Below are 70,623 nucleotides of genomic sequence, written 5' to 3'. Positions count from 1 at the left end.
TCATCTACCCTTGCTGCAGCTGCAGTGGATGCAGCGCTACCACTCACACGTTTGAGAAACCTCCAGTTCTGGCTTACCCGGGCACAGCTGCAGTTCTCCTCCCTTCCAGCTAACACACCAGTGCAATGGCTGGGCAACACTGTCAGTGAGAGCAGGTAGCACCAGCAGCCACCACCACCGTCACTGCCAGCCGGGACAAGGGCTGACACAGCGTGTCCACACTCTGCGCAGCACTCACGGCTCTGGCACTCACTGGTGGCAGCCGTGGCCCCAGGCAGCGCTTGTGAGCTCACTGTGCTTGTGATGTCACTGCACAGCCCACGGCCCAGCTCAGCACCTGGATCTCACCAGGACTTCAGGGGGTTCTGTTAAAAATGTGCTGGATCCGGGGGTCAATAAAGCACAAGTTGCACTCCATGAAGTCTGTGCTCTCCTTCCCTTCTAATGTCTAAAACAAAGGCTGGGGACCAGCAGCAGTTCTGCAGGGCTGTAGCAGCGATGCTCAGTCACGGCTTGAAGCAGAGATTGAGCACCTGGTGGGATGGCAGGGCCAACCCAGGGCAGCTCAGGCACATGCAAACCCCTCCCAGACATCACTGAAAGGTTGGCAGTGCAGGTGAGGGTGTCTGACTGGAGATCACTGCCTGCCTGAGCCCTTCCAATGGTCAGCAGTTTTTTCCTTCCTTTCTGTGCCCCACAGCTGCTGCACTCGGGCTTATCCTCACCTGCTGCAGCCCAGGACTTTGATACCCCATTATCACTGCTGTGCTTTCCATTGCACTGCAGCATCACACAGGGCAGTAATGGCAGTTCATCATCCTCACCAAAACGTGTGACAGAATCTCACAAGGAATCAATTTCCCCTGCAAACAGCCACTCGGAAGGGCCTCCATTGAGCTGGGAGCTCCTCCCCAGCCCAGCTGTTCTGCTCAGACTCCTTCCAGCAGCCGCCCAGCACCAAACCCAGCTCACCTTATTGGCCTGGTCAGTCCGGGCTGTGCCCAGCTCACACACACGCCGCAGCGGTGCCTGCAGTGGGCTCCCAAAGGATGATCTCCAACAAGGAATGCTCACAGCTCAGTGTCTGTGTGCAGTACGCTCACCAGAGCACCAGCTCTGCTCGACAGCTGGGGGCCAAACCCTCCCAACCCAGCAATGACTGTGACCTCACACAGACCCACATCACTGCTGCTCTTTCATCATAAACACAGGCAGCCAGCACCTCCTAGATCCAATTGTAAGAGACCAACACAAGGGTCACCCAGTGGGGTTATCTGAAGTAAAGTAACAGAGAACTGAGGTGACTCTTGTCACAACACTGGGAATGGGGACCAAACCTTCAGGCCAGGTTTCTTGCAGTTAAGATTCCTCAGAGGGAGGTTTGCAGTCCCAGAGAAGCCCATGAGCTCCTCTGCACGATGCTCGGAGCAGAGCTGCCTCGTGATTCATCAGTGCTCCATTCCATAACTAAGTACATCTCAGATGAAATAATAATATTTCATGGTCACTTCTTCCTTTCTGTGAGACAAGCCTTAAATGTGTCTTTTTAAAGTCGTCGTGCACCGAATCTACAGCATGCTAGCAATATAGGTATAATGACATCACATAGAATGGAGTGTTTGCAGGGCTTAAGGCCGTGAATCACGGGTGAGATGTGATATTCCCACTGCAATGATGCTTTTAGGGCAGGTTTAAGTGCCTTCCGCTTTGTGTAACGTGGAGTCTGTAGGATGACAATAATGATTGTGGAATCACACTCATCTTTGAGCTCTAACTCACATCCACGTCAGGAGCCTTCCCAAAGATCAGGCCCTGGTTTGCCTGCCCTGCTGGGCCCAGCTCAGTGCAGGACAGGAGATGGATTTCTGCTGTCCCTGTGCTCAGACTCCAAAGCCCAAGATAAGCTGCAGCTGAGATCTCACAGAGCACTCTGAGGTTTCTCTGCAGCTGTTTTCTGCTGCTGTTACACAGCACGGAATAGCTGGGATCCCCCAGGCACTGCCCTCGCACCAATAACTCCATTGTGCTCAGGATGTGCCAATGTGCTGAAGTCAAACTGTGCCATGTGGGTTTCACACAGATCGAACACAGGCTGCAGATCTGCTGGCAGCCCTCAGGAGCTCCCCTGCCCTAATCCCACTCTTGCACTCCTTCCCTTCGTGCTCTTGTGGCCTTTAATAACACCGTGACACCTGACAGCCTCCTCCTGTCTGTAAGCTGTCATTTTATGCAGCCGTTTCTCTTCCGTTTACCCCCCAAACTGAAGATGTTTCCCTGCAGTGAATAAGCGATGAGGTTCTTTTCACCTCTCCTTGGACAACTTCCTTTATTGTTTTTTCGGAGCATTAGGGACTCTGAGACCCTGGAGTGTGTCCAGAGAGGAGCAATGGAGCTGAGAAGGGCCTGGAGCTCAGTGGGGTCCTATGGGGGTGACCAAGGGGACGGCAGGCAGCCAGTTTTCCCTGTTTTTCTCTCTGGATCCATCCCCGCCTCAATGGGGCCATCAAACCCTTTTGCTGCAGAACCCGCAGGCACTTCACCTTGAAGGATCATTACCTACATTGAAACTACTGTTACATGCAGGCGCACAGGAGTGCCCTGGTTTTCACAGGCTCTGGGCAGGGACGTTCAGGTCTGGAGGCGTTTGGGGCATCACTAATTGAGCTGCAAAATGAGCTTATAGCTCCTGACTCCTCCCATCCAGAAATATCGCTCCTATATCGGCCCGCGCTGCCGGAGCTCACGGGACTCGGCTCCCCGCCGCGGGGATTGGGTGGTGCGTGCAGGGCTGGGGGTCGGGCTGTATTGTGCTGTTGTGTTGTGTTGTTGTGTTGTGTTATGTTGTGTGTTCCCGGTGTTCCCCTGCCGCTCTCCAGCTCGGCTCGTTCCGGCCCCGCATCGTTCTGTGACTCCCCCCCCCCCCGCCCCTTGGCGGCTCCATACATGCACACGGCGGCAGCGCGGCCCGCACGGCGCACACGGGGATGCCGCAGCTCCGCCCCACCCCGCCCGGCTGCAGCTCCGTCCGCTCAGCGCCGCGTCTCGGTGTCGGGGCGGCGCCGCGCGGCTCATTGGGTCCCGTTGGCGGGCAGAGCGCGGTGGGTCTCGGCAGCGGCGGATTGGAACGGAGCGGATCGGAACAGAACGGAGCGGATCGACGCGGGGCGCAGCGCATCGCTGTGGGGCTGGCACGATGCTGGAGATCCAGCTGGATGATGGCGGCGTGGGGGGGTACCCGGGCAACGACTATTGCTCGGGGTCGGTGATGTCGGAGCGGGTGTCGGGCCTGGCCAACAGCATCTACCGCGAGTTCGAGCGGCTCATCCACTGCTACAACGAGGAGGTGGTGAAGGAGCTGATGCCGCTGGTGGTGACGGTGCTGGAGAACCTGGACTCGGTGCTGACCGATAACCAGGAGCACGAGGTGGAGCTGGAGCTGCTGCAGGAGGACAATGAGCAGCTGCTCACACAGTACGAGTGGGAGAAGGTGCTGCGCAAACAGGCCGAGGAGGTGAGTGAGAGCGGCCCAGCGCCAACGGGGCCCGGCATCCATCTTGTGCGCGGCGCCAAAGGCCGGGGATGTGATGCAATGTGATGCGATGATATGATGCGATGCGATGTGATGATGTGATACGATGTGATGTGATGTGCTGCGGCGGTACCCGCATCGCAGGCCGCGCTCCCGGCCCCGCTCCATCTGCTCCGCACAGCCCGTGCGGAGGGGAAGGGGAATGGCTGGGAATGGCTGGGAATAGCTGGGAATGGCTGGGAATGGCTGGGAATAGCTGGGAATGGCTCCGCGTTGCTGCGCTGCCCCGAGCTCGAACACCAGCTGCACGGGGATGACTGGAGGATTCCTGCCGGTTTCGGGTTTAAACGCGGCCCTCAGATGGTTGATGTCTTCCCTGTACTTCCCCTGCCCTGGAGATGGTTCCCTGTCTGATCTCAGCGGCCTTTCCCCGGGTGCTGCGGGTCCCGGATCCCCGGGGCTGCGGCAGGTGCTGGGAGCGGGCGGCATCGGGGCACAGCGCCTCATGCGGGGACAAAGGAGCCGAGCTGAGCGCGCTGCTCCGCACTGAGCGCTCGAGTCCGCTGACACCACCGGCATCTTTCTGGCCATAGGCATGGCCGGGCGGCTCCGGCCTCCAGCAGGGCCGGTCTGCGACGTGCCGGACACATTGGTACCGCTAGAAGTGTAATGCTGTCGTGTCATCAGCATGTCTTTGCAAAGCTGCTGGGAAAGGAATGTATGCGTCTGTATTGGCTGTGTTTTAACACTGGGAGAGTAGAGGGTTTTTTCCGTCCCAGGAGTCTTGCTCAGAGTCGGGTTTTGATTTGCTTAGATGTGGTAAATGAAATCCCTTCATGACTCCAGAGTAAAGCGCCGTGCAGTATTTCAATGGAGGTGCTCTGGGTGCTGGATGGTGAGGACGTGAGCCCAGGACATTTATCGCCCTGTACTAATGCTGGTCAATTTGGGTTGTAGCCTTAAGTTTTAAGTATGTGTTAATAAAACTTACAGCTGATCTTTTCAAATTCATATGAAGGCAGGGAGGGATTGAAAAGCAATTCCAAGTGTGGGACTTCATTCCACAAGCCGGTATTTTGTAGCTTCTGAGAATTAAATACTTGGAAATGTGCTGCTGCTGGGGAGGAGTGGGGCTCGGGGCGTGGGGTGGAACAGCCCCATGGATGGATCCTGCATCTTTGGACTCGTATCTTTCTGCTCTCAGTTTACCAGGTACAGGGGGTGCTGCTTCCTGCTGTGCCTGCTCCTGGAAGCAGATGTGGTGACAACATTTACGTCCTGCAGGGACGCTCAGACCCACAGCATGGTGCTGTTGGCAGATGTAAAAGCACTCTGTCATCCTCAGGTGCATCTGAGCTGAATGGGCAAAAAAGTATCTGCATAGGGCCTTGTTAGCAGAAAGGAATAGATAATGTGCTTCTATGAGAACAAATGGGTTTTGCCCCCTGTGTAGCCTCTGCTATCAGCTCACGTGTGTGAGATACAGCTGTCATTCCCTTTGTGTGTGACCAAAGCACACCATTACCTGCAGCAGTTTCCTGTGTGCCTCTTCCTGTGCAGTGGATTACGTGTTATGGAAGTGAAAATCTCTTATGCTACAGAGAATTCTGCTGTTCATCAGCTCATTGTAAGCAGAGAAATGCACCCCCCACCAGAGCACGCCTTGCACTTCTGTAGCAGGGGAAGCCCATCTCCGTCCCTGAGCAGCACTCGGCGCTGTGTGCTTTGCCTGTCCTGGGTCTGCAGCTTCCAGCCCCACCTTCAGTGGGGGTTCCACCTCCAGGAGCGATGTTCAATCCCTTGCTGTTGAGTTCTTTGCGTGTATCAATGATCATTTCAACAGCTGCAGCAATGCTGGGGAGCTGGGAGTCGGTGATCACAAAGTAATTTGTTCCTGTATTGCAATATCATGTCATGGGCGTCTGATTACATCGTTAGTTTATTGATGTTAAGTGAACTGAAACCAGCAGTGGATGTTATTCTCTGGCATAAAAGTTGTGTCGTATCCTCCTGTTCCCGCTACTGCAGAACCACCAGATCTTGTTTTACATAAGCGTGCACCCAGCCATGTCCTGCTCCATTGGGGCAGCTTGCACAGCCTTCATTTCCCTTCCTCTGAAGCAGAGGTTTCTGTCTCCATGTTCTGCCACTCATTTCCCCAGGATGGTTGCATTCAGTATCTTTCAAAATACTCTCAGCCAAAAGCGAAGCTTTTCTGGACACTTTGACTGCAGAGTGACTCAATATTTTCCACTTGCACTAAAATAGGGCAGCAGAAGCACCCGGACAAGAGCACTGAAGTCAGAAGTCCCTTGAAATGAAGCAGTGCAGTCAGTCTGTGATTGCAGGGCTCAGAATGTCACATTTCTTTTCCTTGACCTCCAAAACACTGAAGCTGTGGAACAGCGTCAGCTTTTCAGTATTGCCGTGTTCTTCCACCTGCTTTGCATTGTGTGAGCGCAGGGTAATGGCTGCACCTCTCCTAGAGCCCATTTAGGGGCTGACTGCTGCTGGCAAGGGTCTCTTTCTGGAGATCCCCCCTTGGTGCAGCTTCCCCATGTGAATCCGAGATCTTCTGCTCCAGGTGAGCGATCTTCTTCCCTTCCTTTATAGCACCTCTGTTGTGCCGCTCCTGTCATTGCACAGAGCTGGGGCTGCCCTGTCCCAGTGCAGAGTACAGCACTTCCCTTGTTAATCCTCATGTGGAGCCTAATGCACATCCCACTAACTCGTCAAGCTCTCACTGCAAGGCCTCCCTACACTCCAGGGAGCCAGCAGCTCCCACTATTTAGTGACATCTGCAGCTTATGCATAGGACCTTGCATAGGAATTTTCTTCCTGCTCTGTAGCGGGTGTTAGGATGGCACCCACTTGTAGGAGCACAGAACTGGGAGGGACCTGCTGACTCAGCAGCCCATTCCTCAGCACTGCAGGCAGTTGCATTACAGAAGCTGCTTCATAAATGTATCAGGCTTTGTCTTAAAGCCATTACTTAAACCTCTTGCGTCTGCTCTTCTAAAAGTGACCTCCTCCTGAATTCCACTTTCTTTTTTTTTTTTAACTTGCAGCCTGTTTTTACTGGTTTGTTCTTGTGCCAGCATTGACTTTTACTCCAAGTAACTTCTGCCTCCATGAGATATCTGTGCCTTTGAAGTATTAATAGAAACCAGTCCTGCCTTTGGTCTCCATTGTGTTGGTGGCACGAGCCGAGCTCTGCTCGCTGCCTGCTGGAGGAGGGTCAGGTTGGAGTGCCCCATGGAGGGATCTGTGTGCAGCTGGTTTGGGTGACACTTGGCTGTGCCTGGTTTGATCCCTGGGCGTGTGGGGCTGCAATAGCAGGTGGCTTTCCTGGAAGGCTTCAGCATGAATTGGAGTGTTGCACTGTTCAAAATGACAATGGTAGGATTTATCTGGTGTGATCACCCTGCGTGTTCACCTGTGTGACATCCTGTTGGCTGGAGATGGCAGCACGTCTGTCTGTCTCCTCACACTGTGTTGCAGCTGACCTGGGGCTCATCTTTGCTTTCTGCTCAGCTCCCTTCTCTCAAGTCTTCTCATTGCAGTCACGATGTTTGCATGCCCTTGCCCAGTCCCAGCTCCTCTCTGACCATCAGCATCGCTTCGTTCCTCCTGTGTGATGTTTTGATTCTCTTCATGAGTGGCATCTCCCAGTCCGGTCTCATCTGCTGCACTCGAGTAGCACCTCCTGCCCTGTCAGCCCCACTTACCACAAGGCTGCCTTGAAGAGCTCTGTTAGCTGCCCGTGCTCCCTTTGTGCTCCTCTACAGTGATCCATGGTGTGCGGGGGCAGAGCTGTGTCAGGGCTGAGAAGAGCCCATCTGCCTGCCCTGGCTCTGCCATAGCACCAGGCCTGCTTCATGGAGAGCATTTAAAGGGCAGAGCATCTCATTCTTCAAAAAAAGGCTCAGATCCCTTGGAATAGGAATCCAGGAGATGCTTTTATTGATATATGCCAAAATAACAGCATTTGATTTCACAGAAGCATTTGAAGACCAATCTACAACTATAAAGTAGCTAACACATAAAAGATGTGCTTGTGAATCCTTGAAATTAGCAAGAGAAGCAAAAGCCCTTAAGGGCTGCAGTTGTCAAGGGGATGTTATTTCACTGAGGCTGTGTGCTCCTGTGCAGGTGGAGGTGTTCCTTCAGAGGAGTGTTTCTCTTTGGGGAGGATAGCAAAGATTTGAGCGTGGGGTGTAGCTCAAAGCATCTGCCCACCAGGCAGTACTGCGTCCTGCCACCAGTGGGTTCTGCCCTATTTCTTTGTCTTGGCCTCCTAAGACAGAATACTGTCAACGTAACTTCCCGAATTGCCAGTTAATTACTGCCCCAAATTGTGAGTTGGAGGCTGCACAGCCTGCATTGGCTCCCTGGCTGACAGCCTTCCTGCAGGTGGGGAGTGGAATGCGGTGTGAGTCCTTCCTGCCCTGCAGACAGCCCCCTCCTCACAGGCACCTGTGCGTCCAGCTGTGCATCCAGCTGTGCGTCCAGCTGTGCGTCCAGCTGTGCATCCAGCTGTGCATCCTCCCTGTTCTCCCGGGCAGTGCATCCCAGCGCTGCTCTCTGCCCAGCCGCAGGGTAGGGTGACGACTGAGCTGCTGCTGTTCCCGTCAGCATGTAATACGTGCTGCCAGCCAGCCCAGATTAAGACCTTATAATAAGATTTCTGCATATATGCACACCTAGCTCACTCTGCCTGATTTATTGTTAATATGATATGATGGTTTCTGACCGCATGCTACTATTTTTAGTCATTTTCTTCCTCTGAAAGCCAGTAATGCAGGAAGCTCAGCCATCTCCAGTGTACCGCTGCTTTGCAGAGGAATACTCGTTCTTTCACTTAAGATGATTTTGTGCTCGTTGTTTTCCATTTAACGATGAGCGTGTGAACCATGGTGCTGGTTGTAACCTTATCCTGAGATGTTAGAGACCAGCGATCCTGCTTGAAATCCAGGGAGAGGCTCCAGCAAGACTAATTTGTATGTGTACAGCAGCATCATGTTCCATCATTACTAACTGTTTAAAATATATCTGGCTCCTATAACTGCTGGAAAATTATCCTTTGAAAGCAAGTATGAAGGGATTGGAAAAAATAGTAATGCTGTGCTCGGCTTTGCTCTCCCAGGACAAGTGGGAGTGGGCTCTTTGTTCTTCCAGTTCACCCATTGATTTCATTGTAGTGGGGTAGAAAAGAAAGGAAGATTTTCCCTTCAACATCATTTGAATTACCTGTTCCTGAGGCCTCACTTCTTGAGCCTGTCCAGGCTCCATGGCATCCCTTCCTTCTGTTCTGGTGCAGTTTGTAAACATATGTGTGGAAAATAGATAGCTGTGTGTTACTGTCAGTTAACATCTGCAATGTTGAAGTCACCCATAAGGACCAGGGCAGCTGGGTTTCAGGTCTCTCTCAGTTCCTTAGAGAACAGTGCCTCCATGTCCCCATGCTTGCTGGGTGGCCACTCCCACGGCACCCACTTTATTTGCTTGTCTTGACTTTCTGATGCAGGGGGAGACACTGGCTGGGAGATTCTGATGGAGGAACAGCCAAGAAGCGTTTTGGAGCCAGACAGAGTGAGGAGCCGTTGGGTCCCTGTGCCCAGAGCTGGTGTTCGATCTCCGTAGGAGATGGAGCAGGATATTGCTGCAGTGCACTCACCTGAGATGCTCTTCTTCCCTGAGAACACTTAGAGTGGCATTAATTTTTAATGCTGCTGTCTCTGTTTCTTCTCCACGTGGTCGGCTCATTGCTAGTTTGCAGTTTGTTTGAGTACTTTGAGGCTGCAAGACAGACAGGACTAAGAAGAGCCTTAGTGTGGAATGTTTAATCTTCCAATCGGTTTCACTAAACTAAACCAAAGCAACGGTAGCAAATCCAGGAATCCTATTAAAGTTGACCTACATAGTGGGAATAAAATTGGTCTCCTGCTTTCTTTTGCTTCCTGTTTTACTGTTGAGAGTTCTGTGAATGTTTTCCTTAGAGTCAGTTAAAGTTTATTGCTACTCCAAGCACAATTCCTGCCTGGCTGGGTGGCACACACCTGGGTGGGGAGCTGGGAAGAGATGGGCACCTTGTGCCAGGAGAGCTGCACAAGAGTGAAAGCCAAGCAAGTGAGAACGGAGAGGGATTTAGCGCTGGGCTGTAATTGGAAGTTTGTCAACAGAGCATTAGCATGGAGTGCTTCCAGCAAACCCTGAGAGGGGGCAGAGGGAAATACTGCTTTTCTTAGCATAGCTTCAACCAGTCCAAACCAAGTGAAATGGCTTCTTTAGGCCTGTTGCTCAGTGTGGCTGTCTTGGTTAGAACTTTTTCTTTTTTACTGATGCCCAGAGAAGACTGGCCGGGATTTTCTTGCTGTGAGGTCTCATCACTCACTGCTTCCATTCTGCACCAATTGAGGCATAACTCAACTTACAGAACTGAAAAAGTAAGACTCAAGTTTTTCTTAGCAGCTCTGGAGCTGAATGTGCCATCCTTATAGAATCACCTGTCAAAGTTGCTCTGGTTTTTACCATGTAACTCTCTACCCCTTCTCTGATGTGTGCCTGAAAAAACCTCTGGTCTGAGATCTGGGAAGTGGATTGCAAAGGAGACTGTGAGGTGTGACGGTTGTGGGTTGGTTTTCCACAAGGCTTTTATGTTTCCTGCAAAATTTAGATGCAACATCATTAATAGTGGGAACTTTCTGATGTCTGAAGGAGATTTCTGACGTAGGCACTTCTAAATGCGTGACCGTAGACACAGAATTTGGCTTTTCTGACATAAAACTAACAGGAATCCAAATTCAGCCTAGCATGATAAAGGTGTTGTTGAAGATGATGGAACCGTGTTGGTTTACATAACTTGCATTGGCCAGCAGATTATATCTTAATGATACACAAAGTACATCTTTTACTTTATTTTAGAAGATAAGTATTTCTAGCTTGAGTAAATGCTGTTTTAACTTAAAGCACATAGAAATTCTTATCTCTTGCTTTTTTTGTGTGTGTACATATATATATGTATATATACGCACACATAGTATAGGAGGAGAGAAGAGGAAAAGTCAAATACGTTTAGGTCTGTTCCTCATCCTTGCTTCCTTCTCTGGTTTTTCCCTGTACAGAAGTTCATAGAGTTTGAAGATGCACTGGAACAGCAGAAGAAAGAGCTACAAATCCAAGTGGAACACCTTGAATTTCAGACTCGACAGTTGGAGCTGAAGACCAAAAACTATGCAGATCAGAGTAAGCAAAGCTGTGCACCAGATACGATTATGTAGTTTGCTTTCCATGAGCATATACTTGCAGATATTCTTCATGTGCTGTTTTTTCTTGTTTGTTTTAATGTAGTTTGTGGAAAGCCTGAAATCTGTGGCTGTCCCTTTCTTTGGTATAAAAATCAGAGCAATCTACAGGGTGCGACATATCCACACTAGTGTAGTGCAGGTTTCATTGCTTCTCTTGCATGGAGCATGTCTAGATCTGTATGTTAGCTGATGGGTGGAATCTTTTCTTGGCAGTTTCACGGCTGGAGGAGCGTGAATCAGAAATGAAGAAAGAGTATAATGCCTTACATCAGCGTCACACAGAGGTAAGCTGTTGCCTGATTCCTTCCAAATAAACAAACTCTTAGCTTACCCATAAAACCACATCAGAGAATTGGGTTTTTCATCCTGACAGTGACTAGAGCTTCAGAAACTTGAGAGCATCAACATTATCTGAAGGGAGGGTGCAAGGAGGATGAAGCCATGCTCTTTTCAGTGGTGCCCAGTGCCAGAACAAGAATCAGAGGGTGCAAACCGGAACACGGGAGGTTCTGTCTGAACATCAGATAGCACTTTTTAAAAGAAATTTTAAGTAATTGGAAGTAAATGCTGGAAAACAATATTCAAAAAACAGAAATAACAGAATATCCCAAGTTGGAAGGGACCCATAATGATCATGGAGTCCAATGGAGTCTTTTGTTTTATTCTGTTTGCCTCACGTATTTTTTCCTCTTCTCAGATGATCCAGACCTATGTGGAACACATCGAACGATCCAAGATGCAGCAGGTTGTGGGAAATAATCAAACTGAGGGCAGTGTACCTGGGAGAAGGTAGGGCCATAACCTCTCCATATAATGTTTGCCATCCAGGAACTTATCAAATGAGTGCATATTTGCAAGAGAAAGAAACCAAAGGATCTTTCCCTGTGGGCATGGATTGTACCTGAAGCTTTTTGTAATGGGTTGAGGGTGAGTTGTGGATAAGTTCTCTAAGGTTTGACAGAGAGGAGTTTTTTGTGTTCTGTTACAAAGCTTAGACTTCATTGTGCTGCTGCAGATGGACGTCTTCTGGAAAGCAACGTTTGTGTTCTCAGGTATCATGTATAAGACTGATCCATAAAATGGATGGGGATGGAAGAGAGTGTTCATTTGTGTGTGTCTGTGTGCATGTGTGATAGCCAGCGAAACTGGAGTAGTTAAACGCATTAGCCTTTATGTAACTTCTTCCCCAGTTTCTTAAGGGAAGATTTATCTGAGTCAGTCACTCAATAGATCTACTTATGCCCATGAAAGTGCTTTGTTTTTTTCCCCTCTGTTTTCATAGCACCAAAGTGATCAGAGCCAGCCTCTGTTTAAAGGAATGGCAGTAGCAGGAAATGAAGTGCAGTATATAAAACCACTCTATTAAAACCACATATAAAAAGATAATTTCAAATGAAGAAAAGAAGAAATATTCTTCCTATTTTATAAAAATAAGGTTATTTTAGTACCTTCTGTTTAGATCCGTAACATTTAAATACTAGTGTGTCCATTAGGTTTGGGATAAAGAAAGTGGAAGGAAGTGTCAGGTCTTGAAATAAACAATATAAGCTCTCTGGAAGCTGTGGCTTCCTTTTGCTGGGTTGGAGTGCCTGGGAAGGAATTCAGATCATCAAGGTTTTGGTTGTGTATTGTAAAACAGCAGAGGAGAGAGCAAGAGAGACACAAACTGCTCCCCGATTCCTTGCAGACGTGATGTTCCTTCCCCAGCCAGTGCTTGGCCTCCTGCCCGAGCATCGTGCTGTGAGGGGAAGGTTTGGGGGTCAGCCTCTGGTTCTGTGCTGGTGCCTTACTGGTGTGAACACAGGGCTGCTGGGGGGAACGGGAGTTTTGTTCACAGCTGTTGGTAACGTAACATTGTGTTAGAAGGAAGGGAGGATGCTGAAGGAAAATGGGCTCTGTAACTGCAGAACATCCATGTTTGAGACTTCTGCTGGGCTGTGTGCCTCTGCTGTCAGATGTCTCTGTACAAGCTCTTAGGCACACCCATGGTGAAGGAGAAACAGGGTGGATTAGGTCTTTGTTCAGTCCAACTCACCTCTCCCACCTACCTGAAAGGTATGAATGTTTGTAGGAAGAACAGCTGTGCTGATGTGTGCGTTTCTGTCTTGTTGCCATCTCCATGTCTCAGCTGGGAACAGGGGGAGCTGGGAATTGCTGAGCTGGCAGGGTGCAGCATTGCAGGAAGCCAAGTGTCAGTGTGTGGTCCTGTTTCTTTTGTTCTGCAGAGAGCAGCTCAGCTCTCCTGCCATGGAGAATATCCAGCAGTGTTTCAGGGGCAGCAATATAGCAGTTTGAAGCAGTTATACCCTAAACTCCAGAGGCAGAGAGACTTATCTAGGCTTTCTCCTGCACAAACTCTGAAGGACAGCACAAATCTGTAGCGGATCTAAAAGGAACTGGAATAGGAACATTCTGATCTGGCTGAGTTCTTTCCATATAGTAAGTTCTCAGTGCTGTGTTTTCTGCAGAGCAGTAAATTGGTGTCATGTCAGAGAGTGGCTTAGAAAAATAAAACTGATTACAGAATACAGTGTAACCCTTTCCCATCTGAAGGTAATGCTTTTCTAGCAGACCAGTGGAAAAATATAGAAATCTATACAAGGAAAGAAGAGCAGAAGCTGGATGGTGGCCTCTGTAGGTGAATGGAGGCAGGCATGATGGGTATGGAAAGAGAAGATATGGGGTGAAAAGAACCAGTAGGTTGTTAGGATTGTGAGAGTGTGTGTTCCTGACAGCTCCCTCAATAGGTTGTTTCTGTTTTCCTCTGCCCCAAACCAATCCTGATCACAGCTGTAATGGTTGGAGTGTGTTAGGCTGGTTGCCCCCCCACACCCCGTTCTCTGGTATGAAGGACAAACCTTGCACTGAGGATTGTCTCTATGTTGGAGGGATGCTATTCCATGTAACGCGTTGCTAGTTCCTGGAAGAATGGGAAGAAAGAGCAGCTCGCTGTGTCTGTCACAGCCCTTGCCAGGCCTCCATCTGAATCTGTAGGAACAGCAGCTGGGAAGTGGGTCGTTTTCCTTCATTTCAAGCTTTGGGCTGTTCATGTGTGCTGTATTTGTGTATGTTTGTGCCTTTGAGGGTTGTGTGGTCCTGTGTCTGCACAGCTGCGTGTGGGTGAACACCAGCACTTGTGAGTTGGTACACTGATGTGTTTTGGGGGGGATATGGGTGTAATCTCTCAATGTCTTCCTACATGTTTGTGAGTGCATTTGGTTACCTTCACCTGTGGATGTGCTTGGGTGTGTTTTATATGGTAGACTGTGTAAATACATATTTGCATAAGGCTGTAAATGCACCAAGGGTGCTTCCTTGTCACTTGAGAGAAGATGGTGCAAGAACTGCTGGGGGGTGTGTGTGTCTGCTGCCATCTGAGGAGGGGAATGGGTACAGTGCACACCTCCAAGTAGTATGAATAAAAGTGCATGCATTCGCTGTCTCTGATAGGGCTGCATGTTTGCATGACCTTCATTCTCTAATAGTTGTTGTTGTGTTTTTTTGTTGTTTTTTTTTTTTGTCTTGCTTTTTGTGCAATTGCTGCTCTGTTTTGGCTGTTACGTTTGTCACTGCAGTCATCGCCAGTCATGGAGGAAAAGGTAAATCCTACTGCTATTTGTTAATCATAGTTCTGGAGGTTGCTGTTGGGTGGTCGTGGTGTGATGCTGAAAGGTTCTGTGCTGGCCTATTTGCCCTCTTTGTGTACTGACATCTGCATTAGATTCACTCACATGGCACACTTCCCTTGGCTGGTGCAGAGGGAGCCAGCAAGCTGCTACATCAGGAAGGAGCTCATGCACCCAAAGCAGAAGGGGCAGAGGCTGGATTCCAAACTGGGATCATCCCTGTGTGATTGGACATTTGCACTTCACCTTCCAGATTACTTTAAAAAGTTGTCTTTTCTCCTTTAAATTAGAATCATCAAATCACCAAGGTTGGAAAAGATCCCCAATGATCCAAGTGTCCACCTACCACCAATATTTCCCTTCTAAACCATGCCCTGCCTACCGCATCTACACGTTTCTTGAGCACTTCCTATATGAGCACAAAATACACCTCTTTTCTAAGCAGGGCAGGAAATGCGTGTCACCAGTAACTGTCAGAATGCACATCTGACTTTGGCTGAGGCAGTGAGTTCTGCACCCTCAGCCTACAAAGAGGGCTGTTGCCACCTTGCAATGATGGCAAACCTAGTAGTTCTGTTACATTTTCTAAGCTTTAAGGTCTTACAGGAGGAGCATTCTGATCCAGGTTTTGGCTACTGCAAGCCCTTATAGAGGCTTTTGCTGTTTTCCTCACAACATGAGGTGGAACTAACCAAGTGCTCAGAGTCCCCCTGGACCAGAAGGACGTGGGTGTATGAAAGTCACTCCAAAGGGCTGTAGTCAGCACTGAAAATTTATAGCAACCCTGAGGATATTCTGAACTACTCTGGGGACTGGTAACACCAACGTCAGGACTGTGAAACTGAAGTTATCTTTCTTGCAGTTTTTCCTTGATGGGGCACAGAAAGCAGCCATTCCAAGCAGGAGCCATGCTGGCACAGCGGTGCAGTGCGCCGTGTCAGCTGGACAGTGCTCAGAATGGAAAGGCTGAGCATTGGTCTCTTCCGTTAGACATTTTGCTTTCACTTTGTAAATGAACTCTTTTCTGCCCCTGCCATGTCAGTGTGTTTGAGTCAGTCCTGGGGCAGCCTCAGATGCAGCTGCAGTTGTTTTTCACCCGTGGTCACAGATCACAGGATCACAGAACAGGTTGGGTTGAAGGGACTGCTGGAGGCTGCCGGTCCCACTGTGTGATGGTGGTAGCTGAGCTGAGTCTTGGTGAAATGATTGCTGTGTCCAGGAGCAGTGCTGTACTGGGCTGGCATGGAGCCTGATGGAGCAGGGAAGCAGATCGGTGTCTTGCAAGGAGGTGTTGACTGCTGCCCTGTTTCTGGAGTGTTCATGCTGACAAGCTACTTTCTTTTTTGAGTTTCCACCTCCACTGCTTGCTCTACATTTTCTCCCACTGGAACTTGGTCCCCAAATCTGTGCCAGCTTCCATATTGAGAATCAAATCCACAGCTTGCTGGTCACCTGCACTTGCCAGAAAGGAGAGTGATAAAGAAAAAGTAATACAGACATCTGGCTTTATGAGTGATGCATTTATTTATAAGTTTGTATAAATTCTGAATTTTGAGAAGACTGTAGTTGGATATGGAGGAGGAATCACAGAATGCAAGTATTACTTCTCTTGCTTAGTATTAGAAGTGATCCAAAACCCACTGATTTCTGCTGTTGGTGCAAACCAGGTTTGGGGTGGAATGTGCAGAAGTGGCGTGTAGGTGACTCACTTCAGCCTCTTTCTTCGTTCAATGATGCCCATTTTGTTGTGGGATTGTCTGCTGTGGCGTTTTCCCACGGTGCACCCATTTCTCAAAGGACACATTGGTTTGAATTTGCTCGGTTTCTTTGCACTTTTGCTTTTCCTTCAAACACTGCATGGGGGTGCTGATGTCAGTTGTGCCTGTCCTGGTCACTTGACCCCCTTTGACTTTCTAGGCAGATGGTTGGCTCTACCTGTAGACACTCTGGGTCTGAACAAACAGCACCATGGAGCTGTGGGTTTGGGAATCCACACAACTGCTAAGCTGGGGCAAGGAGTGCTGTTCAGTTTCTAATGACTAACATTTTGCATGAGCTAGTGTGCTGTTTCTTTTGTGTATGAAGCTCGTAAACAGCTAACAGATTGGCTTTCCCTCTCTCTCTGTTTCTCTGTTTAGCAGGAAGGAGCGTCCTAACTCTCTGAATGACGATTATGATTTTCAGCATTATTCAGTCCCGCCTTTAGGTTTTCATTGTCTTGAAGCAGTGCTTTGATGTGCTGACTTTTTTGTGAGGAAACATCAACAATACTTCTGCATACTTCCCAAATCCTTTCAAGACTATAGTTAAAGGAGAGGTCCTGCACAAGATCTGAGATGGAAGAAGTCTGTGACTGAATGCATCCAGAACTAATTTGAGATGTCCCTGGCTCATCTTTTTCACAGTCTGAGGAATCCTTTACACTGACAAAGTCAGTACCGATGGCGTGAAACTCTAAGTGACATTTGTATAATTCATCTAATTTGGTCCGCATTTCTTTTACTTGTGACACTTTATCAATTATATATTCTTTGGCAACTTCTATGTTGTTAGTTAGTTGGGCATTTTTGTTTTCAAGTGTCATATTTATAGATTTCTGTTCATCCAGTTCAGAAGCAATTTCCCGATAGTCAGCTTGACCCTGCAGAATTTGTTCACGGAGGGCATCAGCTGTTTCTTCAGAAAAAGAAAGCTCAATACGCAGGCTTGTTACCTGCTTACTGAAATCTTCTTTTTTATTTTTTTCTCTTCTGCATTGTTCTTCAAGCACAGCTAAATGATGTTCCAAGATTTCAGTTCTTTCCCTCAGTGCTAGTACTTCCTTTCGGTACGTGGAGCACTTTTGCTTCATGTGTTCAATTTTCTTTTGCTCTACAGTGTTCTTTTTCTTTCTCTCATTTACAACTACTGTAAAACAAACAAACAAACAAACAAAAAAAAGGGAAAAGGAATGTAGCTCAGATTGATTAAAATCATTATTACATAGCAGTTCACAACACCAAGTAGCAACTTCTAAGTGAAAAACTGTCATAATATGCAAGCCATGCCCTCACATCACATAGTATTTGATACTAGTGAAGGAATTAAAGTTCTCTGAACACGTAATCAGGTGCCTCAGATTTCTATACAGAATTAACAGCAAAAGGTTTTCAGTCTGGAAGAACACTTTTACCATGGCACTACTCAAACCTTCCACTCCACACCAGTAGAAAATCTAATTAGATTTAAGAAACATGGGAACGAGATAGATAATTCACAGCTATATTCTTTCTATCTTCCGTGCTTCAGCAATCCCTATAAGGCAGCCAGGAATCACTCCATCTACATCTAAATGGTAGATAAACAGTTCTCTAAGAAATTTCATTCCAACTCACAGTCCTCTTACTTTCAAAAGAAAGATAAAACCCTGGACAAGTTGATCACTTAAGTGTTGATATCTGTCTCTCTTATTCAGTTGATCTCTAAACAAAATATGAGGATTCCTACTTCTGTCCACACTTACTCTTTTGCATATAAAGTTCATTCATAAAGTTGTACAAATTTGCAGATTCAAGTTTCCATAAATATTCCATTAGCTTGGGGCTGTTTTTTTCTTTAACTGGTGAGCAATTAGCTAAAATCACATGCATTTTCTTTCTATCAAAAGCGACTTCTGCTGTAGCGCCCACGTGCAGCCTGCATTACATACAGATTCACATGTACTGCATGGAAACAGCCTCTTAACTCATCTAAGGAGTTTTATATACAGCCCTCAACTGATTTAAAAGTCATACTGAAGAAACAGCAGTGGCATATTCCACCCTAAACCAGGTTTGGGTTTTGATTGCTGCTCCCAGCATCACTAGTGAGGGGAATATGATTTATAAGTAATCTAAACACTTTATGCTGAAAACAACAAGCAAGCACTAAAGCAAGATAAATAAGACTAGGGAGAAGATGTGTAATGTTCAGTCTAGAAGCTCCTTACACAGGAAGTAGGGAAAAAGCATTATTACAGAGCATAGGAAACAAGACCTAAAAGCTCAGAGAATGGTGTAAATACCCTGAACTTGAAGCTGAGATAACCTAGCATCTCCTAAAACACTTTTGCTCGTGCTACTTATATAACTAATTCTACAAAAGAACCAGCACAACATACCTGTGCTCATTGTTCTACTGTGTATATTTAACATAGCTAAAGAATATATATTAAGCAGTTTTTGAAATTGGATGCTATTAATACTCACAAATAGAAGAAAATTTTAACATGATTGAATACTCAGTACTTCTTAACAGAAAACTTCATGCTGACATTGTGACTATCAGCTACCCATTTTAATTCCTATGTGGAGCATTGCTGGCATTAATTGTTAAATGAGAGCTTTGGTTATATGATTAGAACAAACCCACTACTATTTGGAGTATGGAGGAGTCCACATCCCTCCCTCAGTCTCTGGTAAGATGCTTATATGTGATGCCATTCAGTGGTCACATTAGGATTCAATATTTATGCCAAATAAAGGCAGCAGGGACAAATCATCCAAGAACAGTATCTCATCCAAAGAAGGCCTTGACTTTCTCCCTTGCACATATTTTGCAAGAGGAATACAAGAAAGGAAGGGACTACAGCTAAGTTTTAGATTTTCCCTTCTACATTGTATATGCCTTCCGTAATTCTAGGAACACTGATGCTCAGCTGTGCCCAGAAGTGAAGTTAAATGCATCAGAGCTTATCCAAACCATTTTGCTCAAATATTGCCCATGAGCGAGCAATTAGCAGGTCATCAACAATTTTGATAGTTGCTTCAGGAAAAACAAAACAAACAAACAAAAAAAAGCACTTGAACAGCTGATGCTACTCAGAAGATCAGCAACAGCAGTTGAAACAATCCTAAAGAAACTGCTTTAAAACTATTACCAAATCTGCAAGTGCATCAACAGATGAGGAAAAAGCAGCAAAAAGGAAAAAAATAGTGCAAAAAACTTTTATTCTTAAGCATTCAAAAATGAACAGCATAGGACCTTCTGAAAAAGGGATATTTACATAACAGTTACTTCTATTTACAGTTTAACACAGTGGCTTTTCTCCTTATACCATAAGGTACGCGCTTCACAGCCTTTTGCTTCCGATTCGGAATAGGAAGCAATTTATTGTTTTGGAAGACACCCTGTTCAACGATGGAAGAAACTGTACCTTTCTTTGGAGGTGGCTCTTCCACAGTAGGCTTATCCTCATCAGTACTGCGCTTTCTTCCCACTTCCAACTCAGTTTTCTCTTGTTTCAGTGCTTTAACTGAAAGCACTGAAAATTGGCTGCTTTCAGTTCCTTTATTAGTGTTCTCTTCTGCCGGTTCTGCTTTAATGGTAGTTAAATGGTAGGTAGTCTTTTCCTGTATTGATATAAGATCAGTTACATTGAAGCTTAACAAAAGGAGCACTTAAGTCTCAGTAATCTTCTGTAGGCAAATATTTACACAAAACCATACAGCTAAAATATTTACCCGGTGACTCTATAGACATCAGTTACAAATCTCAATAGAAGACAGAACAAGTACACCTTCAGATAATGACAAGTGCAATACTCGGTAGAGTATACAAGGGAAAGCAAGAGCCTAGCAGGTTACAAAGTAAAAGACTTGCACACAATCAAGAGTTTAGCAGTTTATCAAAGAATTTCCTGTTTCCAAGAAGTCAACAAAATTACAAACATGGTCAAAGAGCAAATGGTCAGCTCTCATACAAGTTCATCACATCACACTTCTGCTAAGCTGCTAAAATCACTTTCATCGTGACAGATATAATCCAACCTTAAAGCTTAGTCAGCTCTGTCACGCATATTTTAGATTGTGTCCTTGACCACAAGTGAAGCTTCCTTACTTACAAGATGACGATTGTTAAGCCATGCTGGCACTGCCAAGGACTGATTATTCATCTTTAGTAACTTATGAAAAGAAAAGCCTCAGAAGTGTTCAGGCCACACAATCTCACAGATAGAGTTGGAGCCTTGTTCTTGGAAGAAGTAATAGGTGAGGACATGACTACTCATCACAGTCAGCTTTAATACCATGGAAATACTAAGTTGCAGTGATGCAGACAGTCAAAGTCTAAGAAGGGTCAAGTTGCTAAGCTTACAAGGTTAGAGATCTGAGTGACAGAATTAACTATAAATGTTTTCAGAGCTACTTCAGGCTACCAAACATCAAAAAATGAACAAAAACCACCAGAAGTGGTATGCACACATACTTAATCAAGCTAGTCTTCACATATTCAGTAGCTGGCAGTACATTAGTCAGGATAAAGTTTTATGGACTGCATAGAACGTGGAGATATCCTGACCATTCCTACTCGTACTTCCAACTCTACTCAACATACTTTTACTGTTGCTCTTCCTCTGATGTAGGAGTGTGAGGCAGGAGTTAGTGGAACACACTGATATTTTTGTTGTTTGTGTTAACAACAACTACCTTCAGATAAATTTGAATTGTTTACAATTTCAAGCGAGTACCAGCTACATACAGAAAATCACTTTTCCAAAAATGTGTTGATTACAAGCATAGAATTAGTGTTTTTCTTTTTTTGTATAAGGATACGGAGATGTGTAAAACTCACATAATCTTTTACTTTTTCTTCTAAATGAGATTTTAAGTCTTGTAGCTCTGTAATAATGTCATCTTTCTGCACCACGATGTCCATTAGCTCTCGAATCCTTTCATTTTGTGTATTCATTTTCTTGGAAATAAAAAATAAAAAAAAATCAGTCATCAGTTTCTAATGTAGTGTTAAGTAGCTGAATTACACAATGCATTAAAGGCAAATTCAGTTAATCTAAGCTCGGTAAGAAATCTATTAATGGAGCCTACTGGAATAGCATTTTAAGCTACCACAAGTTGGTATTAAAACAATTTTACACAACATCTTCTTGATAAAGTTACCTCAGTTGCTTCTTTAAGTTGCTCAACAGACTCATCCAATTTAATCACCTGCATTTCAAAGTCTGTAACACACAGAAAAGGTTGTATTACATAAGTAGCCAATAGATAGTTTATTAAGTAATCATTTTTTCCAGATATTCTAACGTTTAGGTAGCTTTTGAACAGATTAATTAATTTGCATGTGGTCTTCACTTATTGGGAGTGATTCAAAAGTTTTCTATATTTCTTGGAACGAAAACATTGCATCAACAAGACATAAAGAAGAGTAGAGATTACAATATAAAAGTAAAAATCAAGATATAGACATTTAACCCCATACTTACGAAAGCGTAAAGCTGCTCGTTGCAGTTTAAAGGAGAGGGGGAAAAAAGAAAAGAAATAACCAAAAACCGTGGAATTGCTGAACCTGAATATACACAAGGAACAAACTATCACTTATCTACAGGCTATGGTTCCAAAGGTAGAACATCTCCTCTAATTCCTACTCAAACTGGTTATTTCTCTTTTAGATTAATGAACTATTTCTGTCTTCTACCTTTCACATCGCATAACTCACCTTTGTTCTTCTGCATCAGCTCTTCTTCAGTTTTAAGTAGTTTGGTGTTTCTCTCTGTTAGCTCTTCTTTGGTCTCCATCAGTTCAAAGTTAGTTTTCTCCAGCTGCTTTTCAAACCAGCCAGTATCTTCCTTCGGGTCCCCCAGGGATACAATGGAACTATGTGCTGCCTCAGCTTGCTCTTTAATATCCATGACATCATAATGCACAGAATCAAGAATGCCCTCAGGATCAACACAGGTGTCAGGCACTATGCTATGTTCTCCACCCTGAAACGTAATTTATAATCAGTTAAAACTGGTGAATAGCTGACTACATAATAGCTGTTATTTCTACAGATAGTCTGGATAGCCACTATGAAGACAGCCATACAAGAAGTTTTTAATTTCAGCTTCAAAACCCACCTCACAAATTTACATACAACATGACAGTGATTTGTATGGGGGGAAGATAAGTGGCATTCTAGTAGTAAAAGCTAATATATTTTATAGTATTTGATGACCACACTCCCCCTTTTTTTTTTTTTTTTTTTTTTTTTAAATATTACCCCAGATTGATCTCCTTCAAATTTAACGTACAAGTTTGGACTCCCCTTTTCTTTGTATACAGCGTAAATTTTCATTTTGTGTTGCAGAAACAAGGAAAACGCCCAAATTCCCAAAGCTTTCTGAAACTGTTCTTAAGGCTCAGCAACTATTCTAGCTAGATGAAGAATAGATGTATCTTGCTCATCATACAGCAACACAGCATGCACTTCTTTGTAAACAGCCTTGTGTTTCTACAAGATGTGCCCATAACATTTAAATAGTAAAAAGGAAAATATTTAAGAAAAAAAAAAGAAAAATACCAGGGTGTCATGGTTTAATAATTTCGTAATTTTGCTATCAGTATTCCACATCATAACGTCATATAAAGCATGAATACTTTTACTGCTCCCGAACACTTGCAGTATATTGTTGATATTGTCGTGTGGGGCCATACAGCAGCAGAGATTTTCAAGAAAAGAAAACAGATAATCCAAATTCTTTTGCAAGCTGGTTTTGCCATTAAGCGCAGCAAGGTGAAGGGGTCTGCACAGGAAATCCAGTTCTTAGGTGTAAAATGGCAAGATGGGCATCGACACATCCCAGCAGATGTGACTGACAAAATCACTGCTATGTCTCCTCCCACCAACAAGACAGAGACCCAATCTTTTCTGGAAGTAGTGGGCTTTTGGAGAATGCATGTCCCAAACTACAGCCACATAGTGAGCCCCCTCTATCAGGTAACACGGAAGAAGAATAATTTCTCATGGGGTCCTGAGCAGCAGCAGGCTTTTGAGCAGAGAAAACAAGAGATAGCCCGTGCCGTGGCCTTGGGGCCAGTACGGACGGGACAGGATGTAAAGAACATCCTCTACACTGCTGCTGGAGAGAAAGGTCCCACTTGGAGTTTGTGGCAAAGAGCTTTAGGAGAAACCCAAGGCCAACCCCCGGGACTTTGGAGTCGAGCATATAAAGGGTCAGAGGAGTGCTACACTCCAACTGAGAAGGAGATCTTAGCCGTGTATGAGGGGGTTTGGGCTGTTTCTGAAGTAGTTGGGACAGAGGTTCAGCTCCTTCTAGCACCTCGCTTGCCTGCGGCCCCCCTGTCACGGACACAGGTAGATTTTTGTCTAAACTGTGACAACTACCCAGAATGCAGCATAAGGGAATTTTTGCCTAGAACTCTGGAGGACTATTTGTAACTCAGAAAGGTCAGAGATAGAAAGTTCACACTGATTTCTGGGTCACCAGCCTCACCGTACATCAGCATTTTTGGTTTTTAAATGATACATAAAGTTCTCAATAGCACTGCTCTAGTCGGTAGTTCTTTCCCTTTCTGTGCAGCTTGCTCTGTGCATGGCTTGTGAACTGCTATTCAGGCCAGACAGCTGCAGCCCCAAAGACCTGCCATAAATGTACAAATTCTACCAGGATAATGTCTTGATAATATGACGAAGGATGCGGCTTTCTCGCTCTGACATGTAAAAAGTGCACTTCCACTTTCTTCAATTTTCACATCTGAAAGTTCCTTGATAAAGTAATTAGGTTTTTCTGGAAGGAAAAAAAAAAGGATGAGGGTGTAGGACAAAGGGATTTGTTACCCCAACAAGTCCCAAGCATACAGAGGTGTCCTGAATCTCCTTTGCCCTCATTTCAGAATATCACATAGAGATGCAAAGAGTCTAAGAAGACCACAGAGTCCACCCATTTACATAGGTTTGATAATTCCAGTAGATATCTGGAAAGTTCAATACCATTATACATGCGCTGGTAGGATCTCATCTGATAAACTGCATATAGTTTGGATTACACATATTCAATATAGACTAATTCAGATTGCCATCTTTTCTTGGCTCACTAACACCCAAGATCATAGAATCATAGAATGATCACAGAATCATAGAGTGGCCTGAGTAGAAAAGGACCTCAAAGATCATCTAGTTTCAAACCCCCTCCAAGGGGTCACCAACCACCAGACCAGGCTGCCCAGATCCACATCACACTGGAGAATCATTCAGTTTCCAGATTATTTTAAGGAAAAGATTTTAATCCATCATATTTTCTGAAAACTAACAATTGATCCTGCTCAAGGAAACAGAAGAGAAAAACATCACCCACAGGCTGCAGATATTTACCTCGACTTCTCTACATGCCATCCCCAGTGTGCTTTTCAACTCACCTTGCACAGTGACCCTGGCTTTTGTTTCAGAGTCCTCTGTCTCACAGGGGTACTCCCCACTGTCCTTGGCAGTAGAGTCATGGATGATCAGAATGGCCACACTTCCCTCCTGCTGCAAGTCGTACTTCTGGCTTTTTCTGATTGCTTTGCCATCCTTGTACCACCTGATGTTCAAATCCGGTTTTGACAGCTCACAGCTCAGGCTGATGTCCTGCCCTGCTGCTGCTGTCTTATCCTCCAGCTGTTTTGAAACCTCAGTAGGTTTTCCTGGAAGAAAACATTGCTTTTTGAGTAACATACACTTAGGGTAGGATGCCTCTCTCAAAATACACGCATCTACATGCTGGAGATAAGTTAGAGAGGCACTTGCAACAGAGGCCATCCTACAGCCAGCAGTAATCTGCAAAGTACAGACAATAGAATTCCAGGCAGCATTTATTTTCTCTTAAATCTACCCAATTGAGGATGATGAACCATGTCTGAAAACTGCCTCTCTCTTCTCTCCACTCATCACACTGGGAGCCTCAGATGATGCTCTCAGATGCACATGTTCTAGATAGGAATTTGTTGTACAGCTAGATGATGTGAAGGCCATCCCTTCAGCTTATACTTAGAGGATTTTTGCTCCCTCAGTTCCCTCAACAGATCATTCCTGATTTACTGTTAATGGAACAAGCTGTAGTGAGATGACCATTGCCAACACTACCCCAGTGCTTTGGGTAGTTCTCACATTTGTGTAAAATGTTTCCTCCTTTTACTTATTTTTAAGAGAAATTCTCAGTGCTTCAAGGTTCAAGTAGAAGGTTGCTATTCACTTTAACCATATTATGAGTTAGCTCTCACGGCAATCTTATCAGAAGACAGTTGAAGGAATCAGACCCCAGAATCTCTCCCATCTCATTACCTTTCACAGACAGAGAGGCTTTGGAGGTTAGACCACGGGCAGTAAAAACGACTTCCTCAGTGTCAGTAGGAGTCACACTTTTGATAATGAGAGTATATTTCCGACTCACGTTAGAAGCTTTAAATCGCCCACCACTTTCCACTCTGCTTCCAGTCAGTGTCCAGTTGAACTCATCAATGCTTTCATGGGAGAGAATGCATTCAAAAGTACAATCTTCTCCCTCCTGCATTTCAGTGTTTTTCAGCCGTTTGGTAATGCCAATATTCAGCTCTGGAAGATAAGAGATAGGTTAGTATGAGGTTTATATGGAGAAAAGGCATTTGTGACATATGTGAGTAGCAGTACTGGTGTTTTAACTCAGGATTTGCAGAACATGGCTGTGTTCCTTACTGATGTATTCTCTAAGACATTCTCCACTCAGAATTACCAGAAAGCTATAAAAAAAAGAGACGTGAATCTCTTGTCTTTGCTCTGGAAGAACTACAAGGAGAGCAGCTCAGTCCATGGAGCAGAATGAAGATTCAATGAGCTACAGAGGGAAAAACCTAACAGAGAGGACAACTCTAAGATGCTGCGTGAGAAAAAGGGTTTTGCCTATGACAAGAAATTAACTGTTTCTATTAGCTCATTTGTTACCATCCTACCCCTATTGGTGTTCAAACCATTTCTCCATTTTTGGTATGTTTAGAAAGGAAATATTTCCAGGACATTCTTGATGTGTTTGGTGATTTCCATGGCAAAATGAGATACATTTACATCAAAAGCAATGGGAATTTTCCAGACATCACTGCACTAAATTGCAGTAATACACTTCTATTGTAGAAACTATTAAGGCTCAAGGGGGAATAGGTGTAAGACATAGTGACCACACTGAATGTGCTTTCAGCACTCCTTTACTTTCCACAGTACTTACCCTGAATGCCGACCTTTGACTTGGCAACATCAGTGCCAATATCACAGGTATAGAAACCTGCATCTGACATCTCGAGGTCATGGATAAGGGGACATAGGGTCTTCCCAGACTGTACCAGTTCATACTTGTTGCCAGAAGGGAGCACAACACCGTCCTTTTTCCACACTGGTTTGACCTTCTCTTTATAGAGACTTCGCATTCCAATTTAATCACACCCCGCTCCTCACCAAAAACATCATCCAAGGACTTCATGAAGACAGCAGGGTTCTCTGCAATTAAACAGGAAAAACAGAACAACATGATACAGAAGATCAGACATTTCCAGTTGCTTTCAGATTTTTAAAGAGGGATAAATAAATCTTCACCACTACTGACGACACCAAGATAGAACCTAAAGCGGTTTCATGTCTGTTGACTGAATACGCTTTATGGAATTCTGAACTAATCAGTAGGAGAATACAGGGAACAGGAGGGACAGCCTGCATTGCTTTGGGTGGGACTGATATCATATGAAGTAATTGGGATGCAGCTCTTCTAAAGCTGGAGAGCTGGCATTGCCCTCACATGGAGCAGAGCTCATACAGCAGGCCACAGGATTAAGAGGAACACTTTTGATTTTCCTGTATTATTGACTACTCTTATCTGTCTTCTATTTCACACATCAGATTTTTATACTGGGGAAAAAACTTCCACCAAATGCAAAAGAAAGGAGAAAGAGGAAATCCTTCAAACTCTGAGCGCATAGAGTAAAAGAGCTTAATTGCAGGGGAGAGCAGATTAGAATCACAGTATCCTTAGAATTGGAAGAGACCCTTAAAGGCCATCTAGCCCAGCTCCCCTGCAATAAAAAGGGACATTCACAGCTAGATCAGGTTGCTCACAGCCTGGTCATTAGTCATCCCACAGGCAAAACACACACTGAATGATCTCTCCCTGCAGTCATAAATCCTTAATTCCATAAATCACTGGAAGAAAGCCCATCATGACTTTGGTGGCTATCTGAGCCCCAGAGAGGTGAGCTTTAGAAGCAGGATTGCTGCACAATAGAATGAACTGGAGCTCCTTAGCATCTCTTACATCCAGGAGGGGTGTGATCAGACCCACCTATCACCTTCAGGTGCGCTTTCTGACACCCTGTCTGACTTCACTGTCACTGTGCCAGCATCCTCAGGCTTAACCTGCTTCATTGTCATTGTGCAGCAATTGCCAATGTTCTTGATGTCATTGTAATTGTTGGTGTAAAGGAGGTTGCCATTCAGGAACCATTCCACGTCCTCGTCATCATAAGACAGCTCGCAGGAGAAGACAGCAGAGCTTTCTTCTTCAATTTCCACATCCTGCAGGTGCTTCGTTACTTCTACATTGCGAGCTGTGGGGAAACAAGGTGAACTGTTACCACTGTTACTATAAATCATACTGGGATGTGGTAGAATGGTTGGACTAGATGATCTTTGTGTAATCTTCTCAGTGAAGACTATACATTTATAAAGTTAGCAGGAGAGAACGGCAGAAATCAACCTCAAGACGAGAAGTCTGAGGTGAAATAGGACATGGAAGAGGCCACCCTCCCTGCTCATATCTTCAGCTGTCAGCGTGGCCTCAGTCTCTGCAATTCCTGCCTTGCACTTGTACACACCAGCATCATCGGGCTTCAGCTTCAGAATCTTGAGCTCTGCTGAATGCTTATTCCTCTTGATCTTGTACTTCTCAGAGGGCTTGATGAGTGTGTGGCCCTTGAACCATTTCACAACCTTTGGAGAAGGCCTGAAGTCACAGGACAGGATGACAGAATGACATTCCAAAGCTGTCTTGTCCTCCAACTTCCTGGTGATTTGTATATGGTAATCTGCAAAGCAGGGGTGGAAGAGAAGAAAGGATGAGGACAATTGGAAGAAGAGGAAAGTCTCTTGCGTGTATTCCATTCCTAATAATGTCAAGTTCACAATGGTTTTTTGAACCACTCCAAAGATAAAACAAACGATTGTCTATAGGGAATGCCACTGACTACATTTCTATAAAGTAATACTGTATATTATCTACCAAATGCAAGGTCCAGCTCTTGTTCTGTGCTTATTAAATTGCTCCCAGTTGAGGCTTTTATTCAAATAAGAGTGAGTTGAAAATATAACAAGTACTTTAGGGTGTGAATGGAGACTCTTACGCTGGGGACAACAGCAGATAAAAAACCTGGAAGTTTCTTTCAGGTGAAATCAATGACAAACTGCATCAAATTTAGGTGCTACCAAACTTAACCTTGTCTAGTTCAGAAATACAATTAATTTCACCTGATTTGACTTCTTTGGTATAGCCAAGGACAAAACCTCAGCTCTGCAGATCTGAATAGTAAGCACATCACAACTATTCATACAGATCTTTTACTGAGATGCAGCTGTCTCATTTAGTGTCCAACGACTTTGAACTGGAAATGGAGCAGACCCTCCAGACACACACACAATATTTCAAAGACCCCAGTGAAGGAAGGCTGTACGTTAATTAATTCTCCATCTTCATGATGTAAACCAAGCCAGGATATGTTACCTCTGACAAGCAGATTGGCTGTGGATTTTGATTTGCCAATTGAGAACTGAATGGTGCTTGTCATATCAGTGGTGGTTTTCGGTATGGTCAGCTGGTGGATGGTGCCTTCTTGCTGCATAATCAAGTTTCTGCCAGCCTGTAAGACTTCCCCACGTAGATACTACTTGGGAGGTTTCACAGAAGGAATGGATATCTCGCATTCAAACTTGGCTTTTTCAGGCTCAGTCACATCCTCATCACACAGCTCCTTTATTAGACTAATGGATTGCTCTTTAAGAAGGATGGAACAAGAGAAAGCAGAGATGTAGAAGGAATGTAAAAAACCCTTACATTATCACCCTACTTACCCACATCAGCATAACTGCACATGAACACTACACCTATCAGCTCAAAATGCCTTTAAAACATCATTAAAAAATAATATGAAGAAAGGAATGTTGTTAAGAAGTCACATGAACACTACACCTATCAGCTCAAAATGCCTTAAAACATCATTAAATAATATTCTAAAGAAAGGAATGTTGTTAAGAAGTCAGACAATAAGACTGACAACCTGAAGAGAGTCCAGATCTTCTGATTTCCAGTCCAACATCCAAATCAAACCATGACCTTCCCATCCCAATATCAAACTCCTCGCATTACGAAATGGAAAAGAGGTTCAATGAAACACAGACATTGATAATTACTTTGGTTAAATACAGCAACTTAGCTCTGAACAACAAGTTTTCACCTAGTAAAGGTCTCTGTAGCTCAAATGTAATGACTCTACTTAGGAGAAATTCATTTTCCAGGATGTTCTTGCCCTTATAATGGTAACAGTGGCAAAGCTGGGGACTGAACTCTTGAGTAGTGTGCTAACTCAAATGTCTCCCTTTTCTTTATCACACTTAACATCATATATATACCCTAATATTGCATATATTAAAAAAACAAAACAAAACCAACCCTGTGCTCTTTTCAAACAGACAGAGAAAATGAAGAAAAAGTCAAGCTATGTTTTTTATCCCTCAACGTTCAAACACAAATCTGAAGTTTAAAAGTAGAAAATCAACCTCGTAAGAAAATAATCTGTTCTACTTAGCAAAAGTAAAACCCAAAAGACTAGCTGGATATTTTGTGGGCAGAAAGGTAGGTAGGTAGGAGTTTTTATTTCTGTCAAAGGTCCTGGTGGCGTTCAACTTTTTTGACATTCTTGCAAATGATGTTAGCTGGTCCATGTCACTTGTTCCACCCTAACCTCAGTCCCAAAACAAAAGGGGAACTCCCTTCTGAACCTTCTTCACTTCATTTCAGATGTCCTTTCTGCTTCATCTCCAACCCTCCCCCCACTCAGGAGAAAGATCTCCCTCTTACACCCTACCATCTTGCCGCATTCTGATGTTGTCATCAGCCTTCAGCTTGTTGTCATCTTTGTACCACTGGGTCTGAACCTCATCGTGTGAAATCTCACAGACAAAAGATGCACTCCCATATTCATTCACTTCCACATCTTCCAGTGGTTTAACAATCTTGATATCTCCAGCTGTGAAATACTAGAGATATATTTGTCAGGGTATTTCCAGAACTGAGTGCAGCATCTTTTCCTTACACATATTTGCATAGAAAATAAGTAGGATTATGTTTTATTCTAAACCATCATCCATTCCTGAGTCATTTCTCTCTTCAACACAGTCAATGCATTATTGCCCTTGAACTTAAAGATAGACTTACTAGCTACAATGGAGCTCCCTGCAAACAGTTTTCATGGAAACCAGAATCTCATTTATTCTAAAACCTTTCAAGCAAAATTAAGTATAGAAAAACAATAGAACTGACTGAATCTTTAAGGTCATTTTGTTCCAGTCCCCCTGCTATAGGCAGGGACACCTCCCTCCACACCAACTCTTCTCTTCAGGGTCAAGGCTTCTCTCAAATCATTCTCCTCTAAGCCTGTGCCTGTGCTTGGGATTGCCCTGACCCAGGTGCAGGGCCTTGTACTTGGCCACACTCAAGTTCATGAGGCTGCCAAGGGCCCACCTCTCCAGCCTGTCCAGGTCCCTCTGAGTAGCATCCCTTCCCTCTAGCACATCAACAGCACCGCTCAGCTTGGTGTCATCTGCAAACTTGCTGAGGCTGCATTTGATTCCACTCTCCATGTTGCCTACAAAAATATTAAATAACACTGGTCCCAACACCACCCTCCACCTGGACACTGAGCTATTGACTGCAGCTCTCTGAGTGTGACCATCCAGACAGTTCCCTATCCTGCAACTGGTCCATCCATCAAAACCATTTTTCTCCAGTTTGGTGACCAGGATGTCATGCAGGACGGGATCAAATGCTCTGCACAAGTCCAAGTAGATGATGTCAGTTGCTCTCCCATTATCCACTGATGCTGTTACTCCATCATGAAAGGCCACCAAGTTTGTCAGGCATGGCTTGACCTTGAGGAAGCCATATTGGTTACCACCAATCTCCTCATCTTTATTTTCCAAACTATGCCAAGGAGAACTAGACAGAACTCTACAATGTCGTGTCACTACAAACCTGTCTGAACCATTGGCTTCTCTGCATGCTCATCACTAGTCTCTCCTTAGCTTGTGTGCCCACAATGTATGGGGAATGTCAGCCACAAATCTTACCTAGGGGACATCTTTGCTTCAAAGTCCCTTGAACATCACACAATCCCTTTTAACTCTCTAGGTCTGCACTTATTTATGTCAGAATCAGACCATATTTCTGTGCTGCTATTTCCCTTTCCTTCTGAAGGGCCTGGATACAACTTGGATTAACCTCAGGAGCAGAGTTCCTGCATAAAACAGCCAGTACTGAAACAGCAACCCAGCCTGGTTGCAGACTGAGAGAGAAAATGAGAGTTCACCACCTGTGAATAATGAGACTTCTCTTATTTCCCTGGGAAGTAATGCCCACTTTTTTACTTTGACAGAGCTCCTTCCCATCCTAGAAGGGAAAATATCAAGTCAAATCTACATTAGTCCTTCCATCTCTGCACTGGGCAAAGGCAGCCTTCAGATCTATGCTTAATTCACCCAATTCCCTAGAATTAATGGAACTGTACTTACTGGAACATACGCTGAAGCTTAAGCACAGTGCAGTGTTTTCAACATGTAGGAATGGCTATAGAACAAGCATATATTCTGGCTGACATATGAGAGCTTAATGCACTGCAGAGGACTGTTAACAAGCCCGTTTGGACATCACCTTGAATAAATGACGTTATCCCCAAGTAAGGGAAGGAACAACTGAGCACCAGGGAGGTACACAAAGGGCCAGAGCAAATTCTCACACTGTCAGGTGCAAAGAAAACTCAGATTTCACCCTAAAACCCAGTTCACAACAAGGCTACAAAATCCTGGCTGAGAATTTCTGAATGCTCACCAGTTGTTTCCAGCTCGAAGGTCATCTTCTGGCCAGCAGCATGGCAGATGTATTCTCCAGCATCTTTCTTCTCCAGCTGCTCCACAACCAGACGCCGTGTTTTGCCCACAGATTCCATTCTGAACTTTCTGGAGGAGGCAAGCAGTCTTCCATCCTTGAACCATTTTACTCCAGTTGGATCCTGTGCTACTTCACAGCTGAGGGAGGCACTTGCTGCCAGGGCAGCACTCACCTCTTTCTGCACCTGCTCCTGGTTTATAAACACAGGTTTTGGCTCTGAGGGAAGAAAAGAAAAACAGAAGGACTGAAATGAGACCATCTTGCAGGTTTGTATGTACAGGTTGGAACAGGTTTAGGTTACCACTTGTGCCCAAACTAATAGCCTTCACTAGAGAATATCAGCTCTTCTGTTGAAACAAAGTGTCAAATCTAGGAAAGAAAGAACCTAGGAACTGAAGGAACCAAGAGGGTCCTTGAACACCAGTCCCATGGTTGCAAGTCACTATGCAAACATATTGAACCCAAAAGAACATCTGTCCTGCAGGCAACCAAAATGTCATCAATTTACAAGCAATGAGCCGATAATGTTCCAATTAGAAACTTTTATTAATTGTAGCGGGTAAAACAAAAAGGCAATTCAGCGCTGGGCGACAGGGGAATCCTCGTTCCTCCAACTGCCGCACCTTCCCGTCCCTTGCAACTTCTTTTGTAAGGTCCATCCCGAGTGTATTCTCCTTTAATTGGTCGGTCGTGATCGTGCCACTTGGTGTGTCGTTCCTTGGTTGGTCCTTCCGTGAAACTTTGTATCCATCGGGGCGCGCTTTGCCTGTAACTATGCAGAGTACACAATCTACCCATAAAATTAGAGTGTTCTGCAACCCTTGTGGCCTCCATATTCCACCATCACATCCCGGTCCTAATGAACAAGCACTCCACCACAATGCTACCACATCCCGGTCTTAATGAGCAAACATTTTATCACAGTCCCCCCTTTTCTTTTATTGTACTATTTTGTTTTGCTCATTAAACCGTTTTAGTTCTTGTCGACTCCATTCTAGAGCATCCTCTTCTCGTTCCCCATCAAGGGGTTCATATCTTTCTCTAATTACCATTAGGTGGGCTGCCTCTAGCCTGTTCTTAACGATAACGATTAGTCTATTTAAAATACAGGGTCCAAAGGTCAAACCTAATATTATCATAATTGGTCCCATTATTGTGGATAATAATGTAGTGAACCAGGAGGAACCATTAAACCAACTCTCATACCAACTTCTTTGAGACTCCTGGGCTCTTTTTCTTTGTTCTAACTGTTTTCTTAGTTCAGCCATTGTATCTATTGCTACCCCCGTTTGATCAACGTAGGTGCAACATTGTTCTTTAAGAGCCACACATAGTCCCCCTTGCTGCAATAGGAGAAGATCCAACCCCCTTCGATTTTGTAACACTACTTCTGATAAAGACCGTACCGATTTTGTAAGCGCATTGATGGCTTCATCTATTTTCTGTAGATCTTCATCCACAGATTGTCTAAGGGTTTTCAGTCCCTGTGGCTGGTTTATTAAAGATGCTACTCCAGTCCCCAGCCCGGCCCCTCCTATAGTTAATAGCATTGCAACGGTTAGGGCTGTGAATGGCTCCCTTTTAATCAGGTGATGTTCAGAGGTTTCTTGTTGACTGATCACATAATCTTTAGGGTGATATATGATTCGTGGAACTATAATTACTTGTACACAGTAATTGGTGGTTTGATTAAATATCTTAGTCGATAAGCATGTAGTGACCCCTAATTTGGCACATATCCATTTAGCATTGTCTGCGGGTAGGAGCCAGTCTGAGGGTTTCTCCTGACTTTGTACTTCTATAGTTTTATTACATAGATGTCGTTTTTCTAGAGGTACAGTTCCCACACACACACCATTTCCAGTAACATGTGCTAGAGTTATCCCTGGAACATTAGGCCTTCCCTTTTTCCATAGGCACTCTGCTGGGTTAGTCCCATTTCTTCTCCTAATCTTCGCTACGGACCCTATTGCTTCATAAAAAGGGGGTCTTATATCATAGCATAGCCAACACTCCTTAGTTAATTCTGGGTAGGTGTTGTTTAACACCTTGAAACTAGACTGAATTATTTTCCAAAGGGTGCCATATTCGGTAATATAAGGGCTTGCTTCGGTCGGGCCTACAGTAACAGCTTCTGTCTTATTCTGATTGTTATTTATTACTACGTTAGGTCCTATGCCTAATGCAATAATCAGATCCCGTCCTAACAAATTGAACTCCGCTTCAGGCAGTATCAAGAAATCACCCAACCCCACTTTGGACTCTGCTTCTATCATTACATTTTTAACTATTCCTACTGTAAAAGGTTCTCCCTTTGCTCCTATTACTTTGGTAGTTTCCCGGGAAGGTTTGCATCCGAGGGGGATCTGTTGTATAGTAGACCTTTCTGCTCCTGAATCTACTAGAAACTCTACCTCCTCAGCTTGGGGACCAATTTTCAATTTTATCAAGGGCTCCTGTTGTTTCTGGGTCCCCAATATATAGAGCCCCTGACACCCCTATTCTTCTTGGAAGGACTTTTCGTCTCTCATTCTAACCCTGCAGTCCCTCTTCATGTGTCCCTTTTTCCTGCAATAATAGCATATTCTCTCCTCCTCCCTGTTTTCAGGCTTCCTAAATTTTTGCTGTCCTGGAATTCGATTTTGCGTCCATCCCCCCATTTTCCTTTCCAATTCCCTACTTTCTCTGACCGCTGCTACCATCATCCTAACCTGCCTATTATGTCTTTCTTCCTCCCTTCTTACATATACCTTCTGAGCTTCCCTCAAAAGTTCATCAAGCCCCCGATCCTGCCAATTTTCTATCTTTTCTAGTTTCTTGCGGATATCTTCCCAAGCCTTAGCTACGAACTGTGTTTTGAGCAGAGCCTGGCCTATCGGTGTATCGGGATCCAATCCTGAATATAGTTGTAAATTCTTGCGTAACCTTTCTAGCCATTCAGTGGGTGTTTCCTCCTTCTTTTGTCTTTCATTAAAAGCTTTATTTATATTCTGACTTCTTGGGACTGCCTCCCTAATGCCCTGGATAATGATAGTTCGCAGGTCCTGCATGTGAGTCCTATGATGTTGATTTTGATGGTCCCATTGCGGATTCTGTAAGGGCCATTTAATATCCGCAGCGGGCCCGTGGGCATGTTGAGCATCCCAAATGCGCATCCCTGCACGCCTAATCATACCTCTCTCTTCTGCTGTGAACAGTATACTTAGAATAGATTGTAGTTCCTCCCAGGTATAAACATTTGGCCCTAAGAACTGATCTACTCTGTCTGCCACCCATTTCCTTCTTAAAATCTCTAACATCCCCTGAATTTAAGGGCACTGATATAAACCCCATCTGAGGTTGTGGACCTCCCATGGGCATTTCTCTTAAAGGGTAGAGGTTATTTTGTCGTGCCTTTGCCCGTGTCACAGGCCCTCCCCCTTCTATCTTTTGTACTTCTCCCTTTCTCGAATCCATCTGCCCATGATCCAACTGAGGAGGAGAAGGTAGGGGAATTGCTGGTGGTACAGCATATGGTGGGGGTCCCACTAAGGCCTCCTCTTCCCTTCGAGGTTTATGTTTTTCGACATCTTTTTCTTTTCGTGTCAAATTAAAAATGGGGACTCCTAAACCCTCTGGGCGAGTGACCCATACTGCTGCATAGTCACTTTCTTCTTGATTGAAAGGGGTTTTGGAGTTTACCCAAAAATTTAATTGCTGTTGTACCCAATCTTCATTAGAACCATACTTAGGCCACCATACTGCCGGGCCAATTTGTTGTCCGCTCCAAATTTCTATACAATAATAAATCATCTTTGCTTTATCTTTATTTCTTGTTCCTGGATAGTGCGTCCAGGCAATTAGCATGAACCCTAGAGGTGAGTCCTTAGGAATGGATGGTCGTTTAGAAGGGGTGGGTGGTTTAGTTTTACACTGCCCCATCTCGTTCTTTACTTCTTGCTCTCTTGTTTTATTCAACGTCTGTAGCTCCCCCTAGTGCCCGTAGCTCTAGGGGAACACCTAAATAATAATCATCCCTAGTGTCCGTAGCTCTAGGGGAACACCTGAATAATAATCATCCCTAGTGCTCGTAGCTCTAGGGGAACACCTAAATAATAATAATCATCCCTAGTGCCCGTAGCTCTAGGGGAACACCTAAATAATAATCATCCCTAGTGTCCGTAGCTCTAGGGGAACACCTGAATAATAATCATCCCTAGTGCTCGTAGCTCTAGGGGAACACCTAAATAATAATAATCATCCCTAGTGCCCGTAGCTCTAGGGGAACACCAAAGAATAACCCTCCATAGAGCCCATAGCCCTAGGGGTTGTGGTGGTGAAAGGGTCCCGCTTATACCCTGTACCCACCCTTCGGCGTGCCCTCAATCAGTGTTGCATTCACTCGCTTCCCCCAGGTCGTGGCCCACGCCCTCGCGGGCAATGGGAACCGCACTACTGTGGGGTCCACACTCGCTCGGGTTAGTGCCGGCTGCCGGCCCCCCTTCACAAGCACACAACACTCGCCACACGCCGGATTCCCAACCCAGACCGGACTATACTCACCTGTCCTGCGTCTTCGTCCGGACTTTCGTGCACGAAATTTAAAGGGTTAACCGGTTTTTACTTGCCTTTGTGTTTTAAATTTCGGATCGTCGGCAGGAGTAGGGCGGGAGGATAGGAGCCGAGGCCACCTATTTAGGCGGGGCGCCCCCTCAGGCTCGTACCCACGCCAGTATTCCCGTCCGAGTCACGGCGCCAAATTGTCATCAATTTACAAGCAATGAGCCGATAATGTTCCAATTAGAAACTTTTATTAATTGTAGCGGGTAAAACAAAAAGGCAATTCAGCGCTGGGCGACAGGGGAATCCTCGTTCCTCCAACTGCCGCACCTTCCCGTCCCTTGCAACTTCTTTTGTAAGGTCCATCCCGAGTGTATTCTCCTTTAATTGGTCGGTCGTGATCGTGCCACTTGGTGTGTCGTTCCTTGGTTGGTCCTTCCGTGAAACTTTGTATCCATCGGGGCGCGCTTTGCCTGTAACTATGCAGAGTACACAATCTACCCATAAAATTAGAGTGTTCTGCAACCCTTGTGGCCTCCATATTCCACCATCACATCCCGGTCCTAATGAACAAGCACTCCACCACAATGCTACCACATCCCGGTCTTAATGAGCAAACATTTTATCACACAAAACCTGAGTTCCTTTTACTTAAGACCCACTGTGAAACATCAAAACACATAAACATGTGATAGTCAAACCACTGGCTGCCTTTTCATGACCCAGAACAGTACTCCTGGCTTCCTGAACAGACTCCTCATGGCCTCTACCATTGCCACAACTGTGACTGTCAAAGGCACAAAGGAAATATGCTCACCAACGCAGTCCTTTGTTCTTTGTGTGTGATTTGCAGATATCTATCTTACTTTGAGCTCTGGCAATAGTCAGCTCTACCAGGTCTCTTACTGTGAGTAGCAGACTCACCTATCCAGATGCAGCCTCCAACATAAAGGCATAGTAAAAAGGCAGTGTACTACTAGGAGAAGTTCCTGCTTCTCCTGCCATGAAAGGCTGCACGTAGAACATGCACTCCAGCCTCACTGCACATACTTATCTTAGTCAAATGTTTAGGTGAACAAGAATTACAGTTTGGGATCTCAGGCACAGGAGAGATTTGAATAATATCTTGAATATTGCTTCCACTGTACATATATTACTAATTATTGCTCTACAGACAGACTGAAACAGGTCTTTGTGTCATACTGAAACCAAATACTTTCTACAAACCCAGGCAATCAAGTCTAGGGAAAAAACCTCAGCACAGACTACAGTGATCCAGGTGCAGTATAATAGAAACTAGATTTTACTTTACTGTTCTCTGCTGTATTTCATACAACATCTGTCTTACCTGTGACATGAATCTTGAAGGTGAGTTTCTGGCCAGCAGCCTCGCAGCTGTACTCCCCTGCATCTTTCTTCTCCACCTGGCTCACCACCAGCCGACGCTGTTTGCCCTCTGACTCTACCTTGAACTTCTTGCTCGAGGTGATCAGTTTCCCCTCCTTGTACCACTTCACCTCCGTCTTCACCTGGGCCACTTCGCAGCTCAGCGTGACATTTTCTGTTGGTGCAGCCTTCACCTCCTTCTGCACCTTCTCCTTGTTGATAAAAGCATCTTCTGCTTCTGGAATTGAAGGCAAATGGGCACATTTAAGACATGAATCTTTTCTACACAGCCTTCCCCAAATGCCCAAATTAGTCTTTGGACTGTACCGTTGAGGACAGCTTTCCCACTCACATTTCCTGACAGTGCTATGAACTGAATGCCAACATCTGAACTATATCAATTGCCAGTGAAGAACTTCCTCCCTGCCAGACCAAAACAGCTTAGATAGCCCTAAACTTGTTTTCATTTCCACCAGTATCATGTTCCAAAATCTTCAAAAATTAAAAAACACCCCTTTCCCCACTGTCCAGCAGCACACCAGCATACGCAGTCATTGAAAAGTCTGTTTCATACACGGGGACAGGCATTACATTGTCCAAACAAGCTGACAGCTGTAACTTGCTTTGCCAGCAAAAGCCAGGTGAGGGTCAAGGTTAAATTCTGTTTGTGATTAAGTCATAGTGAGGAAATGTATTTTTCTCACCTACTTATTTCTGAAAACAATTCTAATATCTCCTGAGTTTTCAGAGGCAGTAATAAAATGGTTTCCCCTATGGAATCATAGAACGGTTTGGGTATAGAAGGAAGCTTTAAAGATCATCCAGTCCAACCTCTTGCCGTGGTCAGGGACATCATTCACTAAATGAGGCTGCCCAGGGTCCCCATCCAGCCTGCCCTTGGACACTACAATGATGAGTCACCCACAACCTGCACTGGACAGTCTGTTCCAGTGTATCACCACCCTCATCATAAAGAACTTTTCTCATGTCCAAACTGAGTCTACCCTCTTCACTTTTGAAACCATTGCCCCTTCTTATGTTGCTACAGACCCTGGTAAAAAGCCTTTTTCCACTTTCTTATCAGACTCTCTTCATAAATAGAACGCCTGTCTTCCTCCATTTTGGAATGAAAAGCACCAGCTTGAAGCCTTTCTATTTTTAAGCATTTCTTTTGTACCTGCTATTGAGAAGAAAACAAAAGAAAATACTGGAAAACCTTTTTAGTTGCAGGTTTCTTTAATTTAATAGAAACCACCAATGCCGCCGTCTAGCATTGTGACCAAATGCTGTCTCTGAGACTATTTAGGAAGAAGCATTTGCAGGGGTGTGCTTGTGCCCTGAAGATATCTTTAATATTCTTTAATTTCCCCTGAAATTATTGACTTCTCATTTTGCTATCATTGCATCTACTTGAGATCCCCAGGGAAATTCCCAAATTATTTCCAGCCTGTCTTAAGCTGAGGCTACCCAAGTCCTCTGTGTTCATAGCTTCAGAAGGCAAACAGAAAAGCACATGAATGAAACAGAATTTAAGCACCGTCTACATCGCTGAATGCTGGGGTTGAATGTGTCAAACCACTTAACTTTCCCCTCCTTCTTTGTTGGGGGGTTCAATACAGTCGAAACAATTTCTCTCATCTGTGACATGAATCTTGAAGGTGAGTTTCTGGCCAGCAGCCTCGCAGCTGTACTCCCCTGCATCTTTCTTCTCCACCTGGCTCACCACCAGCCGACGCTGTTTGCCCTCTGACTCCACCCTGAACTTCTTGCTCGAGGTGATCAGTTTCCCCTCCTTGTACCACTTCACCTCCATCTTCTCCTGGGTCACCTCGCAGCTCAGCGTGGCATTTTCTGTTGGTGCAGCCTTCACCTCCTTCTGCACCTTCTGCTTGTTGATAAAGGCATCCTCTGCTTCTGGAATTGAACTGGAAAACATTGGGTAAAATATACATTAGATATGAGCAACTTGTGACTAGAAGACATTAAAAGTTGCTTCTATGTTGTATTGGACCATTTCCTGGAGCAACTCTGCTTCACAGTGTTTATCACACATTATAATGCATCCTCAGCACAGTCCCTATGGTCATCCCATCCCTCTGGGTAGTCTTTACTATCAGCTTGGACTCCTAATTTTCAGATTTCTTCTAATGAAGACAATGACAGATCTTCATCTGTCTGTCTTTTTGATATTGCTCCACTCTGCACTGGATATCAGCCAAGTACAGCTCAATTATGAAGACCTCAAAATCAGGAAACCATAGAAATTTAAGAGCAGAAAACCATCTTTTGACTCTACCCTTTGGTAATGATATAGCCCTTAATATGGTGAATATTTGGCCTACATTAGATTTTGTAGCTCAGTTTTATGCATAAAGCATGGTTTTGTACTCTCAGCAACCCCTGATTCTTCAGAGAACTGGCTGAGGTCATCTCCTCTTAATACCTAACACATAAAGAAGAAAGTGTTTAAAGCCCACCTTACCCTTTGTGTCAACAAATGGAGTTAGCATCAGAAAGATATCAAGTGTAATTAGTTAGGCATACACACTTCAGTTAAGGTGATTCAGTTAATCACTTTGCTAAGTGGGAACGATTGATACATTGAATCTTTTATTGATTACTTTAATGACTGTTTTATCTGGTTCTCCTTTTACCAACAACTGGTTGCTGAGAGCGTTCATGCTAGTTCCTATTTGAGGCGTGGGAGAACAGATAAACCCTAAATAAATGGGCTTCCATTTCTATTCCATGGTTTGCCCTACAAAAGGCTGTAGAAGTGCAGAATATTTCTGACGCACTTACATCATGGACTTCTCTAGTGCTAGCCAGCTTCTAATTACAGCTCAATTTTGAATAAGCTTCCTATGCTTGTTTGGGTCCCAGGAAAGATCCCACAGTCCTGATGTTGATACCAAGACAGAGGCTCCAAGCATGAATGCAGGACTAGCAGTTGTGAGGGGGATTGACATTGCCTTTTATTTGCAGTGGAGACATGGAAGACCACTCATTCAGATCATTCATGCAAGCATATTCAGGCATACCCAGCTCAGGTGACCGGGAAGGCTCCTGCTCCCCAGCAGTCATGGCAAACCCTTCCAGGACCTGTCCCCTATCTCCTTCCTCCCCGCTGTCACTCTGTGAAGCCTTCTGCTGCCATCCCTTTCCCTTCCTTCATGACTTTCTCCTCTGCATGCTGTCTGAATTCTGAGTGGCAGCAGCTGCCCAGGAGGGTAAGTTCAGCTCAAGTTCCTGTGCTGCTGACCGTTGCAGTACGTGCAATCCCAGGATTCACACCACAGCTCTACCACCAGCACTGCAGTCCACTGAAGGCGAGGGAGCAGGGCAGCAAGCCAATGCAAGAATGCAGTTGATACACTCTACATTTGATCTCCCTGCTTGTACTGACTGTAGAAGCATCATTCTCTCCGCCCATCTTCAACAGCCCCTGTTTTGACTGATGATTTTCAGAGAAGGTTCAAGTTGGATGTTAAGAAAAACTTCTTCTGAAGAGGAATGGTGATGTGGTGGCACAGCTTTGCAGGGAGGTGGTGGGGTCACCATCCCTGGAAGTGTTCAATAACCATGGAGATGTGGCACTGAGGGACGTGGGCAGTGTGCATGGTGGGATGGGTTGAGGCTGGATGTGGGGATCTTTGTGGTCTTTTCCAACCACAATGATTTGATGAAGATCAGAAGGGTTGCTTATTAGCAAGACAACAAACATGGCCTAGACCAACCAGGTGATGCAAAACTTCTCACAAATGCAATGGAGCTTTGGCCCACTTCAAATAAGGATTTCAGCGTGCACCACAAATACTGAGATAATTAGATGGCAGAATCAGCCCTTTTTACTCTAGTTTTCTATAGGTTTCCAAGGTGTGCAGCACTCGTTTCTTTTAAGCAAGAAGGTCTAATCTGCATCCCATAATGCTCAACACTCAGCACCTAACATTCAACATGTCCTTAAAATGGGATTGTTCTGCGCTACCAGTGGAACCCTGGGGTAGAGGAACCCTGAAAATCTTTCTGAGTGCAGTGGTAAGAGGAGAAATTAAGACTCAGGAAGCCATTGCACTTTGGGAGAAGCTAGTAAGATGAGGATTTCTGTAGTGAAAGAGCCAACCACTCCAAGAGTACTCATAATCCCTCCTGACTTTCACACCACATCATTTTGCAGTGAGGGCTGGACTTGCACGTCATGTTACAGTGGTACACATGAGAAATACAGCAACGGTAGCTAGGCAAGCACTCTCCACGTATGGCAGAGGAGGAGGTATTACATTACCCTGTGCAGCCATGAGCTCATCCGGTCTGAAAGAGAACAGAAAACCTTTGGTTTCTGAGGCAAACAGCTAATAATAGCCCTCAGCTAGCAAAATTCAAGTGTAAAAGCACTACGTTTCTGGGTTTTCTCCCTACACCTCTGCAATAAGACGTGGGCTGGCTTTGGCTGCTGAGGATTAACTTGGTTGATTCCAGCTGTTGCCATAGTCTTTCTGTTATTGTTCATATTTCATTTTCTCTGACAGATACCTACCAAATCTACCCTTTCCGTAATCCACTCTTTGCTGAAACTGCCAGTTTCCTGAGCCAAAAGCATGAGCGACACAACTCACGGAACAGATCCAAAGGCCCCAGAATCACATCCACGTGGTGTGGGAATAGTAAGAGCTGATGGTTTAGAGTCTACACCACAGGCAGCAGCAAAACTGTCTACTACAGGAGCAGAGATATATTGCACACCAGGGACTGAAGGAGCAGAATGCCCCAAGATGGAGAGAGCAAAGACTGCAACCTTTACAAGGGAACAGAACGCAAGCTATGCCCTGCAAGGACACCAGGTCTGTGTGAGCAGAAAGGCAGTAGACTCCCAGTACAGTTGCTCCTCCACATAGCTGATCAAATGCCAAACCTTGACCAGGATTAAGCTCCAATGTGTTCACTGCCATAAGAAAGAAGAGGAGAAAACAGATTCCCTGTCCTGATCAGCTCAGAATACAAGACAAGAACTGTAAAGTTAACAGAGAACAAGCTGACTTACGAGCAAAAACCAGCAGAGTGCAGCTACAAATAAAACAGAAGACAAACCCTCGTCATCAGCCAGCTCACTAATGGTCACTCAGAATGCAGCTGATGTGCTCAAGGCTATCTGGAGTCTAAGTTAAAATTTACCAGATCTTGTGCAAAATATACTGACACCAGAGCAATCTCTACTGCAGCTGGAGTGAGAGATCTGCCTCCATGCTAAACTCTCAGACTAATGAGAAATGTACAATTAGAAAGGTATCAATGGATTCATGACTGGTCATTACATTTACAGAACATGGAACGAATGGTCGTCAACGTGGGATTCAACAAGCCAAAGGCAAGTGCAATGCCTCTGACTAAAATTTCTTAGGACACCAACAACCAAATCTCAGTGCAGCCACAGTAGAGAACTGTAACTACTACTGTTGAAATATCAACTGGTAGAGCAGTGTTGCACATTGTACAAATCACAGTTGGACATCTATGGACAGCTGATGATAAAAGTAGTCGTAGGGGAAGAGCTGGATGAAACACTGTTAAAAACACATAATCATTTTAGCTGCACGTTTGTAAGCATTTCTTTTCATCCTCCCCAAAACAGTTTCATGGCAGAATCAAGAGGACACATTCACACAGACGTTTCCACAGCCAGACTATGGAATAATCAAAGAATATCAACCAAAATGTGTTTCCTACCAGTTACATGAATCTTGAAGGTGAGTTTCTGGCCAGCAGCCTCGCAGCTGTACTCCCCTGCATCTTTCTTCTCCACCTGGCTCACCACCAGCCGACGCTGTTTGCCCTCTGACTGCACCTTGAACTTCTTGCTCGAGGTGATCAGTTTCCCCTCCTTGTACCACTTCACCTCCGTCTTCTCCTGGGCCACCTCGCAGCTCAGCGTGGCATTTTGAGTCAGTACAGCCTTCACCTCCTTTTGTACCTTGTCCTTGTTTGTAAACACGTCTTCTTTCTCTGCAGGGACATCACAACAGTCACACCGTTTTGCTGTAGTCTGCTGCAGAGCTAACTCCAGTTCCCCGTTTTCACTATACTTGCCCTTCACAGGGAGCATCGTGATACCTCATTAAGACAGGAAAATACTTTCCCCTCTATTTTGCCTTGGGAAATGATAAGTATATCATTTCATATCACATCATATCACATCATATCACAAAGCTAAACATTTCTCAGTCTGATAGCAGATTTGGACATGTGATTTAGAACACCTGCATGCACTGCTGAACCTCCTCCCTTATCTTTTTTTCTTCTGATGTGTCTCTACATTTCCAGTAAATCAGAAGGGAACGGCCCTCTAGAACAGGTTGCCCAAGGAGACTGTGGATGCTCCATCCCTGCAGGCATTCAAGGCCAGGCTGGATGTGGTTCTGGGCAGCCTGGGCTGCTGCTTGGCAACCCTGCACATAGGAAGAACGGGGTTGGAACTGGATGAGCACTGTGGGGCTTTGCAACCCAGGCCATTTATGAGTCTGATTAGTGGCATTTTCCACCTAATTGTGTCATTCAAATTCTGTAACCAGATCTCTTCAAACACCTCCCCTTTTCTCACTCCTTGCATGCCTGGTGTGCTCTTGCACTGTAACCCTGCAGACACCAGCTGACTACAAGAGCTGCACAAGTTACCCTCCTTGCCTATGGTTTGTTGCAGTAATTCATTCCTGGATGGAAAAGCACATGTAGAAAAGTGTTGCTATGACACTAGATGACAAAGAAAGTCCTATAGCCAAAATGTTTTGCACCAGAGAGGCTGTAAGTTGATCCTCCAAATGTAAGACACACCAAATGAAGCGTTCCTTTATCTCTGGGATTCCAAGCATTTTCTCACCTCTGACTTTCACTTGGAATGTTGCTTTGTCATCTTCTGTTTCACAGCTGTAGCTCCCTTGGTCTTTCAGGGTCACATTTTTGACCATGAGCTTGCGGTGCGTCCCCTGGGAGATGATGGTTGTCTTCTGGTCCTGCTTCACCTCTGTTTGATCTTTCTTCCATACGACAGCTCCGCTTGCAGCTGACACCTCACACACCAGCTCCAGGTCTTCAGAAGGACTGACTGATATTTCTGGAGTCGTTTTGGGCTTCTTGACAAAATTAATGGCTCCATCTGAAGAAAAAAAGAGAAAGTGGTTTACATCCTGACTCAGGCTTATTCAGCACAGCATTAAGATACAGTTAGAACTGATTGTAATGTCTCTGCTCATTACATTTGGGTGATCGAGTTTCACCTCTGGAGGTACTCACATACAAATGTGTGCTTGATACTCCTGTGTAAGGAAAGAGTAAGTTCTATGCAGACGGTTCTTATTTCTTTTAATCAATTCTGTATTCTGCACGTTCTTCTGAATCTAAAATGAAGGCAGCTAAGTAACGTGTTTTCAATACATGAACAAACCAATTCAACACCTTGTCTCTAAGCTAACAAGCAGCGTTTGATGAGCACATCAGTACTTCATGCCCTTCATTCCATCCAGACAGAACCTGCCTGAGGAGCAAGCTGATGGCTGCCAGCTACAGGCAGACCGAGCTTAGTATTGCATTTCTTAGAGCAACAACTGTTGCTCTCAGTCACTGAATATACCAAGGCCAATTACTATGCCAGGCACATTTATGGCATCAGTGAACAAATAATTCGTTAAAAATTGTAATAGACAGGAGCCATCTATTCTTTTAAAACTAGGTGACCAAAGAAGAACAGTCCCTCTAGAGTCAAGCTGTTAAGAACTAACAGCATCAATCAATATCACATAGATAGATTACTTCCCTGCCCTAAGACCATCTTGTGACCATTTGGTGCTTCTAATTAAGCCCTCTTGATGGCATTTTGTCTGAGCCATGTGACATTTTGTGGTAGGAGTTACTGCTAGTGTTCCCTTCACCCAACACCAAAGTAGGAGGTATCCATTCTCAGGGAATCATGCAGGCTTCCTCTGTATTTGATGCTCAGAGACAGCCCCAGAACTTTTTAAATCTTAGCTTAGCTCTCATCCAATAATGTTCATCAAACAGTGCAACTTGTCCTTTGGGGATGCCTTTGTTCTGCATCCACCAGTTCCAACGGAGTCTTCTTGGCTTGTTTTAGATCAGTTTGTCAACAGATAAAGCCAGGGTCTTTGAATTACAAAGTGAAATTGCAGAATGCATGATTCTCAACCAAACAGAACGGGAGGTGGGATGCAGGGTGAATACCTGAGCCAACACCACCTGCAAGCAATCCTTCAATATCTTAGGAATCTCTAGCCATCCCAAATCCAGTGTTGTGCTTGATCTATCATCTCTGCTGAGTTTTTAGCTAGCTGACGGTGAGCATCATGGTGGTGATGGGTGAGCAGTCGGACTAGAGGGTCTTAATCAACCTTAAGGATCCTGTGATCAGAGGAACTTGAATGTGCTGTTAAAGGTCACAAGCGCTGCACTGCAGCATGAGCATACACAGCGAAAGGCTTTCAGTAGAGCTTCAGTTCATAAATGAGGACTGGGTTATGGAAAATAAACCAGAAAACAGATCTTAACGCCAGGTTCTGTGAATGCAGCCAGCTGAATTTCTCAGATATTGAATTTCAATGACAATTTCTTGTGTTATTCTACCCTCCAGCTCCACCCTGAACAGGAACAGGTCAGTGACAAGCATTACTCCTCCAGGCTTGACCTGACAGTGCTCTACTTGTACTATGAGCTAATGCCAGGAAGGGCAGGAAAAGAGTTTCATCCACGTGCCTTCTCCTTCCTTAGTAAAACCAGTGTGAAACTGCAGCCACGTCAGGCTGAAGGAGACGTCTCAGACGTCCTGCCTGGATGCAGGAGCTCACGTGTCAGAGGATGTCTGGCACGTCAAGTCTCATGGCAGTGCAGTGCATGACAAACTGCAACAACACTTTCCTGTGGGCTCCTTTGGGCACGAGGCCCAGCGGGTGACACACCTCTGGCTGCAGCTCTTCAGAGCCTCCCAGCAGCCACGTGATGCCCATGGGAGAGACACAGCTGACCCGCACAGCAGACGATTTACCAGCTAGCTCTGGTTTACAGCAAGAGAAGATACAAGTGGCGATGCTGAATGGTGAAATACTGCGAGTGTGTGGCATGGGTATAAGATTGGTGAGCCTGAGGATGTTCAAAGTCAGGCTGGACAGGGCTCAGAGCACCTGATGGAGCTGCGGTGCCCCTGTTCATTGCAGGGGAGTCCAACTAGCTGACCCTTAAGGGTCGCTTCCCTATCTATGAGATACATGAAAGCTGATTCTGCAGTAACCAAGCTACCAACAGCAGTTGTTTGTCTTACAGCTTGCCAACACAGGTTTTAAAATAACAGCATTGATTACTCTTTTGATAGTCACATTACAATGCAAAGCACATGGAAAAGTCCATCAGCTAATTCAATTAATTCTGGGGGCAGACCTGCCAGTATGAAATATTATGCTAACATGACTGAGAGAAGAAAAGCAAAATTAAGACTAGCTGACAAGCCTTGGCAGGAATTCTGCTCTCCATCAATTTAGTCCCATTATTCAATTCTGTTTGGAGCTGTCTCCATGCCTCTCTGGAGTTTGTTCTTTGAGAAGAAGCAATTAAGTAAGCTCTCCAATACCAAAGTGCATACACTACTCTAGGGCTTTGTTGTTTCTCCATGGACCAACAAGGGTGACAAGCCAGCAGAAGATGATGAAGAGCCTCATGCATACTCAGTGTAAAAAAAAAAAAAAAAAGGCAATTGTTGCTGGGAAGAAGGTGCATTTGCATTTGTGTCATCTGCAGAGGGTACTGCAGAAATGGAAAGTCTTCCACTGGAGCAAACAAAGGGCTCTCATTTATTGCAATCAAGGCCCAGCGTGTGGATCTCAGAGATCAGACCTACACCCTGCAGCAAAACAGAGACCTGTGTGGGAAAGTTCAGTTTCTCTCTACATCACTGTAAGAAAAAGCCCACCATGGAATGACAGCTAAGTAAACATCCCTGTGACTCTTCACAGGTCTCTTCTACATTTGGGATCACTGCTACAAAAAGAGCTGTTTACATCATCTCTCGTGGCCACCCTGAGAGAAGAACAGGAAGACTGGGATGCTCTTTTTCCTATCTTTCCCTTCATTTCCTCTATATCTTAGGGACGAATCACAGGACACAACACAGAAATCAAATGGCTCTACAAAGCAGATTGGCCAGTTCAAGTCAAAACACCCACTGAAAACACCCCAGATGCTGTCTGACAACAGCTGGACTGTCGGGGAGTCAGGTGAATGCAGTCTGCTGGCCCTGGGCAGGAAGAGGACAGCCCAGACTGTCACATACCTTTCACTGAAAGCTGATAGAGCATTTTATCCCCCTCTCAGATGCATTGATAACATCCAGCATCATCCATTGAGACGCTGTGAATTTTCAGGGTGTGTTTCTTCCCCACAACGTGCAGTTCCTATTTTTCACTGGCCTTGAGCTCCTTCCCATCCTTCATCCACTCCACAGTAGCGCCTGTGTCTGAAAGCTCAGCCTGCAGTTTGGCTTCCTCACGCAGCCGAGCGCAGATCTTTTCTACATCTTTGCTCTTATTGGTAAATCTCACTGCAGCACCTGTCAGGAGCAAAGGCCTCGTTATTTCAATTCATATCAGGCTAACGTGGTCAATGTCTGCTGCAAGATCTCTGAAAAAGTATCACCTTCTGTTCCTGCACTCATCATTGTGTCAGTGCTGAGCAATTCAAGATATTTCATTTGGTCTTCTTGCCGGATTTACTAAGTAAAAATCAACCAAACATCTCCTTCTACTGATTAAGAATGCTCTAAACATGCTTCTGCAGGGGTTTCCACCCAATGACAAACAACTCCTCCCATCATGAATGTTTAATTGTTCTATTTGGTCACACAAATCTGATTGAAAGAGTTATTATTGGAATGATTGCTCCCCTACTTCTAAACTATTCCAGTGCAATCAGAAAGGCTGTCTGAACCTGGAGCTGAAAGTACTGCTCTATGGTGATGCAGTGGTAAACCTGGTGACTGAATGCACTGGCCAAGAGCTGTGAACTGCAGACATTCATCAGCTGGCATGAAGCAATCTGGTTCAGATACCAAGCAGCTGGGTAGATTGGCTTACCCTACACTCAGTGCTATCATGTTTAGGTCATTACCAGGACTCACGTCAGTCCATGTGATGCAATTTCAGGTATTTGGTACAGTCAGTGAATGCCTGCAGCCCCAGTTGTAATCATCAGATCACAGCAACTATGCCTTGACTGTAAGAGGAAAGGAGGAGGATCAAAGCAAATACCTCTCTCTCTCATCTTGCTGCTGACATCAACATTTTTGGCAACAAATTTCACTTCTGCGCCATCATCGTTCTTGGGGACGTTCTTTATGATTAGGCTGTGAGTAGTTTGGGTTCTCTTGATGATGCAGGTCTCGCTTTCCTGTAAGACTTTACCATTGAGGTACCAAGTGCTGCAACACGTTGTTGTAAGGTCAATAGTAAACATGGCATCCCCTCCAGGTACAGCTTCACCGGTTGTTAGGGGGGATTTCACAGCCAGGACTGGTTCTGAGGAAGAACAACATGGATGTCTTAATGCTCTTCAGATGCAAGTCTGGTATCTCATTTAGAGATGGAAGATTAAATCATACGTACATTTCTACTTCTCCCTTTGCATGAGTGCTGGAAGAAGCACTTCTATGCTTCAGATCTGTTACAGAAAGTTCTGCCTCTTGCACATGTGAGATATCAAAAGATAAGGATATTTATGTCTCTGTCACAGAAATATATCTTGTATCACTTTAGTGGAGAACTAGGAATAAAGGAAAGCCTTTGGTGTGTTAATGCACTACTATCTTTACAGTCAAAGGAAACATATTAAGGGAACATACACAGCTCCTCAGCTCACACTGACCCATTTCCATTGGGGCTTTTGTGCTTACCAAGGTGCACGCTCCCTGGGAATTCCAGATACAGGCTCTGTCCATGCGCATTGACTGCAGACACTCGGAACTGATCATCAGCCTCTTCAGACAGATTGCTCACCGTGAACTCTGGGACGGGGACATGAGACTCGTGGCACCTCACCCACGTGAAGCCAGTTAGTTTATTGGGTTCCACAATGTAGCCATCGATTGGAATGGGGCGGTGCATCTTCAGAGGGGACCATGCCAGCATTACTGAGCTTTCTGTTTTATTTTTCACCATGGGGTCAGCTGGGGGCTGGGTGGGAGGTTTTCTGGGAGCTGAACAGAAATAAATACAGAAATATTAGCATAAGGTCATGTAGGCTGGAAAAGACCTTCAAGATCAGCAGACTCAACTTGCAGCATGACCTACTGAGTCCCACCATTAACTACTGTGCTACCTGAGGACATACATGACAAACTTATTCCTGCAGGTATTTGCATAGAGAATATATTCACCCTCTGGTTGCTTTGGAACATTTTACAGGTTAAAATCCCATCAGACTTTTTCACTGTGTGCAGCCACTGATACAGGCAGGAGGCTGGGAATTACCTGATGGGCTCTAGTTACAGACTACTGACACAGTAAAGGATTGAGTTCATTTCATTTTGGCCATCAGAAAGTTTGGTGGCTGGTTTGAGTCACCCATCTAGACTCCAATTATAATCATATGGAGAACAGCACATTTAGGAGAACTCATCTCATCTTAATAAACCTGAATGAAATCACAGAATCATAGGATCACGGGAGGGCTTGGGTTGGAAGAAACCTTCAAGATCATTAAGTGCTAGATGCCAAAGGTCCCACTAACATAGCATGAAGCCGAAAGCTAGACGCTGGAATCAGATCTCCTGACCTTACCATCAGAAACTGAGATGTCATATTTTGCTCAGAGGTGCCTGCTTGTAGGAAGGACAGCTTCCGAGCTTTTTCTGCTTCAGGAACCAGCTCGAGCTTCAGAATTTAAACAGCAGTCAGAAATTAAACTGAGCTTTGTCACTTCCATCAAATAGAAGGAGTGGTTGGGTGGTACAGCTTTCCAAATCACTTAGAAACTGGCACAACAATCAGATGCCTACTTTTTCTTTTTGAACTTGTTAATACATAGAGATTAATAGCATCAGAATGCCCCAAGCACTTCAGATAACACGACAGCTGTAAACCCTTCTTTAAGGATTCCTTTGTTTAACCACTGAGTAACTGTAATTCAGTGGTGCTGGTGGGAGAAGGGAAGTCCTAATCTTCCCAGACGGTGAATAGAGTTGATGTTCACATGCAGACTGGTGCTGCAGCAGAGCCAGAAACCACTCATTTGGGAAACACAGCACCAAGAAAATAATGGGAATAGCTTCATAAAATCAGGCAGCTTCACCCAAATTTCATGTCAGGTCCATTATTCTTCCTATTTTCAGGAAGAAAGGTTTTCCCTTTTTCTTGTAGTATCATTTTCTTTTCATTTCATGCAAGCAGCTTTGTAGCTTACAAATTGTTTTCTAATCACCTCCTGGTGTGGACAAATCACACAGGTTTGACTCCATGTTTTACATAGTTACCATTTTATCTTTGTTCCAGTATGGAACTGTACAGTCATAGAATGGCCTGGTTTGAAAAGGATCTCAAAGATCATCCAGTTCCAACCCCCTGCTATGTGCATGGATCTATCTTTTTCATACGTATATTCCCATAGATGTTCATATATATACCACACCTACACCCCCACAATCTGCTACAACTCCATAGAATTTTCAAGGTTGGAAAAGACCTATAAGATCATCCAGTCCAACCATCACCAATACTTCCCAGTTAAATCACATCCCTAAACACAACATCCAAACTTTTCTTGAACTTCCCAGGGTCGGTGACTCTCCATGAGAGAAAAGGGCACACAGATAAGGGATTCTGCATTTGCTATTAGCAGAGGTGGGATGAGACCGAGCACTGCCCCAGCTCCTGGGATAACGCAGAAGGGCTGAGACCTTCCAGCTGCTTCCACCCAGGGTCACACAGCAAAGCCGACCCTGCAGGAGTCTGCATCATTCTTTGCATGGCATTGCTAAGAGGAAGATCCCCCCCCTACCCTTGGCTCTACACTCCAGCTGCTGTCTGCCATCTGTAAAGCCACCACAGCTCTCCTACTGGAGTTCCCATCTGCACAGTGACAGCTTGGTTTCTTCTTACTGTCCAAACAGCCACAGCCTCAGTGCTTCTCAAATCTCCCCTTTTCAGCTGATTTCCTCTTTCTAGTGGCTGGGCAATTCCTCCCTCTCACAGTCATCCCTCTACCCCACTCTGTGCCCACAGACCCACAGAGGGCACACAGAGCCAGCCCTGTCCCAGCTGCTGCTGCTTCACATCTGACAGTCTCAGGAGCTGAGATCCAGGCCGAGACAGCACTGCCCAGACATGGTTTGTAGGACGTTTGTGAGAGGAAATAGGGAGGTTTGTGATTAAACCTGCCCCCTAAGGAGGAAGGCAATGCTGCCTGCAGCCCCAGCAGGCATTACAAAACATCCCCATTTACAGGAGGGTTTTAAATAGCACAATTCAGGAACTACAACTGCACAAATTCCCGCATGCCCTGGAATAAGTTTGGGAATGGACAAGGTTCTACCACCTGTGCAATGCCATAGAAAGAACAACCATCCACCTGTAAACCTCCATCCTCTCCCCTGCTGCACAAAGGGAAGCTCAACAGCAGTGCACAAATGTCCCAGCAATGTCTGAGCACTGCTCTGTGCATCCCAACCTGCTCATCCCATCCACTCCTGGCTGGGCAGCAGGATTGGGGTGGCACATTGCAATGGGCACAGAGGAACATGGAAGCCCCACACATGTGAGGAAGGGGCTGGCTGTGCTCCACACTCACGTTATCAGATGTGATTTGCCCTTCTGTGGGGAGCCTCTGCTCTTTCCCAGCTCATCCTCCAGCGTCTGGGACTCCAGGATCTCATTCAGGCTGTTGTTGGCTGCAGGGCAGCAGTACTCCTCCATATTCCTTCCCATATTTGCCCCCGACAGCCCCCAGTAGCCCCATATCACCCTAAGGCCCCCACAACCGTCTATCTCTCCATACACCACCCCTTAAAGCCCCAGACCTGCCCATATCCTCCAATAGCTCCCCACAACCCCTACACACCCTCAGAGCCCCCTAGAGCCCCTAGTCCTCCTATGGCCCACCACAGCCCCATATCCCCCCTAGAGTCCCCCTCAGCTCCTTTTACAGCCCCTGCACAGCTCTATAGAACAGTCTTACAGAACTACCTCTAGTAGAAGCAATCTCCACACAGAGATCCTTTCCCAGTGGCACTCAGCCCTTCAGTGGGGTCTAAGAGAGCTGCAGCCAGACTCAAACACAACTGCTCACACAGCTCAGCTGCCTTCACCTGTGCTCCTGACGCTGACACATTGCAGCCCCACATCCCCCTCTGCCCCCCCCACAATGGCCACTCCCGCGCACTGCGGCTCAGCCAATCGGAGCCGGTGGAGCTGCCGCTGCCCAATGGGAGGCCGGGGGAGGCCGGCGCTGGGATGGGGAGAGGAGAGAAGAGACAGAGGCAGCACTGAGGTGGGATGGGCTGATGGGGAGTGCGGGGAGGACAGGGGGGTGTGGGGGTGTGGGGGGGCAGAGGGGGATTGTCCCCTCCTGCTCAGCTCTTGTGAGGCCCCATTTGCAGCACTGTGTCCAGGCCGGGGAAGGATGTGGAGCTGTTGGGGTGGGTCCAGAGGAGGGCCACTGTGATGATCAGAGGGCTGGAGCAGCTCTCCTGTGAGGAAAGGCTGGATGTGGCTCTGGGCAGCCTGGTCTGGTGGTTGGAGACCCTGCACATCGCAGGGGGTTGGAACTGGATGATCTTTGAGATCCTTTTCAAACCAGGCCATTCTATGGCTGTACAGTTCCATACTGGAACAAAGATAAAATGGTAACTATGTAAAACATGGAGTCAAACCTGTGTGATTTGTCCACACCAGGAGGTGATTAGAAAACAATTTGTAAGCTACAAAGCTGCTTGCATGAAACAAAAACTACAAGAAAAAGGGAAAACCTTTCTTCCTGAAAATAGGAAGAATAATGGACCTGACATGAAATTTGGGTGAAGCTGCCTGATTTTATGAAGCTATTCCTGTTATTTTCTTGGTGCTCTGTGTCCCAAATGAGTGGTTTCTGGCTGTGCTGCAGCACCAGTCTGCATGTGAACATCAACTCTATTCACCATCTGGGAAGATTAGGACTTCCCTTCTCCCACCAGCACCACTGAATTACAGTTACTCAGTGGTTAAACAAAGGAATCCTTAAAGAAGGGTTTACAGCTGTCGTGTTATCTGAAGTGCTTGGGGCATTCTGATGCTATTAATGTCTATGTATTAACAAGTTCAAAAAGAAAAGGTAGGCATCTGATTGTTGTGACAGTTTCTAAGTTATTTGGAAAGCTGTACCACCCAACCACTCCTTCTATTCGATGGAGGTGACAAAGCTCAGTTTAATTTCTGACTGCTGTTTAAATTCTGAAGCTCGAGCTGGTTCCTGGAGCAGAAAAAGCTCGGAAGCTGTCCCTCCTACAAGCAGGCACCTCTGAGCAAAATATGACATCTCAGTTTCTGATGGTAAGGTCAGGAGATCTGATTCTAGCGTCTAGCTTTCGGCTTCATGCTATGTTAGTGGGACCTTTGGCATCTAGCACTGACCAACAGCAACTGACAGGCTGGTAACAGTGCACCCCAAAGCAGTTATGTGTCTGTTTATGTTATGAGGGAAAATTGTATCGCATTGAGATTTCCAGTTTTTACTCTTTGCAGATCTAACTAGCTGCTGGAAGAATCCTGTACGCCATGTTCACACCATTTTCAATGAGCTGGATGAGTCTGTTGTTGGCATTTTAATGCCATTTACCAGGCAGGCAATATGTATGGAGTATTTGGCTCTCTCTACAGTCATGAATATTTGAGTATCTTCAACATGTGGCTCATTGCTTCCATTTCAGGCTGCCCAGAGAAGCTGTGGGTGCCTGTCCTTGGTGTTGAAGGCGAGGTTGGATGGGTGATGGGCAGCCTGAGCTAGTTAGTGGGCAGCCAGCCCATGGCAGGGTGTTTAGAACTTAATGATCTTGATGTTTTCTTCCAACCCAAGCCCTCCTGTGATCCTATGATTCTGTGATTTCATTCAGGTTTATTGAGATGAGATGAGTTCTTCTAAATGTGCTGTTCTCCTTATGATTATAATTGGAGTCTAGATGAATGACTTAAACCAGACACCAAACTTTCTGATGGCCAAAATGAAATGAAATCAATCCTTTACTGTGTCAGTAGTCTGTAACTAGAGCTTATCAGGTAATTCCCAGCCTCCTGCCTGTATCAGTGGCTGCACACAGTGAAAAAGTCTAATGGGATTTTAACCTATAAAATGTTCCAAAGCAACCAGAGGGTGAATATATTCACTATGCAAATACCTGCAGGAATAAGCTTGTCATATATGTCCTCAGGTAGCACAGTAGTTAATGGTGGGACTCAGTAGGTCATGCTGCAAGTTGAGTCTGCTGATCTTGAAGGTCTTTTCCAGCCTACATGACCTTCTGCTAATATTTCTGTATTTATTTCTGTTCAGCTCCCAGAAAACCTCCCACCCAGCCCCCAGCTGACCCCGTGGTGAAAAATAAAACAGAAAGCTCAGTGACGCTGGCATGGTCCCCTCCGAAGATGCACCTCCCCATTCCAATCCATGGCTACATGTGGAACCCAATAAACTAACTGACTTCAAGTGGGTGAGTGCCACGAGTCTCACGTCCCCGTCCCAGAGTTCACGGTGAGCAATCTGTCTGAAGAGGCTGATGATCAGTTCCGAGTGTCTGCAGTCAATGCGCATGGACAGAGCCCGTCTCTGGAATTCCCAGGGAGCGTGCACCTTGGTAAGCACAAAAACCCCAATGGAAATGGGTCAGTGTGTGCTGAGCAGCTGTGTTGGTTCCCTAAAGATGTTTCCTTTGACATTAAGGACAGTAGTGCATTAACACACCAAAGGCTTTCCTTTATTCCCAGTTCTCCTATCTCCTATCAACCTCCAGATACCACTAAAGTGATACGAGTTATGTTTCTGTGACAGAGAGATGAATATCCTTATCTTTTGATATGTCACATGTGCAAGAGGCAGAACTTTCTGTAGCAGATCTTAAGCATAGAAGTGCTTCTTCCAGCACTCATGCAAAGGGAGAAGTAGAAATGTCCCTATGATTTAATCTTCCATCTCTAAATGAGATACCAGACTTGCATCTGAAGAGCATTAAGACAAACGTTGTTCTTCCTCAGACCCAGTCCTGGCTGTGAAATCCCCCCTAACAACTGGTGAAGCTGTACCTGGAGGGGATGCCATGTTTACTATTGACCTTACAACAACGTGTTGCGGCACTTGATGCCTCAATGGTAAAGTCTTACAGGAAAGCGAGACCTGCATCATCAAGAGAACCCAAACTACTCACAGCCTAATCATAAAGAACGTCACCAAGAACGATGATGGAGCAGAAGTGAAATTTGTTGCCAAAAATGTTGATGTCAGCAGCAAGATGAGAGTGAGAGGTATTTGCTTTGATCCTTCTCCTTCCCTCTTACAGTCAAGGCATAGTTGCTGTGATCATATGATTAGAAGTGGGGCTGTAGGCATTCACTGACTGTACCAAATACCTGAAATTGCATCACATGGACTGACGTGAGTCCTGGTAATGACCTAAACATGATAGCACTGAGTGTAGGGTAAGCCAATCTACCCAGCTGCTTGGTATCTGAACCAGATTGCTTCATGCCAGCTGATGAATGTCTGCAGTTCACAGCTCTTGGCCAGTGCATTCAGTCACCAGGTTTACCACTGCATCACCATAGAGCAGTACTTTCAGCTCCAGGTTCAGACAGCCTTTCTGATTGCACTGGAATAGTTTAGAAGTAGGGGAGCAATCATTCCAATATTATCTCTATCAATCAGCTTTGCATGACAAAATAGAACAAATAAACATTCATGATGGGAGGAGCTGTTTGTCATTGGGTGGAAACCTCTGCAGAAGCATGTTTAGAGCATTCTTAATCAGTAGAAGGAGATGTTTGGTTGATTTTTACTTAGTAAATCCGGCAAGAAGACCAAATGAAATATCTTGAATTGCTCAGCACTGACACAATGATGAGTGCAGGAACAGAAGGTGATACTTTTTCAGAGATGTTGCAGCAAACATTGACCACGTTAGCCTGATATCAATTGAAATAACGAGGCCTTTGCTCCTGACAGGTGCTGCAGTGAGATTTACCAATAAGAGCAAAGATGTAGAAAAGATCTCCGCTCGGCTGCGTGAGGAAGCCAAACTGCAGGCTGAGCTTTCAGACACAGGCGCTACTGTGGAGTGGATGAAGGATGGGAAGGAGCTCAGGGCCAGTGAAAACTATGAACTGCACATTGAGGGGAAGAAACACACCCTGAAAATTCACAGTGTCTCAATGGATGATGCTGGAAGTTGTCAGTGCATCTGTGAGGGGGATAAAATGCTCTATCAGCTTTCAGTGAAAGGTATGTGACAGTCTGGGCTGTCCTCTTCCTGCCCAGGGCCAGCAGACTGCATTCACCTGACTCCCCGACAGTCCAGCTGTTGTCAGACAGCATCTGGGGTGTTTTCAGTGGCTGTTTTGACTTGAACTGGCCAATCTGCTTTGTAGAGCCATTTGATTTCTGTGTTCTGTCCTGTGATTCGTCCCTAAGATATAGAGGAAGTCAAGGGAAAGAGAGGAAAAAGAGCATCCCAGCCTTCCTGCTCTTCTCTCAGGGTGGCCACGAGAGATGATGTAAAATGCTCTTTTTGTAGCAGTGATCCCAAATGTAGAAGAGACCTGTGAAGAGTCACAGGGATGTTTACTTAGCTGTCATTCCATGGTGGGCTTTTTCTGACACGGATGTAGAGAGAAACTGAACTTTCCCACGCAGGTCTCTGTTTTGCTGCAGGGTGTAGGTCTGATCTCTGAGATCCACACGCTGGGCCTTGATTGCAATAAATGAGAGCCCTTTGTTTGCTCCAGTGGAAGACTTTCCATTTCTGCAGTACCCTCTGCAGATGACACAAATGCAAATGCACCTTCTTCCCAGCAACAATTGCCTTTTTTTTTTTCACACTGAGTATGCATGAGGCTCTTCATCATATTCTGCTGTCTTGTCACCCTTGTTGGTCCATGGAGAAACAACAAAGCCCTAGAGTAGTGTATGCACTTTGGCATTGGAGAGCTTACTTAATTGCTTCTTCTCAAAGAACAAACTCCAGAGAGGCATGGAGACATCTCCAAACAGAATTGAATAATGGGACTAAATTGATGGAGAGCAGAACTTCCTGCCAAGGCTTGTCAGCTAGTCTTAATTTTGCTTTTCTTCTCTCTCTTTGTCATGTTAGCATAATATTTCATACTGGCAGGTCTGTCCCCAGAATTAATTGAATTAGCTGGTGGACGTTTCCATGTGCTTTGCACTGTAATGTGACTATCAAATTAGTAATCAATGCTGTTATTTTAATATATGTGCTGGCAAACTTTAAGACAAACAACTGCTGTTGGTAGCTTGGTTACTGCAGAATCAGCTTTCGTGTATCTCATAGATAGGGAAGAGACCCTTAAGGGTCAGCTAGTTGGACTCCCCTGCAATGAACAGGGGCACCGCAGCTCCATCAGGTGCTCTGAGCCCTGTCCATCCTGACTTTGAACATCCTCAGGCTCACCAATCTTATACCCATGCCACACACTCGCAGTATTTCACCATTCAGCATCGCCACTTGTATCTTCTCAGAGCTAGCTGGTAAATCATCTGCTGTGCGGGTCAGCCGTGTCTCTCCCATGGGCATCACGTGGCTGCTGGGAGGCTCTGAAGAGCTGCAGCCAGAGGTGTGTCACCCGCTGGGCCTCGTGCCCAAAGGAGCCCACAGGAAAGTGTTGTTGCAGTTTGTCATGCACTGCACTGCCATGAGACTTGACGTGCCAGACATCCTCTGACACGTGACCTCCTGCATCCAGGCAGGACATCTGAGACGTCTCCTTCAGCCTGACGTGGCTGCAGTTTCACACTGGTTTTACTAAGGAAGGAGAAGGCACGTGGATGAAACTCTTTTCCTGCTCTTCCTGGCATTAGCTCATAGTACAAGTAAAGCACTGTCAGGTCAAGCCTGGAGGAGTAATGCTTGTCACTGACATGTTCCTGTTCAGGGTGGAGCTGGAGGGTAAAATAACACAAGAAATTGTCATTGAAATTCAATATCTGTGAAATTCAGCTGGCTGCATTCACAGAACCTGGCGTTAAGATCTGTTTTCTGGTTTCTATCTTGAGCCTATTTTCCATAACCCAGTCCTCAGTTATGAACTGAAGCTCTACTGAAAGCCTTTCGCTGTGTATGCTCATGCTGCAGTGCAGCGCTTGTGACCTTTAACAGCACATTCACGTTCCTCTGATCACAGGATCCTTAAGGTTGATTAAGACCCTCTAGTCCGACTGCTCACCCATCACCACCATGATGCTCACCATCAGCTAGCTAAAAACTCAGCAGAGATGATAGATCAAGCACAACACTGGATTTGGGATGGCTAGAGATTCCTAAGATATTGAAGGATTGCTTGCAGGTGGTGTTGGCTCAGGTATTCACCCTGCATCCCACCTCCCGTTCTGTTTGGTTGAGAATCATGCATTCTGCAATTTCACTTTGTAATTCAAAGACTCTGGCTTTATCTGTTGAAAAACTGATCTAAAACAAGCCAAGAAGACTCCGTTGGAACTGGTTGATGCAGAACAAAGGCATCCCCAAAGGACAAGTTGCACTGTTTGATGAACATTATTGGATGAGAGCTAAGCTAAGATTTAAAAAGTTCTGGGGCTGTCTCTGAGCATCAAATACAGAGGAAGCCTGCATGATTCCCTGAGAATGGATACCTCCTACTTTGGTGTTGGGTTAAGGGAACACTAGCAGTAACTCCTATCACAAAATGTCACATGGCTCAGACAAAATGCCATCAAGAGGGCTTAATTAGGAGCACCAAATGGTCACAAGATGGTTTAGGGCAGGGAAGTAATCTATCTATGTGATATTGGTTGGTGCTATTAGTTCTTCACAGCTTGACTCTAGAGGGACTGTTCTTCTTTGGTCACCTAGTTTTAAAAGAATAGATGGCTCCTGTCTATTACAATTTTTAAGGCATTATTTGTTCACTGATGCCATAAATGTGCCTGGCATAGCAATTGGCCTTGGTGTATTCAGTGACTGAAAGCAACAGTTGTTGCTCTAAGAAATGCAGTACTAAGCTAGGTCTGCCTGTAGCTGACAGCCATCAGCTTGCTCCTCAGGCAGGTTCTGTGTGGATGGAATGAAGGGCATGAAATACTGATGTGCTCATCAAACTCTGCTTGTTAGCTTAGAGATAAAGTGTTGAATAGGTTTGTTCATGTATTGCAAACACGTTACTTAGCTGCCTTCATTTTAGCTTCAGAAGAACATGTGCAGAATACAGAATTGATTAAAAGAAATAAGAACTGTCTGCATAGAACTTACTCTTTCCTTACACAGGAGAATCAAACAGACGTTTGTATGTAAGTACCCCCAGAGGTGAAACTCGATCACCCAAATGTAATGAGCAGAGACATTACAATCAGTTCTAACTGTATCTTCTTGCTGTGCTGAATAAGCCTGAGTCAGGATGTAAACCACTTTCTCTTTTTTTCTTCAGATGAAGCCATTAATGTTGTCAACAAGCCCAAAATGACTCCAGAAATATCAGTCAGTCCTTCTGAAGACCTGGAGCTGGTGTGTGAGGTGTCAGCTGCAAGCGGAGCTGTCGTATGGAAGAAAGATCAAACAGAGGTGAAGCAGGACCAGAGGACAACCATCATCTCCCAGGGGACGCACCGCAAGCTCATGGTCAAAAATGTGACCCTGAAAGACCAAGGGAGCTACAGCTGTGAAACAGAAGATGACAAAGCAACATTCCAAGTGAAAGTCAGAGGTGAGAAAATGCTTGGAATCCCAGAGATAAAGGAACGCTTCATTTGGTGTGTCTTACATTTGGAGGATCAACTTACAGCCTCTCTGGTGCAAAACATTTTGGCTATAGGACTTTCTTTGTCATCTAGTGTCATAGCAACACTTTTCTACATGTGCTTTTCCATCCAGGAATGAATTACTGCAACAAACCATAGGCAAGGAGGGTAACTTGTGCAGCTCTTGTAGTCAGCTGGTGTCTGCAGGGTTACAGTGCAAGCGCACACCGGGCATGCAAGGAGTGAGAAAAGGGGAGGTGTTTGAAGAGATCTGGTTACAAAATTGGAAGGACACAATGAGGTGGAAAATGCCAATAATCAGACTCATAAATGGCCTGGGTTGCAAAGGCCCACGGTGCTCATCCAGTTCCAACCCCCTTCTTCCTATGTGCAGGGTTGCCAAGCAGCAGCCCAGGCTCCCAGAACCACATCCAGCCTGGCCTTGAATGCCTGCAGGGATGGAGCATCCACAGTCTCCTTGGGCAACCTGTTCTAGAGGGCCGTTCCCATCTGATTTACTGGAAATGTAGAGAGACATCAGAAGAAAAAAAGAGAAGGGAGGAGGTTCAGCAGTGCATGCAGGTGTTCTAAATCTCATGTCCAAATCTGCTATCAGAGTGCGAAATGTTTAGCTTTCTGATATGATATGATGTGATATGATAGGATATGATATGATATGAAGTGATATGCCTATTATTTCCCAAAGCAAGATAGAGGGGAAAGTATTTTCCTGTCTTAATGAGGCATCACAATGCTCAATGTGAAGGGCAAGTATAGTGAAAACGGGGAGCTGGAGTAAGCTCTGCAGCAGACTACAGCAAAACGGTGTGACTGTTGTGATGTCCCTGCAGAGAAAGAAGACGTGTTTACAAACAAGGACAAGGTACAAAAGGAGGTGAAGGCTGTACTGACTCAAAATGCCACGCTGAGCTGCGAGGTGGCCCAGGAGAAGACGGAGGTGAAGTGGTACAAGGAGGGGAAACTGATCACCTCGAGCAAGAAGTTCAAGGTGGAGTCAGAGGGCAAACAGCGTCGGCTGGTGGTGAGCCAGGTGGAGAAGAAAGATGCAGGGGAGTACAGCTGCGAGGCTGCTGGCCAGAAACTCACCTTCAAGATTCATGTAACTGGTAGGAAACACATTTTGGTTGATATTCTTTGATTATTCCATAGTCTGGCTGTGGAAACGTCTGTGTGAACGTGTCCTCTTTATTCTGACATGAAACTGTTTTGGGGAGGATGAAAATAAATGCTTACAAACATGCAGCTAAAATGATTATTTGTTTTTAACAGTGTTTCATCCAGCTCTTCCCCTAGGACTACTTTTATCATCAGCTGTCCATGGATGTCCAACTGTGATTTGTACAATGTGCAACACTGCTCTGCCAGTTGATATTTCAACAGTAGTAGTTACAGATCTCTACTGTGGCTGCACTGAGAAGGTTTGGTTGTTGGTAAAAGTAAGAACTTTTAGTCAGAGGCATTGCACTTGCCTTTGGTTTGTTGAATCCCATGTTGACGACCATTCGTTCCATGTTCTGTAAATGTAATGACCAGTCATGAATCCATTGATACCTGTCTAATTGTACATTTCTCATTAGTCTGAGAGTTTAGAACAGAGGCAGATCTCTCACTCCAGCTGCAGTTGTCAGTATATTTTGCACAAGATCCAGTAAATTTTAACTTAGACTCCAGATAGCCTTGAGCACATCAGCTGCATTCTGAGTGACCATTAGTGAGCTGGCTGATGACGAGGGTTTGTCTTCTGTTTTATTTGTAGCTGCACTCTGCTGGTTTTTGCTCGTAAGTCAGCTTGTTCTCTGTTAACTTTACAGTTCTCGTCTTGTATTCTGAGCTGATTAGGACAGGGAATCTGTTTTCTCCTCTTCTTTCTTATGGCAGTGAACACATTGGAGCTTAATCCTGGTCAAGGTTTGGCATTTGATCAGCTATGTGGAGGAGCAACTGTACTGGGAGTCTACTGCCTTTCTGCTCACACAGACCTGGTGTCCTTGCAGGGCATAGCTTGCGTTCTGTTCCCTTGTAAAGGTCACAGTCTTTGCTCTCTCCATCTTGGGGCATTCTGCTCCTTCAGTCCCTGGTGTGCAATATATCTCTGCTCCTGTAGTAGACAGTTTTGCTGCTGCCTGTGGTATAGACTCTAAACCATCAGCTCTTACTATTCCCACACCACGTGGATGTGATTCTGGGGCCTTTGGATCTGTTCCGTGAGTTGTGTCGCTCATGCTTTTGGCTCAGGAAACTGGCAGTTTCAGCAAAGAGTGGATTACAGAAAGGGTAGATTTGGGAGGTATCTGTCAGAGCAAATGAAACATGAACGTTGACAGAAAGACTATGGCAACAGCTGGAATCAACCAAGTTAATCCTCAGCAGCCAAAGCCAGCCCACGTCTTATTGCAGAGGTGTAGGGAGAAAACCCAGAAACGTAGTGCTTTTACACTTGAATTTTGCTAGCTGAGGGCTATTATTAGCTGTTTGCCTCAGAAACCAAAGGTTTTCTGTTCTCTTTCAGACCGGATGAGCTCATGGCTGCACAGGGTAATGTAATACCTCCTCCTCTGCCATACGTGGAGAGTGCTTGCCTAGCTACCGTTTCTCATGTGTACCACCGTAACATGACGTGCAAGTCCAGCCCTCACTGCAAAATGATGTGGTGTGAAAGTCAGGAGGGATTATGAGTACTCTTGGAGTGGTTGGCTCTTTCACTACAGAAATCCTCATCTTACTAGCTTCTCCCAAAGTGCAATGGCTTTCTGAGTCTTAATTTCTCCTCTTACCATTGCACTCAGAAAGCTTTTCAGGGTTCCTCTACCCCAGGGTTCCACTGGTAGCACAAAACAATCCCATTTTAAGGACATGTTGAATGTTAGGTGCACAGTGTTGAGCATTATGGGACGCAGATTAGACCTTCTTGCTTAAAAGAAACAAGTGCTGCATACCTTGGAAGCCTATAGAAAACAAGAGTAAAAAGGGCTGATTCTGCCATCTCATTATCTCAGTATTTGTGGTGCATGCTGAAATCCTTATTTGAAGTGGGCCAAAGCTCCATTGCATTTGTGAGAAGTTTTGCATCACCTGGTTGGTCTAGGCCATGTTTGTTGTCTTGCTAATAAGCAACCCTTCTGATCTTCATCAAATCATTGTGGTTGGAAAAGACCACAAAGATCCCCACATCCAGCCTCAACCCATCCCACCATGCACACTGCCCACGTCCCTCAGTGCCACATCTCCATGGTTATTGAACACTTCCAGGGATGGTGACCCCACCACCTCCCTGCAAAGCTGTGCCACCACATCACCATTCCTCTTCAGAAGAAGTTTTTCTTAACATCCAACTTGAACCTTCTCTGAAAATCATCAGTCAAAACAGGGGCTGTTGAAGATGGGCGGAGAGAATGATGCTTCTACAGTCAGTACAAGCAGGGAGATCAAATGTAGAGTGTATCAACTGCATTCTTGCATTGGCTTGCTGCCCTGCTCCCTCGCCTTCAGTGGACTGCAGTGCTGGTGGTAGAGCTGTGGTGTGAATCCTGGGATTGCACGTACTGCAACGGTCAGCAGCACAGGAACTTGAGCTGAACTTACCCTCCTGGGCAGCTGCTGCCACTCAGAATTCAGACAGCATGCAGAGGAGAAAGTCATGAAGGAAGGGAAAGGGATGGCAGCAGAAGGCTTCACAGAGTGACAGCGGGGAGGAAGGAGATAGGGGACAGGTCATGGAAGGGTTTGCCATGACTGCTGGGGAGCAGGAACCTTCCCGGTCACCTGAGTTGGGTATGCCTGGATATGCTTGCATGAATGATCTGAATGAGTGGTCTTCCATGTCTCCACTGCAAATAAAAGGCAATGTCAATCCCCCTCACAACTGCTAGTCCTGCATTCATGCTTGGAGCCTCTGTCTTGGTATCAACATCAGGACTGTGGGATCTTTCCTGGGACCCAAACAAGCATAGGAAGCTTATTCAAAATTGAGCTGTAATTAGAAGCTGGCTAGCACTAGAGAAGTCCATGATGTAAGTGCGTCAGAAATATTCTGCACTTCTACAGCCTTTTGTAGGGCAAACCATGGAATAGAAATGGAAGCCCATTTATTTAGGGTTTATCTGTTCTCCCACGCCTCAAATAGGAACTAGCATGAACGCTCTCAGCAACCAGTTGTTGGTAAAAGGAGAACCAGATAAAACAGTCATTAAAGTAATCAATAAAAGATTCAATGTATCAATCGTTCCCACTTAGCAAAGTGATTAACTGAATCACCTTAACTGAAGTGTGTATGCCTAACTAATTACACTTGCTATCTCTCTGATGCTAACTCCATTTGTTGACACAAAGGGTAAGGTGGGCTTTAAACACTTTCTTCTATATGTGTTAGGTATTAAGAGGAGATGACCTCAGCCAGTTCTCTGAAGAATCAGGGGTTGCTGAGAGTACAAAACCATGCTTTATGCATAAAACTGAGCTACAAAATCTAATGTAGGCCAAATATTCACCATATTAAGGGCTATATCATTACCAAAGGGTAGAGTCAAAAGATGGTTTTCTGCTCTTAAATTTCTATGGTTTCCTGATTTTGAGGTCTTCATAATTGAGCTGTACTTGGCTGATATCCAGTGCAGAGTGGAGCAATATCAAAAAGACAGACAGATGAAGATCTGTCATTGTCTTCATTAGAAGAAATCTGAAAATTAGGAGTCCAAGCTGATAGTAAAGACTACCCAGAGGGATGGGATGACCATAGGGACTGTGCTGAGGATGCATTATAATGTGTGATAAACACTGTGAAGCAGAGTTGCTCCAGGAAATGGTCCAATACAACATAGAAGCAACTTTTAATGTCTTCTAGTCACAAGTTGCTCATATCTAATGTATATTTTACCCAATGTTTTCCAGTTCAATTCCAGAAGCAGAGGATGCCTTTATCAACAAGCAGAAGGTGCAGAAGGAGGTGAAGGCTGCACCAACAGAAAATGCCACGCTGAGCTGCGAGGTGGCCCAGGAGAAGATGGAGGTGAAGTGGTACAAGGAGGGGAAACTGATCACCTGGAGCAAGAAGTTCAGGGTAGAGTCAGAGGGCAAACAGCGTCGGCTGGTGGTGAGCCAGGTGGAGAAGGAAGGTGCAGGGGAGTACAGCTGCGAGGCTGCTGGCCAGAAACTCACCTTCAAGATTCATGTCACAGATGAGAGAAATTGTTTCGACTGTATTGAACCCCCCAACAAAGAAGGAGGGGAAAGTTAAGTGGTTTGACACATTTAACCCCAGCATTCAGTGATGTAGACGGTGCTTAAATTCTGTTTAATTTGTGTACATTCCTGTTTGCCTTCTGAAGCTATGAACACAGAGGACTTGGGTAGCCTCAGCTTAAGACAGGCTGGAAATAATTTGGGAATTTCCCTGGGGATCTCAAGTAGATGCAATGATAGCAAAATGAGAAGTCAATAATTTCAGGGGAAATTAAAGAATATTAAAGATATCTTCAGGGCACAAGCACACCCCTGCAAATGCTTCTTCCTAAATAGTCTCAGAGACAGCATTTGGTCACAATGCTAGACGGCGGCATTGGTGGTTTCTATTAAATTAAAGAAACCTGCAACTAAAAAGGTTTTCCAGTATTTTCTTTTGTTTTCTTCTCAATAGCAGGTACAAAAGAAATGCTTAAAAATAGAAAGGCTTCAAGCTGGTGCTTTTCATTCCAAAATGGAGGAAGACAGGCGTTCTATTTATGAAGAGAGTCTGATAAGAAAGTGGAAAAAGGCTTTTTACCAGGGTCTGTAGCAACATAAGAAGGGGCAATGGTTTCAAAAGTGAAGAGGGTAGACTCAGTTTGGACATGAGAAAAGTTCTTTATGATGAGGGTGGTGATACACTGGAACAGATTGTCCAGTGAAGGTTGTGGGTGACTCATCATTGGAGTGTCCAAGGCCAGGCTGGATGGGGACCCTGGGCAGCCTCATTTAGTGAATGATGTCCCTGACCACGGCAAGAGGTTGGACTGGATGATCTTTAAAGCTTCCTTCTATACCCAAACCGTTCTATGATTCCATAGGGGAAACCATTTTATTACTGCCTCTGAAAACTCAGGAGATATTAGAATTGTTTTCAGAAATAAGTAGGTGAGAAAAATACATTTCCTCACTATGACTTAATCACAAACAGAATTTAACCTTGACCCTCACCTGGCTTTTGCTGGCAAAGCAAGTTACAGCTGTCAGCTTGTTTGGACAATGTAATGCCTGTCCCCGTGTATGAAACAGACTTTTCAATGACTGCGTATGCTGGTGTGCTGCTGGACAGTGGGGAAAGGGGTGTTTTTTAATTTTTGAAGATTTTGGAACATGATACTGGTGGAAATGAAAACAAGTTTAGGGCTATCTAAGCTGTTTTGGTCTGGCAGGGAGGAAGTTCTTCACTGGCAATTGATATAGTTCAGATGTTGGCATTCAGTTCATAGCACTGTCAGGAAATGTGAGTGGGAAAGCTGTCCTCAACGGTACAGTCCAAAGACTAATTTGGGCATTTGGGGAAGGCTGTGTAGAAAAGATTCATGTCTTAAATGTGCCCATTTGCCTTCAATTCCAGAAGCAGAAGATGCTTTTATCAACAAGGAGAAGGTGCAGAAGGAGGTGAAGGCTGCACCAACAGAAAATGTCACGCTGAGCTGCGAAGTGGCCCAGGTGAAGACGGAGGTGAAGTGGTACAAGGAGGGGAAACTGATCACCTCGAGCAAGAAGTTCAAGGTAGAGTCAGAGGGCAAACAGCGTCGGCTGGTGGTGAGCCAGGTGGAGAAGAAAGATGCAGGGGAGTACAGCTGCGAGGCTGCTGGCCAGAAACTCACCTTCAAGATTCATGTCACAGGTAAGACAGATGTTGTATGAAATACAGCAGAGAACAGTAAAGTAAAATCTAGTTTCTATTATACTGCACCTGGATCACTGTAGTCTGTGCTGAGGTTTTTTCCCTAGACTTGATTGCCTGGGTTTGTAGAAAGTATTTGGTTTCAGTATGACACAAAGACCTGTTTCAGTCTGTCTGTAGAGCAATAATTAGTAATATATGTACAGTGGAAGCAATATTCAAGATATTATTCAAATCTCTCCTGTGCCTGAGATCCCAAACTGTAATTCTTGTTCACCTAAACATTTGACTAAGATAAGTATGTGCAGTGAGGCTGGAGTGCATGTTCTACGTGCAGCCTTTCATGGCAGGAGAAGCAGGAACTTCTCCTAGTAGTACACTGCCTTTTTACTATGCCTTTATGTTGGAGGCTGCATCTGGATAGGTGAGTCTGCTACTCACAGTAAGAGACCTGGTAGAGCTGACTATTGCCAGAGCTCAAAGTAAGATAGATATCTGCAAATCACACACAAAGAACAAAGGACTGCGTTGGTGAGCATATTTCCTTTGTGCCTTTGACAGTCACAGTTGTGGCAATGGTAGAGGCCATGAGGAGTCTGTTCAGGAAGCCAGGAGTACTGTTCTGGGTCATGAAAAGGCAGCCAGTGGTTTGACTATCACATGTTTATGTGTTTTGATGTTTCACAGTGGGTCTTAAGTAAAAGGAACTCAGGTTTTGGTTGCCTGCAGGACAGATGTTCTTTTGGGTTCAATATGTTTGCATAGTGACTTGCAACCATGGGACTGGTGTTCAAGGACCCTCTTGGTTCCTTCAGTTCCTAGGTTCTTTCTTTCCTAGATTTGACACTTTGTTTCAACAGAAGAGCTGATATTCTCTAGTGAAGGCTATTAGTTTGGACACAAGTGGTAACCTAAACCTGTTCCAACCTGTACATACAAACCTGCAAGTTGGTCTCATTTCGGTCCCTCAGTCAATACTTTTTCTTTTCTTCCCTCAGAGCCAAAACCTGTGTTTATAAACCAGGAGCAGGTGCAGAAAGAGGTGAGTGCTGCCCTGGCAGCTAGTGCCTCCCTCAGCTGTGAAGTAGCACAGGATCCAACAGAAGTAAAATGGTACAAGGATGGAAGACTGCTTGCCTCCTCCAGAAAGTTCAGAATGGAATCTGTGGGCAAAACACGGCGTCTGGTTGTGGAGCAGCTGGAGAAGAAAGATGCTGGAGAATTCATCTGCGAGGCTGCTGGCCAGAAGATGACCTTCAAGTTGGAAACAACTGGTGAGCATTCGCTTTGGGAGCACTAAGCAGCTTTTTATGTGGCTTAGAGGAAGACTGGCTGTCTTCTACCCTGTGGGCATGGAACAGCCACAATTCCCCCCGGAACAACATCAATGACCCACACCACAAGTTGGATTCTCCTTTTTAATGTAGTGGTAGCGAGGTGAAAATCTGGCTGTGGAATATTTTTGACTAAGGAACTTCTACTTTAATTTCTAGATGCGCTGAATTACCCTCTGGAGTGTCTTTCTGAATATATAAGCAACCATGGGTGACTATGATCCTGATTTATATCTAGGTTCAGGCTTACTTTTTCAGTTAGGTTAGATCAATAGCTCCAGAGAAGATAGGGAAATACAGCAGTTCACTGATACCATGTGTCAGAAGAATGCAGCTCAGTGCTGGGCAGTTTGCTGCTTCATTCCCTCTTACAAGTTGCACCCAAGGCTGGAAAAGACCACTGAGATAGCTGAGTCCAACCCAGCCCACCCTCACTGGACTTACTAACCACGTCCCCAGTGCCACATACCCGTGGCTCTTGAGCACCTCCAGTGACTGCGGTATATCAGCGTGGTTGCTTCAGTTGTGGGAGTTTTCAGACACTGGCTGTTGTTCTAGCGAAACAAAAAACCAAAACTGATGGAACAGTGTCTATACAGGAAGCAACTGGCTGTCCTGATGGCTGCCAACAGTTTTACACAAGGTGTGTCATGCAAGCTTGCATGAGTCTGGTTTAAAAACTTGCTGTTCTGATGGAAGGAGAGGATGTTGGTACAGGATAACTGCGGGATTTGTGCTCTCCCGACATCCAGTTGCAATCACAGCTTATTGTTGCTATAGAAAACAGCTTCTCTGTAGACAAATTGAGTTAGTTCCAATAAGTGGCTGAAGCCCTAAGTGATCCAAGGTGAAGCATGATCCAAACTGGAATTTAACTAATTGTAGTAGGGAATCCAAGCCTTAATGAGATGAGTTATTTAAAATATGAGTCCTCCATCTAAAACAGCATTGAACTCTTACTCTGGTTTATGATAGAAGTGAGAGTTTAACAGCAGAAGTCTGAAGTTATGCTCCATATTTCTCATCACTCAAGAGAATATTTGAATATATGAATTCCTTTGGCTATGTTAGAGCTCATAA

At 45.1% G+C, this 70,623-nt stretch overlaps 2 protein-coding genes and 2 long non-coding RNA genes across 5 annotated transcripts; all 4 read right to left on the bottom strand.

Moving 5' to 3' along the window:
* Window positions 1-15,967: 15,967 nt before the first annotated feature.
* Window positions 15,968-20,182, bottom strand: LOC146756103 (uncharacterized). Its single transcript, XR_014937594.1, has 2 exons — window positions 19,636-20,182; window positions 15,968-17,369 (listed from the first exon to the last, which is right to left on the bottom strand). It is a non-coding gene; the product is annotated as an uncharacterized LOC146756103 (long non-coding RNA).
* Window positions 20,183-21,064: 882 nt separating this feature from the next.
* LOC146756102 (obscurin-like) lies at window positions 21,065-28,310 on the bottom strand. 2 transcript variants are annotated; one of them, XM_085524889.1, is made up of 8 exons: window positions 27,553-28,306; window positions 26,449-26,717; window positions 25,536-25,805; window positions 24,632-24,898; window positions 23,881-24,003; window positions 21,930-22,197; window positions 21,374-21,435; window positions 21,065-21,170 (listed from the first exon to the last, which is right to left on the bottom strand). In XM_085524889.1, the coding sequence occupies exons 2-6, from the start codon at window positions 26,645-26,647 to the stop codon at window positions 22,184-22,186; spliced, it is 873 nt and encodes a 290-aa protein (XP_085381015.1). In that variant the 5' UTR covers window positions 26,648-26,717; window positions 27,553-28,306; the 3' UTR covers window positions 21,065-21,170; window positions 21,374-21,435; window positions 21,930-22,183. The 2 variants fall into 2 exon arrangements, with proteins under 2 accessions (XP_085381015.1, XP_085381014.1); XM_085524888.1 differs by lacking the exons at window positions 21,065-21,170; window positions 21,374-21,435; window positions 21,930-22,197 and having other exon boundaries at window positions 23,679-24,003; window positions 27,553-28,310.
* Window positions 28,311-29,017: 707 nt separating this feature from the next.
* On the bottom strand, window positions 29,018-33,974 carry LOC146756101 (myosin-binding protein C, cardiac-type-like). Its single transcript, XM_085524800.1, has 4 exons — window positions 33,831-33,974; window positions 33,474-33,495; window positions 32,365-32,640; window positions 29,018-29,256 (listed from the first exon to the last, which is right to left on the bottom strand). The coding sequence occupies exons 1-4, from the start codon at window positions 33,972-33,974 to the stop codon at window positions 29,147-29,149; spliced, it is 552 nt and encodes a 183-aa protein (XP_085380926.1). The 3' UTR covers window positions 29,018-29,146.
* A 1,815-nt stretch (window positions 33,975-35,789) lies between these two features.
* Window positions 35,790-37,596, bottom strand: LOC146756100 (uncharacterized). The gene is made up of 2 exons (XR_014937596.1): window positions 36,694-37,596; window positions 35,790-36,646 (listed from the first exon to the last, which is right to left on the bottom strand). It is a non-coding gene; the product is annotated as an uncharacterized LOC146756100 (long non-coding RNA).
* Window positions 37,597-70,623: the final 33,027 nt, after the last annotated feature.

Source organism: Coturnix japonica, chromosome 28, assembly GCF_054131305.1.
Source record: "Coturnix japonica strain WE chromosome 28, WE-NBRP24, whole genome shotgun sequence".
Classification (NCBI taxonomy): Eukaryota; Metazoa; Chordata; class Aves; order Galliformes; family Phasianidae; genus Coturnix; species Coturnix japonica.
The sequence above is the reverse complement of the archived record's forward strand: the minus strand, read 5'-3'. Positions and strand labels throughout refer to the sequence as shown.

Excerpts from the sequence above, each read along its gene's own strand:
- LOC146756102 (XM_085524888.1), bottom strand. The coding sequence starts at position 26,647 with ATGCGAAGTCTCTATAAAGAGAAGGTCAAACCAGTGTGGAAAAAGGAC. Across the intron at positions 25,806-26,448 it reads GTCAAAGGTCGGCATTCAGG|AGCTGAATATTGGCATTACC; the intron begins GTAAGTACTGTG and ends CTTATCTTCCAG. Across the intron at positions 24,004-24,631 it reads AGCCAGGGTCACTGTGCAAG|AAAAACCTAATTACTTTATC; the intron begins GTGAGTTGAAAA and ends TTTTCCTTCCAG.
- LOC146756101 (XM_085524800.1), bottom strand. The coding sequence starts at position 33,974 with ATGCTATTAACTATAGGAGGGGCCGGGCTGGGGACTGGAGTAGCATCT. Across the intron at positions 33,496-33,830 it reads TCAATGCGCTTACAAAATCG|GCTAGAGGCAGCCCACCTAA; the intron begins GTACGGTCTTTA and ends CGTTAAGAACAG. Across the intron at positions 29,257-32,364 it reads CTTCGAGCTGGAAACAACTG|AGCAATCCATTAGTCTAATA; the intron begins GTGAGCATTCAG and ends TCCTTCTTAAAG.